At 29.2% G+C, this 72089-nt stretch overlaps 3 protein-coding genes and 1 pseudogene across 5 annotated transcripts in view; 3 read left to right on the top strand and 1 right to left on the bottom strand.

Annotated features, from left to right (window-relative positions):
* LOC111296816 (Mitochondrial substrate carrier family protein) overlaps positions 1-817 on the top strand; it is a 7886-nt gene extending 7069 nt beyond the window's left edge. For both annotated transcript variants that reach the window (XM_022891287.2, XM_022891288.2), the window contains one exon: positions 184-817. In XM_022891287.2, the coding sequence (XP_022747022.2) occupies positions 184-381 (198 nt within the window). In that variant the 3' untranslated portion in view covers positions 382-817. The remainder of the gene's footprint in view (positions 1-183) is intronic.
* Positions 818-10194: 9377 nt separating this feature from the next.
* Positions 10195-12041, top strand: LOC111297260 (uncharacterized). The gene has a single exon (XM_022891922.2). The coding sequence runs from the start codon at positions 10426-10428 to the stop codon at positions 11587-11589; it is 1164 nt and encodes a 387-aa protein (XP_022747657.2). The 5' UTR covers positions 10195-10425; the 3' UTR covers positions 11590-12041.
* Positions 12042-12120: 79 nt separating this feature from the next.
* LOC149515883 (uncharacterized) lies at positions 12121-13728 on the bottom strand (annotated as a pseudogene).
* Positions 13729-34467: 20739 nt separating this feature from the next.
* LOC111295841 (calcium-dependent protein kinase 1-like) lies at positions 34468-45790 on the top strand. Of its 2 annotated transcripts, XM_022889599.2 has the most exons (8): positions 34468-34619; positions 35133-36178; positions 37266-37409; positions 37574-37726; positions 39053-39168; positions 39411-39578; positions 44655-44879; positions 45403-45790. In XM_022889599.2, exons 2-8 carry the CDS (start codon positions 35356-35358, stop codon positions 45523-45525), a joined length of 1752 nt encoding a protein of 583 aa, XP_022745334.2. In that variant the 5' UTR covers positions 34468-34619; positions 35133-35355; the 3' UTR covers positions 45526-45790. The 2 variants fall into 2 exon arrangements, with proteins under 2 accessions (XP_022745334.2, XP_089597333.1); XM_089741207.1 differs by lacking the exon at positions 34468-34619 and having other exon boundaries at positions 34922-36178.
* The last annotated feature ends 26299 nt before the right edge of the window (positions 45791-72089 follow it).

The raw sequence follows: 72089 nt of genomic DNA, 5'->3' as shown, positions 1-72089 counted from the left end.
TGCTTGCAACTCAATATAATTGTGATTGTTAAGCCTTCATGTTACTCAATGTAAAAAAGGAAAAAAAAAAAAAAACAAATGTGAAGTGAGCCACTATGTCACTATCAATGCTACAATCATGGCATTTTGATTTGACTTGCTTATATGCAGAATGCCTTAATGTTGCCATTTTTTTACTTGCAGTTCATTTCAATGGAGAGGAAGCTTCTGAAGTGGAAAATACCTGGTAAAAGATTTGAGAGAATTACAGGGATCCACCCTGCAGATAGAAAAATCTTGTTTCGCGGCATATGGTTTCGAATGGCTCGTAGTGGAATTGCATCATTCGTAATTGTGGGAAGTTATTACTTGTCCATCACTTACCTTTTTCCCAGTAATTGATTCTTTGATACCTCTGCATCAGAAATGAATTTAAGAGGGAAAAAAAGGACAGGGGAAGGGCTAAATGAATTGAGAAATGGTGGTTTACCGGGAACAAAGGGATGAAAGATATAAAAAAACGTTTTAGTGTCGTGTTAGATAGATCAATCCATATAATGATGTGAAAGGGCAGCTTAAGTGGTATTTTAGTTGGCTTGACATGCAGTATTTTAGGACCATTTGTGCTATTTTGAAGTCCTGTGCCTAAATGGTAGAGTAAAGCTAAATTGCCATGTGGAAGGTGTGGTGAGATGAAATTAATTCATTTGTTGGGGAATGATTAAAGGTTTTTATTCAGAATGTTTGGATCTTGAATCTGCATTTGCTTGCTATCTACCGTAAATGATAGTTTGTTAAATTCTTAACCGGCCACACCTTGGAAAAATTTTTTATTTCACTCCTGTCAGTTTCTCTATGCTTCTAAATGCCAGCTTTAATTATTGAATTTTATCTTTGGGTTAACAGAATTAATGTAGGGCAAAATGCTTGATGAAAATTAAGGTTGAATACTTAATCGTGAGTTTATTTTTTTTTTAAAATATCAAATAGTGAAAAATGATATAATTCAAAGATTAAATCACACATTAATCCTGTATCTTTCTCATCAGTTATGATTTTTTATTTAGCTCATAGTAAAATTTTTCCTGACTGATTTTGGTGCTCCAAAAAAAACATATAAGGGATGCTACCTGTTCATAGCAGTAAAAATGTTGTTGCATGTGCATTTCTTATTGTTATCAAACTTCCTTCTATTAGATGCTGAACAGAAGATTTTGCTTTATTCGAAGATTTTTAACTTCACAATTCCTCGCCTTGGGTCATTGAGTACAAGAGCTACAGATGCTATTTGCAATTTCTGATAATAATAATAATAATATATTTTTATAAAAATGACCGTAATTTAAAAATAAAAGAAAAAAATTATAATTATTGAAATTTAAATATTGAATTTATTAAATATTATTTTTTTAAAAATTATTTGAATTAATTAAATTAAATTTTAAATTATCTGACGATAATATTTCACCTCTTACTTTTATTGACTGAATATTCAAGTTATGCTTGATGATGACCTTTCTGGAACTCGCTTTTATTTTCAACTTTTTCGATTTAGTCTAAAGCAACATGCTAACCTGTATGGTAAAGCAAGTGAAAATAACACATGACTTTTTTTTTTTTATTTAATAACACATAACATGTTTAGTATCCACTTTTGCTGTGACAAATTTTTGTGCAAAATTCAAAAGACAATTTCTTCCTCGAGCCAAAATGTAGACGGGGCCGTTGCTTCTATATTTTACTTCTCGAAACAAACAGCAAAAGCGAAAGAGTTAAACTGGTTATGAAGTGCTGCTATTCCAAAGGTCCCAAGGTTTTAAATATTTTTGTTTGCTACGAAATAGATATGGCAAAATTAACTTTGATCCAAAAATCAGCCTGAAAAAAAAAAAAAAACTTTAATCTGAATTCAATCCAACTCAACTTCACAATCCAAATTTGATTTATCAAAATTAGAAATTATCTTAACTAAAAAAAAAATTTAAACCAAAACAATTCAAATCCAAAAAAAATTTTAAATTATACCTAAACTCAAAAAATATGTTAAAATAATTAATTTTTTCATAAAATCTAAAATTTATTTATAAGTAACACAAACTCGAACTTCATCTAAACTTAAAAAGTTTAAACTCGAAATAATTCAAACATGAAATGCTTCAATACCAAAAAGATCAAACTAGAAATAATTTAAATTAAAATCATTTGACTTGACATAACATTGACATAACATAAGCTCAAAATACTCGAACCTAAACCTAACCGGTCGATCTTTTCTGTTTAAGGATTTCAAGTTACACAAAAGAAACACTTCTTTCTATTCCAAACCCTATCTGTCATCATCATAAGATTCAAATACAAGATTTAACTCTTAGATATCATTTGGATACACTCTAATGGTGATAATTGAATAAGCTGAGTCAGAGTTAAGTTTAAATTATTTGAGTTTGATATTTGACTTATTCAAATTCAAATCATTTTAGATTTAAATTATTAATTTTTAAAATTAAATCAATTTAAATTTGGATCATTTCAATTAATCTTTTTAAATGTTTAAGTTTTGATCATTTTAAATTTGGATTAATTGAACGAATTCTTTTTTAATTTCGATAAGCTTTGTTAGTTTTAACTCGAGATGTCAAAATTTGAATGAATAAAAAAATTCATTTGAACATACTTGTGACCTAACCTATATCGAGCCAAATTAATCAAAAAAGTCAAAGACCTGAACTAAAAAAAAAAATAAAATCCAAAAAACAATTCAAACTTAAAATCAACATAATTCAAATTTGTTATGACTCGAATCCACAATGACCTAAACTCGAGATAAATTTGATCTATAAAAATTTGAATTCAAAAAACTAAAACCCAAAATAACTTGAAATCATCATAATTCAAATATGTTATGACCCAAATACACAACAACCCATACTCGACAACCCTAACTCGAGATTGATATGATCTAAAACCCATAAAAATATGAATTTATAACTCAAAAAGACCTAAACTATAACTGTATAATTTTGTTTAAAAATTAAAATTTTAGAAAATACTTTGTAGTCATAAATTTAAAAGAAAAGTAAATAAAAACAAGTACTAGAATAAATAATCAATGTTTAGTTTAAAAAAACAATCCAGGAACAGGTCTAGGATTTCTAATCAATGGAACTAATATTTTAAGTTAATTTATTAAATTTGTAATTGAAATATAAATTAATACATAAACAACTCCAAACAAAATTATAAAGTATAACAAATTTTTCCTATAGAAAACACAAATTCTTTTTCTATAATATATACAATATTTGCATAACTAAAATTAACTATATGGTTCTTAACAAAAAAAATTTTAAATACTATTATATAATTGATAAATCATCTTTCAGTTCATGCATGTATATATACATATATATACATATATATACATATACATACATACATATATATTATTATGTGATAGTTCATTGTATAATTTTATAATCATCATAGTATTTTATGATATAAATTTGCTTAGTTCTTAACAATTTCACTCAATTATCCTCTTAATTTATACATTTTTCTCATACGTAAGAAAATTGATTGAATAAGGAAAATTTTGTTAAATGTCATAACTTTGGACCTCATTTGAAATATATTTTAGCTAGATTAGCATGGAGTCGATTGCTCTCTTAAGGGACTGATTTCCTTACTTAGAGATGCTTGATCAAGTTTTTCTCCCTTGTATACTTTGATGCTATATGATTGAGAGCTGATTCTCTACATTTGCAAACTTGGATATGAGCTTAATGAGAGTTGAATAAGTTGATTTCAAGCCTTTGAAGTGAACCAAATGCATAAAGTCCAAGTAAGTGGCCGAGAGTGCAAGAGAATAATTTAATTGCTTGGTAAGCTGCTTACCAAGTTGCTGCTATCCTTGAGTTGCATGGGATGATGTTTGCTGATTTTCAAGCTTTGAAAAAGCCATGAAACTGTTAAGTTTACTCCATGAAAGAAGCTAACTCTTAAGCCAAATTTAGCAAGCCAAAGAAGAAAGGAGCTAATTAGTTGCATTACAACATGGAGGAACGTGGCAAGCTGGAAATTGCTAAAGGTTTTGCTGCTTGTGTGAATGTAGATTTTGGCTCTAATTTGAGCTCGAAAACAGTTGCTGACCTGGCCTTAAATTGATCTCTCATTGGTTGGGTTAAATTCACAAGGATCAAGCTCAATTTAATCACGTGTTATTTATGCAAAGTGGGAAAACATTAGGCAGCTGATGGATGGCTTTTGTTTAAGTTGTTGGAACCATCATACATTTCAAATTAAGTCGAAAAGTTGCTACGATCTTGGCATTAAATTGAACTCTCATTGGCTGCTTTAAGTGCACAAGGATTACTATAAAATATGTCACATTTCCCTCATGCAGCTATGAGAAACCGTCGCTGGGCAGTGAAGACTGATGTGCGGTTTTTGCTTATTCAACTACTTTTGCTGACTTAGCTGCCTACATGGACAAAAGCCAGACTTCTTTTGGTCAAGTGACATCACAAGCTACCTATAAATAGCTCAAGTTGCTGAGAATTTGAAGGGAGGGAAGAGATTAGATTAGCTTAGAAATAGATTAGGAGTGGAGTTGAAAATTTACTTTCCATTGCATTTTAATTTTCTTAGTTGCCAAACAACCTTGGTTATTATTAAATTTCAGCATTTAAAGTTCTTTTAAGCTTGCATTTACATTCACTTAGTTTTTAATTGAATTTACATGCAATTGAATTGATGAATTACTTCAAATTGATCTTGCACATTTCGGTTTGTTCAAATTCTATTTTCTGGATTTTTGTTCTTCAAATTTAGCTAATATCATGCTATTTTCCTTTAGATTTTCAGTTCAATTCTTCATGAGATCTTCCATACATGTTCTTATATTAGTTAGCTAGCTTTATATGAAATTGGAGAGCCAAATACCATAAAAAGTGAGCTAAAATCGATAGCTATGATGGCTGATTCCAGTTTCTGTTTTCGCTGTTCGGTTTCTTCATTTTCCTTGGTGATTCATAGTTGTTTAAAGCTAAATGAGGAAAGTTAGTGTTGTTTCTAGATAGTGACAATGCCTGTGAGGTAATATCTAACATGAATCAAGTTTAACTTTATTTACATTGCTTTTAACTTTTAATTCGTTGCGTGTTTGATCAAATTCTTGTTTCAATTCAGTTTTATGTTCTGTTTTAGCTTTAATCTGTGTTGTTTTTGCGCTTTAATTCATTACTCTTTTAAAGTTTCAAGTTCAATTACATCCTTGTTATTTTCCTAACGCAACTACATTCATGTTCATGCAGATTAGTTTGTTTAAATTCATTAGTTTGTTGAGTTTGCATGCTATTTTCGGTTTGTTGTTTGAATTATTCTTTAGTTTGTTAAATTCAATGAGTCGAATTTACACGATATTTTCGATTTGTTGTTTTTGTTGTTTTTATTGTTTCATTCATCCTATTTGAATTTTAGTTTGTTTGAATTCATTAGTTTGGTATGTCGAATCCTTAAGCGATAGCACCGAATATTCTCAAGATGTTAATTTTGATACCTAGTTTTAGATACTATCAGAGTCTTTGAAAGACAATAGTCGTGATTACTTTCGCAATATTACTTAAGTCAATCGATATAATTGTAGTGACCATATCATTATGTCTCGGTTTGGATTATATTTTGTTGGATTATATTTTACTGGTATGTGACGTCTATTACGCTTTGGGTTAAAGGAATGAGACATATAAATATGTATATCTATTAAATTAATAGAATTTTATTTTTAAATTCTTAAAAATAATATAATATGTGAAAGAATAAAAATAAAAATATCAAGTTTTAACATTTATTTTTAGTAAACAAATATATTTTATTTTTTATTTATTACAAGGTGGAGAATAAGAATAGAAACATAAATTTGTGTTAGTTAAAAATTATTTTTTTATTTTTATTAATTCACGTTTATATGTTATTTATATGAATTACAAAAGCCTTTTATTTGTTTTTTTAACAAAGTTAATTAAAGCGGAGCAAATATGATAACTTTTTTTTTGTAAAAGCAAAGTTTTAAAATTTTAAAATATATGAAATATTTTTATAATAAATCTAAAGAGTTTTAAAATATTTGTGAAGGCAATTGCCTTTTTATTTTATTTTATTATGGATGACAGTTTAATCTATTTTTTATAAGTATTGATTCAACCTGACTCTATAAGGTCAATTTTTTTTTTTAAATTGATTTCAGGCCAAGTAATAATAAAAAAAAATCAAAGTCGAATTTCTAACTTGATATATATATTAGTTTTAATTAATTATTTAATTTTATATTTATATATTTTATATTTACATTAAAAAATAAATATTTTATATTAAAAGTAATATCTTATTAATTTCAGATCAAGTCAAATTAAATGTAATTTTATGTAATATCGAATCAGGTCAAGTTCAGATATAAAAATAAAAAAAAATACACCAAGTTGGATCTAGTTCAAATATTATAAATATAGAGTCGGATTGAATTCGGGATAAGTAAAAACCAATCTCAACCCATTACTGTCTCTACTCTTCACTACTTAAATCTGTCCCTGAAACAATCAATGTAGCTTAAATTGCCCCATTAAAGTGTTGGAATTTTTTGGTTAAAGTTTGAATTTGGTCTCTAATATTTTAATCTTGTTGTTTTAGTTTTCTATTCTAATTTTATTGATTTTTTTCTTTTTTTTGCTAACAACTTTAATAAGTTTTAGTCTTTACACTTTTGTTAAAAGTAGATTTAAGAACAATTGATAACAATATTAAGATTTTGCTTTCAATTTGGATCATATGAAATTTTAAAGATGATTACCTGACAGGTCCAGAGATACTAATTTTTTGACTAGGTAACACATATTAATCTGAAAAATCTCATATTTTATTTTAAGTAAGTAATAATTAATATTTTTAAAATTCTAAAAAAACAATGTCTAGTACTTTTTTTTATAAAAAGTAAAGTTTTTTCCGTACTAATGTGTATCACTTGGTTAAAAAGGTTTGGATTAGCATCACACGCCATAAAAAAAATTCACATTTAATTCTTAATTTTGCGGAGAATGAAAGTAAAAGAGGGTGTCCATATGGCACCTATTCCTTCTCCATTTTCTTTTTTTTTTTAATTTTTAATTTTTGTTATTTTATTTTATTTAGTCTATTTTTTCAAAATTTTATTTATTTATTTTTATTTTTTTATTAGATAAATTATATATATATATATAAAAAAAACTTAATGAAGATAGAGATGATGAAACAATTTGTAATTAATTGATTTTGATTCGTATCGATTCAACATAAATTCATTTTTTTAAAACAATGGAGATCGGATTGAAATTCTTTTTAAAAATAGAGTTGGGTTGGAGATTGATTTAAGATATTTCATTTTATTTCGAGTGTCCATGTGGCACCTTTCTTTTTTTATTTTTAGTTTTTTTTAAGTTTTGCTTTTCTTAGGTTTTTTTTTCTTTTTCTAAAACCTTTTTTATTTTTACTTTTTATTAGATAAATTTTGTAATAAAAAAAATCAATTTAGACAAAGATGATAAAATAATTTATATCAGATAAGTTTCAATTTGTCCCAACCCAATTAGCACATTTTTTTTAATTCAAGATAGTTTGATTGAGTTTTTTTTTTTTTTTTTTTAAATAAAGCACAATTCAAAGTAAGATTTTAGGTGTTGTGCCTCGATTTTGGTATATATAAAAATATTTTTATTATTTATTTAATTTTACATTTATGTATATTAAAAAAATTATTTAATACCTTAATTTAATAAATTCACTTACCATTCCATTTTATTTTTTAAATTTTATTTATTAGATAAATTTTATAAAAAAAAATGGATGTAAGAATGACAAAATGACCTTATTCGATGAGTTTTAATTTACCACGATCCAATTGATATTATTTTAAAAAAAAAAAAATTGAGTTAAGTTTTGTTTCTTTGAATAATTTGGATTAAGTGGAGATCGAGTTTAGATACTCTACCTGGACCTTCCTCGAGATATATAAAATTTTTTTTTATTATTTAATTAATTTATATTTATATTTATAAGAATTAATGAAGTATTATTTAATACTTTAATTTAATAAAAAATGTATTTATATATAATTAAGTTATTATTTATATTAAAAAATAAATACATTTATATTTATCTATATGTTGTCATCCATTAAAATTTAACATAAAATCTTACTTTGCATATATTTAAAATATAATTTAAAAAAATAAAAAATGATCACGCAACGAAATGTGTGTTTAATTCTAATATTTTGTATGTTAATTTTGGTAAGTTTGACTTACCATTGGACTAGCCATGGGGCATCTTTTTCTTTACCTTTTTCAGTTTTTAAAATTTATTTTCTTTTTCTTTTCTCCTCTACATATTAAATAAATAATTTATTTTTAAAAAAATTCATTTAGGCCTATTTGATACTATTAATTAAAAATATATGTTTTTAAATTTTTTAGATTTCTTTTTAATTTATAATTTTTAATCCATTATATAAATTTTAAACATTTTGACTTTGCAAATGATCTTTCACATGTCCCCATGTTCCAATAGGAGCGATTCTATTAATTTTAACTATCCAATAGGAGCAGTTCTATTAATTTTGATAACTTTGACTTTCCCCTAGACTTACCACATATTGGTTCCTATATTTTTTTTCTTTCTTTTTTTTAAGTTTTTTTTCTTTCTTTTTATATTTAGCAAATTGTTCTTACATTTTGTAATTTTTTGATGTGGTTCCATTTAATATTAACTCCTTTATTTTTCTTTTTTCTTTTATCATTTCTTTTTTTTATTTACTTTTTCTCTGATTTTTTTAATTAGATAATTTTGTAAAAAGTAGTATAGATGAAGGCGTCAAAGTGACATGCAAATTTATTTATTTTTTTAAATAGAGATTGAGTTGGAAACGGTGAATCTTTTAAGAGAAATTAAAATTGGATCGAAAATGTGTTTAAAGTGTTTTATCCTAATACATTTCTCGATATATAAATATATATTTTATTTTTAATTTAATTTTATATTATATATTATATTATATTATATATTATATTATATTAATAAAATTATTATTTAATATTTTAAATTTAATGAAATTATCTGGCACCTTTTATGTGCATTTTTTGCTTCATGTTTCCTTTTCACTGTTTGTTTTTTAGTTTTTAAAATTTTTACTAGATAGATTCTGTGAAAAAATAAAGTCAATGACACTGTTCATGTTCAAACCTATTTATTTGTTTTTGATTTTTGATTTTATTAATTTGATAAATTTTATAAAAAAATCAAATAATAGGAATAACTAAACAAAATTCACGATAAAAGTACGGGTATCCATATTGTTTAAATTTAATTATAGATGTTTATCATTATTATCCATTTATCTTAAATTCACTTTTTATAAAAATATAGTGATTGAATTCATTGAAATTAGAACACTGGAATCAAAGCCATAAAATAAAGATAGTAAAAGACCCAAATTCACACATTGACCAATTCTTTTAATGGATCATGCAAAATTATAATTTTACACATGTAACATTTTTTAAAGATGGATAATTCAACTACTTCTTAATGACGAGATAATAAATAGAAAATAATTAAAAAGAAGACCAAAATATTAAAATGATATATATATATATATATATGAGGAGAAAAAGACTCAAGCTATAAGTAAAAATGTCAACTTATCCTAAAAGAAAAATAAAATTAAAAATTGCTAAGAAAAAAAAAGGTAGAAGAAAAAGGAAAAGCTAATTACAAGTTAAGGGCATAAATAAACAAATAAACAAATTTGATTTTTGTTAATTTATATTTGTTTATTAAATTTAATAAATAATTACATATAATATTTATAATTTATTAATTAAATAAATAAATTACAAATATAATAAAATTTTATTATATACTCTCTATAAAAATAAAAGATTAATATCATAATCAATCTTATATTATAATAAAAATATTTAATATAAAATTTAAAATATAAAAAATTTTAAATTAATACCTAAACTATAAATATATTGACTAGAGCGTAGAGAAGTTGGGCCCGCTAAACGAAATTATGACCGTTACTCGCTCTTTTCTTAAATCAAATCTCCACGTGGCACTGACCTGATGGGTTAAGTTCACCTATGCAGAAGAAACTTTTGCCACCGTCTGCATTGGATTCTTGACAGGTTGAACAATTTCCTTTATTGAAAATTTAAAATATTAGCTTTCTAGCCGTTGAACCTCGGTCCCCCTTGTCTATCTTTGCAACAACCAGACTGAAGCTCATTCTTTGGTTTAATCATTTTTGCCTATTAGATTTGAACACCAAATCATCAATTTTATTTTTATTTTTTCACAAACCAGATCAAATTTACATCTGAATCTTTTCTGGGTGGAAAATAAAAGTGAAAAAGAATGAAGAGTGTGAAAGGAAAGCTCTTGAAGAAGCTGAAATCAATCAAACCAGTTGATTACCTAAAGCCAGATCGAGTTCTTCAAGTATTAGCAATAGATGGGTTTATTGATTCTTGTCCGAAGATTCCACATCCCAACGAACAACCCAAGTTGTTCTGCGAAGAATCAGAGCAAGGCAAGATTAAAGACAGCTGTGTAACAGTTGAAGAACAGCCTGAAATCATTGATGTAGCAGAGCTAATGAAAGATCTTGAAGCGGAAGACGACGATGAAGAAATGGATTTGAATGATGAGGTTGAGGACAAAGAGAATAATAGGCCAACAATGAAGGCAAATATTGATGTAGTTGTTGAGAAAGAGAATGTGAATGTGAATGTGAATGTTCCCATGAAACTTGAGACGATGAAATTTATGGAGGATGCCCCATTATCAGAGATTGATGTCTCGTCGTTTCGGAAACCGGAATTGAATTCTTGTACACTCTTTGACCCTAACCTACTGGCTGCCTTCGAACAAGCGGTGAAGGAGCATATGAAGATGAGTGAAGAAGAGAGAAAAGCAAGAATATTTGAGCATGAGAACGTTCATGAAAACAGCCTTGAAAAGACCGAAAACGAGCCCCCATATAAAACTCGTCGGATTGATGATAATGTTGATGGTGTTGATCATGATGGTGATGGTGATCTACTGTTGGAATATGTAGAGAAGTGTCCTCCTGGAGGTGATGGATCAGTCATTCTTTACACAACGACTCTCAAGGGAATAAGAAAGACTTTCGAGGATTGCAACAGCGTTCGGTTTCTGTTGGAGAGTTTCGGGGTGATTTTCTACGAAAGAGATATATCGATGCATACAGAGTACAAGCAAGAGTTGTGGAGGATTTTGGGTGGAAAAGTTATGCCACCAAGGCTTTTCATAAAAGGGAGATATATTGGTAAAGCTGAAGATGTTCTTGCTTTGCATGAGCAAGGGAAGCTTAAGGTGCTCTTTCATGGCATTCCTGTTGATAGATCCAATGGCCCTTGTGAAGGCTGTGCTGGATTCAGGTTTGTACTTTGTTTCAAGTGCAATGGTAGTCATAGAATCATTGCTGATGATGGGTTGTCGAGTAAATGCCTGCAGTGCAATGAGAATGGTTTGATTATTTGCCCCTTCTGCAGCTGAAAAAGATTGTAACTGTGTTTTTTGCTTGCATTCTCTTGATTCTATTTCTTTTTGGGTGTTATTATAGCCATTCTTTTTCGATTTCTTTGTTATTTTTGAACAGGAAATGGAAATTGCAGATACTACTGTAAAAGTGATAAATATAATTAATCTATCATGATTTGGATCTTTCAAAATTCAACATTCTCTTCAGATTCAGACATACCCTTGCACAGTTTGTTCAAGTTAATTGAAGATCCTGCAAAATAATTTTTTTCCCATATATAGACATAGATAAGCAAAGACCTGAGTCATCAGATATAGATAAGCAAATATTTTTTTTCAACAGCATGTAGTCTGAGCACTTCTGGCAGTAAAATGCAATATATTGGGGTAAATGTTTATAGCACATCATTACATTTATTTCCCATGAAGGGGCATAAAAGTAGTGAACCAACAATCAACATGGAGATCATATACCCTTTCAGGGTAAAATAAAGGGGAAAAAAGAAAAAGAATTGTAAAAAGACTGCTTTTTAGGCACCCAAAAATGAAATTAGAATATGCCAGTATTTACCTGTATATCAACAAGGGAAATAAGATGCAATAGCAGCTCTAGGATTTTTTTCCAAGGCTCTGGCCCCCCTTGACAGTTCCTCAACTCATCAGCCTTTAAACTGGAAGCATCGCTGAGCTTGTTAGCATAAACAACAAGACAGTGAATGCAATAAAATGTTGCTGGGCTACCAGCAGGAAGATGTTGAACCGAGGCTGCAACTCCTGAAGCCATGCCCTCAAAAGGAGTAAAGCCAGGATGTCCCTGCACATTCATAGTAAAAAAGAGAAACTAATTTAGTCCCACACAAGTTTGGTAACATGTTTCAGGTATTGCTACTATCATTTTCAGTAAATTTTGGGTACCTCTAAAGATCTTTGCATGTAATAGAAAACAAGTTGCTCCTTCAGCAGCACTCTTTCATCCTCAAGAATCTTTTCCTGAAGATATGAATGCTCAAACTCATTTTCGTGAACACATGCGACAACTCTTCCAATTGTACTGTATCCAAATATATATTCTTCCTCTGCATTTCTTGAATATTGTAACAAGTCACTGTAACAGTACTGTAGATAAAAATTATACTATATATTGTAGCGTTAACTGTACATAGTTACTATTCATATTTTTGTTTATTTAAGCCTGCATTGTAATCAGCTATAGAGGGGCTCTTTGGTCACTCTTATCTCTTCCCTTCTTTACTTACCTTCTTCTCTCTTTTAGACCATCCTCCACTTTTGTATCAACTATTTCCTTCCTATAGAAATGCTATACCAGTATCAAGAAGGATGGCAAATGTGGAATAAAACCAGAATCAATTCTCCTTAATCTTTTAACTCAGAAGATGAAGAATTGCATAATCTGAAAAATGCTATGGAAGGATAACCAATCCTGTAAATATTCCAACCAGCTCAGACTAAGTTGATCTTAACTGCCGGCACAAAAAGATAATGTTCAGAGTCAAAGACCAGTTATACTATAGCAGTCACTGTTTTTGATTAAAAATCCTGTAACAATCATTATAGCAGATAGAAGACAGAGATCTGCCATCGAAATTACTGTAGCAAGTCACTGTAGCAGTACTGTAGATAAAATTCTACTACTGTGTACTGTAACGATAACTGTACATAGTTATTTTTAATATTTTTGTTTATTTAATCCTGCATTGTAATCAGCTATAGAGGGGGCTCTTCGGTCACTCTTATCTCTTCTCTTCTTTACTTACTTTCCTCTCTCTTTCAGACCATCCTCCAGTTACAGCTAAAGCAAAAACCAACAACCACAAGAAAAGCAGATTCGGCAATTTTCTCCACATTCACTAGTAGCTCATTCTTTCTTTCATGAAGCAACAAAGCAACCTGCCGGTAGTCCCATATAAGACTCTCCTCCACTAAACTTTTGCTCTCCTCATCTGCTGAGACATACTGATTGCAGAAAACACCAGTTATGGCACCTGCAGCTTCCTTAAAAAGAACACTCTCTAGATGTTTTTTAATCTCGTTGAGCCCAAATTCACAAAGCATAAGGGCACTGAAAGAGACAGCACCACTTCGAGCCAAGGCCAATGACATACATTATAGAAGAAGACTAAGTTTACAAATCCTTTAGTTTTAGAAACCAAATTTTGTGCTACAATGACTATTCCATTTTCTGCTGATATCCTTTGGTTTGGAGTGTGCTACAATGACTATCATACATATGCAAAACGAACATAGTTCACAAGTTTTACCTAAAGATTCATCCATAATATGAGTCAAAGTTTTATTGAATTTTATATTCAAAATCATATTTACTCCAGATCAGATTCTCACACCAGAAAACAAACAAAATTTCACAAAGTTATCAGATATAAGGATTTACAATCCCAATTGGGTAATCTGATATTCATAATTATATTTACTCCAAGTCCGATTTTCAGATATCAAAGATAAACAAAGTTTCACAAAATCAAAATGGTATGTCTCATGCGGTATAAGTCATACATATCAAAAGCAACCCAATGTTGCACTTAACAGAACAAAAAACCAACCACAATTCTTAATTGGTGGGACAGTACAAAAACCACTTTTTTTAAACCAATGACACAAATATGAAAACTATTATTTATAATTGATGGCACAATATGAAAGCTATTATTCTTAACCGGTGATATGGTGAACAAAGACTATTATTTTTAAGTGGTGGTACAATACAAATTTGATTTTGTCATAAGGTACATGTCAACATTAGCAACATTTAATCCCCATCGGTAAGGTCTAAACATAGTCATTCCATGAGTAAAAACAAAATATAATTTCAGATTACCTAAATTTATAAAGCAGTATTTCATGCACTTTTGAAAAACACATCTTGTACAAAATAAAATTTGTATTTCCTTTCAAAATACCTTACGCTATAATTCGCATTCTCAAAAATACATGCATACCCATATATGACCAATTATGTTCAAAGATCAAATCCAAAACAAAACCACATTTCAAATATAAAATTGAATTTAACATTTCGTTTCCAAAATATCATGTGAAAAATTTGTGTTCACAAGGATATATTCGTACCAACACATATATATTATGACAAAATTATTATATTCAAAACGGTGACAATGCCAAAGTCACATTCTACATTTAAAGCAAAGAAATCATATGTATTTTGCATGCTCAGTCTGATTTAACAAATCAAGAGGCAAAACCTTATACATTTCATACAAATATAATCACGTCTAAGCTTATTTTTAAGGCATGAAAATACCACTTACTTGATTTGTTAAATTGATACTACGCACAAATCACTCAAATTATTTAATGGCCTAATAATTCAATAAATATTTCAAAATTAGAATTTAACATAAAAATTATGAACTCAATAAGGTACAACTTCTCGACAACCATCCCAAGGCATCTAAGGCGTGTAAAAACTTTCTTTATAAACCGTGACTATTTGAAAAAATATATTTTTTATTAAAATTATATTTCATGATAATATGAAAATATATTCAAAAGTAAAGAAAATTAGAAATTAAAGTTACAAAACACAAAATCCTTAGCAATACATATATATTTTTTAAGGTTAAATCATAAAATTAATTAAAAGACTTATTTTAAACTTTGTATTTATTAAAATGAAGTTTATTTAAGTTTACCAACATAAAAATAATTTCACAAGAATATTTTTATAAAAAAAAATCATTAAAATCATGCAACAAATTCATGCTATTTCTAATGAGAATGAATCAAAGTTGACCAAAATAATTCTTCAAAATAATTAACATTCAAAATAATTAAAATGAAAGTTTTTAAATTCTAAGTTTTCAGAAATTTGAGATCCCAAGGCTAATTTTGAGCCAAAATATCTCTCAACTCTAGTTGACTTCAGTGATGAATCAAAACATAAATTTAAAGTATGCATAGAGTACTATAATGCAAAATTTTGTTTCAACCAAAATACAGGGGTGGATGCTTATTGAAACCAGAAGGGGCTTTAGCACCCCAAAATTTATAAACCTTTAGTTGAAGGGGTTAAAGACCCCTACTTAAGTAATAGTTTTAGATTTATTATGATATGCACATATATATGTAGATTATTTTTTAATATTTATGTGGTTATTTTGATAGGTTGTCTAGAGCAAAAATGGTGTATCTTCTTTAGGGACAAGTTTAAAAGGATAAGCTACTGCTGTCACTAATAAAAGTAGAGACATATCCAAAGAAGTTCTTGTCAATGCTAATAGAGGAGAAGGTGCTAGTACTTTTGATTTAAAAAGAAGAGCTACTATCAATGTTGATACAAAAGCAAAGGCTAATGCCAATACTAGTACGAGAGAAAGAGGTACTGCCAATATTAATACAAGAGTTTCAATTACTATTATAGCTTCAAAGTTTGGCAGAAGTTTAAGAGAAGTTGTTGAAAATGTTACTAGAGAAAGAGAAACTTTTAGGCAAAAAGTTACTTTAATTAAAAGAAGGGGTAAAACTACTACAAGCCAAACTGTTGGTAGTAGTCATGCATTTGGTAGTAAACCATATGGTAAGCATTTTACTGGCACAAATCAAGAAACTAACAACCAAATAGTAATTTCATTAAAATTTTAATTTTTTCATGATTATTTTAAATGAAATTTGACTCAGATTTTGGCTTGATCTTAAAAATTTTTGACAAAATTACTCATAAATATACATTTATCTCATGTGTAACAAAAAGGTCAACCTTATGAGAGAGGTGAAGAAGCATTGCAAGGCCATCATACTTAGAAGTGGAAAGCAGTTAACTGGTGACCAGGTCTTTATAGGTTCTCAAGATATGACAGATAAAGGGTCTGATGATGATGAGCTTGACAGGGAGCTAATTCAAGATAAGGATAAAGGCAAAAAGAAAGATAAATGTGTAGTATCAATTCTTACTTAATTACCATAGACACTATCACATAGTGTTTTATCTAGTTCATCTAGGCTTCTTCCTCTTAGAGTCGAGCCACACAGGTCTCATATTTATTTCTTTCAAAAGTTTGAAAAATAGAAGGAGGAGAAACAATTTTCTAAATTTTTAGAGGTGTTTAAGAAACTACACATTAATATCTCATTTGTAGATGCAATTGAGTATATGCCTACCTATGCAAAGTTTATGAAGGATATTATCTCTCGAAAGAGAAAGCTTAAATATTATAAGACAGTTGCATTCACTAGTGAGTGTACATCTATAATTCAAAGAGAACTATCTACTAAGTTTAGAGATCTTGGTAGCTTTAACGTTTCATATACTATAAGTAGTATATCCTTTGATAAAACCTTATTTGACTTAAGTACTAGCATTAACCTGATGCCTTGGTCCATTTTTTAGAGGTTAGGCATAGAAAAGGAAAAACCTATCTCAGTTATTCTACAGTTGGCTAACAAGTCATTAAAATATCTTAGCGGGATTATGGAGGATGTCTTGGTTAGAGTAGAGAAATTTATTTTACCTATTAATTTTGTGGTTCTAGATATGGAGATGGATTATGAAATCTCAATTATTTTAGGAAGACCCTTTTTAGTCACTGTTAAAGTTTTGATTAATGTGAAAAAATGAGAATTGACCATACGAGTTCAAGATCATAAGATCCATTTTCATGTTTTTAAAGCTTTATCATTCTCTGATGATTCTGATAAGTGCTCAAGGGTAGAGATAGTGTTGTGATTTATGATGTTTTTCACCTAGAGCACCTTATCTCACACTTTGAGGAATCTTTCGTAGTCGATAAAGTAGAGAACATAGATTTAAGTGAGGATGATGATGAGATATTGATATTATTTACTTTTTGATTTTGCACTATCTTTTAATGATGAGCTTTTAATTGATCTCGACACTCTCTTTAGAGTGATTAAACCTTTATATTTAGATTCACTAGACTATAAGACATTTCATTTTGATGATGTTTATCAGAATTCTACAAAGTTAGGGGTTGATGGTCAAGTTGTATTCGATAAAAAATCGTTCTTAGTTGATTTATCGGTCTTTGAGTAGTTTTAATTTACTCATACCTATCATTGTCTTTATAGGAAATAGGGTGTGGATAGGTTACAAGAAGGACATGATATGGTTCATGTTAAAGATAAGTCGATGGACTGGATTTGAAAGCCAAAACCCACTTACCTTAGTCTTTCTAGGTGTAAGGTTTAAAGTATTATTGAAAAATTCAATGCTACTTTTGTTTACCTACATGATCCACCTTTAAACCATATTTTTTATAAGATGATTAAGAGAGAGGTCATTAAATGGTTAAATTTAGAAATCAAATATGGGGTGATCACTATGAACCTATAGGGTTAAACTTATTTTGCATAGTCTAGCTTTTGACTTTAAATAAAGTGCTTCTTAAAAGATAACTCAAATTTTACTTTTTAGGCTTTTTTTTGTGCATGCTCGTGTACATATGTGTTTGCATGATTGTTTTCCTTTGCACATTCAATTTTTTTTATTTGTACATAGTTGTCATCTTTGTTCATTAAGTTAGGTTATATATATATGTTCATTTTTTTCTTTTGGTTATATTTTTCATTATACATATTGATGTAGTTTCTTTGTATAGTTGTTTCTTTATTTTGTAGGTGAAATAAGAGCTTAAAGATGATGTATTAGTTTTGATCAAAGCTTATATAAAAATTCGATCACCATGCCTCTATGATGATAAGAGAGTTTTTTTATTCTTTTTTTATGCTTTATTTTTTAATGCTTACACATTGAAAACAATATGGTGTTTAAATTTAGGGGTATGGAAAAATTGCTCAAAATTTTTTTGAATTTTTCTTTAGTTTTACCTTGAAATTAAGCTTGATTAGTGATAGCTTAAATCATTAGTATGCTTTTTTTGATTAGTTTTTCATGAAGCTAATGATAGGCAGAAATTGAGAATGAATATAGTTTTGAGAAAAGATTGAACATGTATGAAATATGAGATGATACTTAGGTTTAGTGAATTCTCGAATATGGTATTCATTTGTGAGTTGATGCTTTGAACATTGAATTACATTTTTTATCTAGTATTGATTATGTGAGTATGAGATTATTTTTTTATTTTAGAAAAAGATTGAATATGTATGAAATATGAGATAATACTTAAGTTTAGTGAATTCTCGAATACAGTATTCATTTGTGAGTTGATATTTCAAACATTGAATTACATTTTTTATTTAATATTGATTATATAAGTACGAGATTATTTTTGCATTAGTTTTTGGAGTTGTATTTCATGGTTCTAGAATTTGTTTTAATCATTTCTCGAGATGAAATCTTGGAGGACAAATGATTAGAAAAATGATATAGGCCAACATTTGATTGATTGAGTCTTTTGAGCCATCCTTACTATAATATTTTCATAGTCACCCCATTTGGCCCTTATGATATCATTTTCTTTGTTTTGAAATCACATTATAAGTCTGTATACTTATTTTAATATTTTTATCTTTTTTATCTTTTACCCTATATGCATTAGGACATTCATGTATAATTTATAAGCTACGCATTATTAGGGAATAAGGATAGAGCTTAAAAAAAAGAATGGAAAATTGAAAATAAAAAAAAAAGTCAAGCTAGCTTGCAAAGAAAAAAATGTGAAAAAAAAAGCAAAAATAATAAAGTGGTGAAAAAGCAAAGAAAAGAAGAAAAGAAAGAAAAATGGGCACGATCAAAGTTTGGATGGGTGATTCTTTATTCAAGCTTACCTTTCTTACTTTGGAAGCTCAATTATGGATGATCCTAGAAATATAATGCATTATTAGGGTATTTGAGCCTAAATGACTTTTATCATAGCTTGACCCTAGCCTTACATTACAAGTTTATTAAAGTCCTAAATGTTCATGATTTTACTTTACTTATATCTATTGATCAATCCTTGAGGCTTTTATGTTGAATCAGGCATTGAGAGTACAATATGATTCTAGCTTAATCTTATTTTGCCTGAGGACAAGCAAAATGTTAAGTTTGGGGGTTTGATTGTTATAAAATTTTAATTTTTTACGCTTATTTTTAGTGTAATTTGACTTATATTTTAGCTTATTCCTTAAGATTTTTGACAAAATTACTCATGAATACATATTTATCTCATGTATAGGTACAAATAATGGAATTGAAGAAATCTAGACAATTTTTTTATGTAATTTGAAAGAAATTTTGGTGCAATTTGTGCAAATGACCTAAACTAGTGTCAATAGGCTACAGTGACATTGTGATAGTCTTTTTTATTTTTCTTGCATAATTGTTTAGTATTAATTTTATAGTTTTTTGTAGGATAAATATATTCATAAAGTGTTTGAAATTGTTTATAGAAAAAAATATATGAAAGATGTAAGAAAAGTTGGTGCATAGATGAAAGAGCATGCAAAGGCAATTGATGTCACAATTGGTTCAAGAGCACCAAGGCTAAATGCTGAGTTAGCACTTTAAAAGGCTATGATTGGCTATTATCTTGACTTTATGGATCATTAAATACAAGTAAAAGAAGAATTCAAATCTATTGAAGACGTGAGGCACCAAACAACTAGACTAATATGCATTAGCACCAACCATGAACATAGCAAAAAGAAGGCTTTAGAAGTGCCCAACGAATTGAAAATTTTTAGAACTTTAGGTTCTTCCCCTCTACCTATAAACAAGGTGTGAAGGCTGACCATGTGGCAAGAAAGTTAGTTTAGGTTTTGATTTTTAATTTTTTATTTTTTGCATTTTAATTTCTGTATTTTACATTTTCTTAGTTTCTAAATTGTTTTTTTTTTCAACATTTTTACATTGAATCTTGTTATAATTTTATAGTTTCTTAAGTATTTTTTAGGCTTTTTAATAATCTTTCAATAAAATTTCTATTTACATTCATTTTCTAGCTCATTTTACTTGTTTTTCCATTGATGTTCAAAATTATTTTTAAAATCTATCTACTTTGTTATAATTGTTGTTTTTGGATCATAACTCTATCAAATCTTCATTGTTTTTATTCAAAAATTTTTCATAGTTTTCTAATCCATAGAGCTACAACATAGTTGAAATCTAGCTTCAAATTATAACACAATAATCCAGATCAAGGTTGGAAGTCACACATGGATGTAGGTGACGGTGTAAGCCATATGTGAAGACTAACTTTGACGTAGATCGTTTCTCATTTTTGGTGATTTGTTTGACTTTTTTTATTCTTTATATTTTTAGTTCTATTAGTTATTTTATTTTTTTTCATTTTGTGCAATTTATTTCATGCTTTAAGGTGATGTTTGGTTAATTTTTATTGAATATGTTTTGTTTTTCCAAAAATCTGCACTAGTTTGGAATTTGAGTTTGTTAAGCTTGTTTTCTTGTTAATTTTTGAAACTTTTCTATTGAATCTTGTAGCAAAATTGTTGATGAATATGTCCTTAGCTCAAACAAAGTTCATTTTCAATAAACGTTAGTATGAATTTTTTTGTTGCAATTCAATGTGTTTACAGTGCACTACTTGATTAGGTTTTAGTATCTCCTCACTGTTTGCTATTTTTTCTTTTATGTTTACTACTATAATTTAGTCCTCATGTAGACTTTTACTTTCCCATTCAAATTTCAGATTAGGTGAAGTTTCATTCGTGCAAAGTAGAAGTCAAACAGTAAAATTTAAAATTAGTTTCCAGTTTTTGTTTGTTTATTGCCGTTTTTGGGTTAACATTTTGTTTGGTTGACTTTTATTCTACTTCTTGTTCATTTTTTCTGCTTAAGATCATATATTCATATAGGCTGTTCATTGTTGGTTTCAAATCCCATTTAAGTTTAAGAAGTTTTATTAGGCATCATTTCTATCTTGAGTTCAATCTTAGGTCTTTTAGTTTCACGTTACTTTTTCTACATGTAATTCATATTTAACTTTCATTTCCTATTTATGTAAGACAGCATTTTCATCTTTTATAATATTGTTTCATTTCATGTTTGCAATTGTATTTCACATTTGACTTTTAATCATGTATTTTATTTTAGCTGTTACTTATTCTTGCATTTTAAGATTAGTTATAATTTTTCATTTGCATTTTATTCACTGTTTTTCATGTCTTAATTTTTGTTATTTGGTTTTAGTTGTTTACTTGTATTCTTTCTTTAGTAGAATTCTAATTTTGCATATTAAATTTTTTTACTATTTTTTAATTTTCTTTTAGTTAATTTTTCATAGATATTCTTTTAATGAACCCACTTTAATAAGAGTAATGAAATAAAATGGTACTTAGCTTAGGAAGTTCTACATAATCCTTATGGGATCAATATTTTGATCAAAAGATCACTTTTACTACTTGTTCAACCTATTTACTTGTAAATTTTTTCATATCAAAAAGTTGGCAACTAAGCAACTAGTAGCCAAAAAATTTGGGTACAATTTGGAAAAAGTTCCTATACACTATTTTAATGTTGTATATTGATATATAATCCCTTTATGACAGAAATATAGAAACTAGTTTATGGTGTAGCCTTTTTTAGGTAGAAGTTTAGGAACTAGTTTAGGATATAGTTCTTTTTTATGTATAATTAATGTCTTTAGATACTAATCAGTGTTGGATGTTCCTTGATGTATACATGTTGGTTTTATTTTAAGCTTTATTTTAATCAATGTATTTTACAAGCTGCTTAAATTAAGAATAATTTATTCTTCATATCTATATTAATTTTTGCCCTTATGTTTTCTGATATGTTTCTTGATCAAGCAAAATGTTGGATGAATTTGTTAAATATATTTGTGAATGTTGTAGTTGATGCAAATTATGAAGATATTTCATTTATTTATAGGTTTATGGTTTACGTCACAAATCAAATAACAAAATTAGAATAAAAGAAATTTGTATATATTAAACACATTTCAACTATAAAGTTCATGGAGTCATTTCAACAAATGCTTCGTACACCTAAAGCCTAAATTCTTTCTTACTAAAATATTTATATATTTTTTAAATATCATTATTGGTTCAACAATTGACCCGATTAATCTAATTGTTAAACCATTGAACCAGTGATCTGAAACTTTAAACAGTTCATCACCCAATCTGATTATGATAATTATAACATGAAAATTAGTTAAAATGCTTAAATTAATACTTGAATTTGGAAAAAAAAAATAGCATTATGGTACTTAAACTAATAAACTAGTAATAAATTTTATATTTAGATTAACATTATTAGTGAATCATTAATAAAAAATGATGAATTGGCTTTCATCTAATAGAAACATGACATGTGTAATGTCACCTAAGAAAGTAATTTTTTATTCATAAATAAAAATGTGATGTCAACATACACTTGACATATCATTATTGGTCCAAAATATTTGGATGATAATTATTTTGCTAAGAAAGTTACTTTTTTCTTCAAAAAGAAAAACATTTAATATAAAAAATCCTTAATTAAAAAATTTTTAATCACTATGTTTGGTTTATTTTTAGACCCTTATGGATTATATGTATATTTATATTAAATACATTTAAATTGGTTCTTTAGATTAAAAATATTATTTTTATTATTTTTTATTGGGTAAATTACATATATATATATCCTATGATTAAATGTGATTTGAGTTTGACCTTTGAGGTTTAAATTGTGACACATAAGCATCATGCTATATTTTTTCGTGTCATTCCGTTATTATCACTAATGTCGTTAAGATTTAAGTCGTATGAAACCCAAGCTATTTTCCCTATCTTTTTTATTTGTTTGCTATTTCTCATATTCAAACTTTTGAAAAAAAATTAGTGTGGAAGCATGAATTCTTCACAATCTTTTACAAGAGGCGAATTAAATATTAGAAAAGTATGTTATTATGGTGTGAAATCATTTGTAAGAACATTTGGATCAAGGAACAATCGTGGATGAAAATTTTGTAAGTGTGATAAATTTGAAGTGAGATATACTTTATTTAATCTTGAAATAAGTTGTATGATTTAAAAATAATATATTTAATCTTACATTTCTTGTTAGAGAACTCAAATATGTAATTACTTTTAGTGGGTGGATGAATTGTCATATAATTTTTGCAAAAAAAAAAAAAATGATAGTTAAATTGAAAGAAATATCAAGAAAATGGAATATGAGATTTTCATGTCAAATTCAAAAAAGCAAGAATTATTTGAAGTATTGGTATTGTATTCACCAAAAAAGATAAGTTTGCAAGAAAATTAGTTGAAGCAAAAAATAAGAAGTTGAAATTAAAGGAAGAACTTGTTAAAACTTAGACTAGAGAAAAAAAATAGGGTGTTTTTAATTTGTTAAGTGTTCTGATTTTGTTTATGATAATTTTGTATGATCATTTTCATTCAAAAAGTTATAAAAACCAATTTGTGGAATTGTAGAATTGATATTCCAGCATTGATGTTAGTAGAAATGAGTTAATGCTTTACATATACCAATATTTGTGGAAATGGCCTAATGAACTTCGTGGTTAATATATACAATTTTTTCTTATTCTAGTTGTGTTATTTAATTTGTGACATAAACACTAAACTTGTTAAAAGTGAATTTTCATCAATTACCACATTTGCAAACACCCAATAACTATATTTGCAAACAACTACATTTCCAACATCAACATTGCGTTTGATAAAGAAACATAACAAAAAACATAAAGGCAAAAAATTCATATTAATATGAAAAACAAGTTGTGTTTTAACTGAGTAATTGTAAAGTTATTGGCTACAAATAAAAAAAGACTATTTTCTAAACTGACTTATCAATATTCACCCAAAAAGAACTATACCATAATTGTTGGTTTATAAACTTTCACACAAAAAGCATTATATCCTAAACTGGTTCCTAACTTCCACCTAACATTGTCTATCAAAATACATCATCATAATATATATGTAAGAACTGTTCCCAGATTGCACCTAAACTCTTTGGCTACTAGTTGCTTGGCTATCAGCTTTTTAATTGGTAGTTTCTTGATTTATGCTAGTAGTGTGGTTACTAACTGGTTGCCTACCAAAAGTATAGTTACTGCTAACAGTAGTCCTACCCCTTTCTTTAATTGGAGTAATTTTTTGCCTAAAAGTTCCTCTTTATTTTCGTTTGGTAATATTTTCAGCAACTTTTCCCATTGAACTTGTGTGAAAATTTGAAGTTGTAGCAGTAGTTGAAACTCATGTATCAACATTTGCAATACCTCTTTCTCTTATACCAACATTAGAATTAATTCTTTATTTTATAGCAACATTAGCAGTAGCTCTTCCTCTTGAACCAAAAGTATTAGCATTTTTTCCTCCACTCACATCAAGAAAAAATTTTTTGGATCTGCCTCTACCTCGATTAATAATACCAATAGCCTTTCTTCTTGAACTTATCCTTGAAAAAAATGCAAAATTCTAAGCAACCTATCAGAATAACCACATAAAAGTTAGAAAATATTACACTAAAAACAATTGATACAATTTGATACAAAAATCTAGAGTTAAACATCTTTGTAGAATGTTTCTATAATTGTTATCTTTAGTGCTTTTATTTATACAAAGTTAATATGCTAGAAGTTTGCTTAATAACAATTACTTAAATATCATGAAATTACCTTATTCATTTTAAAGCACAATAACATAAATAAAAATAGCATGAAATTACAACTGTAAATATCATTTTGTTTTAAAACACAATAAGAGAAATAAAAATAACAGAAATAACCTTAACCTTACATATGTAAACATCATCTTGTTCAAAACAATATATACACATTGTTTATTAAAAGTAGGATAATTAAATAATTTAGCCATTAATTTCCCAACAAGGCTCATAAAACTAATTTAACACTAAAAGATTCTTTTATGTCATACTATATATACGTGTGTATATCACAATAAATCTAAAACTATTACCTGAGTATAGGTCCTTAATCCACTTTATCTTTTTTTGCCATTAGTCTGTCTTACCATTGATGCCTTACAACATTTTACATTATGTCTTTCTTGATCACAGTTTTCACACCTTATTGGTTAGTTCCTTCTAGATAATTTGTAAAGATTTTGAAGTTTATCAGAAGTTCTCTTTCTTAATTTTCTTGGTCTATTTAACGGTTTATAAATGATTTGAGGGGCTAAAGGATGGTTATTTATAACTCATTCATGTTATCTTAAAATAAGATTAATAATGCTATCATATGTCTTCATGTAGGTCTCAATAGAATAACAAGAATAGACATAATTTTTTGGTTTTTTTTTTTATTTTTGAAAATAGTTGAAATAACATGCTTAAAAAAGATTCTAGTCAGATCTTAATACTTACAAGTACAACTCTGTTCAATCAAGTTCACAATATAGTTAGTTGTCCCACATTCAACTTCATATTTCAACCTATCGGCTAGAACTAAAAAATAATTGAATAAGCCTTTTTTTATCCTTTCATGTTTGTCCTGAACAGCTGGACAGATAAGGCTTGTGTATGACTATTCCAACCTTTTTAGCATAAAACATTTTCATCAATCTTTTCCTAATCTATTGTAACATGCTCAATATAAGCAAATCTCTAGTTTGTAATATGTAAGCATTAAATGACTTACTAAGATTATTAACCAACAAATCACTTTTAGTTCTTATGCTAAAATAAAACCTTGCCCACTTAGATAGGTTCAATCTATTTATCAAAGCATATGCTTGACCTGTTTTGTCAAGTCTTTTAAGATGCAACATGGCTTTTTCTTTTTTTTTTTTACTGATCCAACACTTATTGCTTTCCACAAAACTTATTTATACTTTTTCACCTTAACCGTCCTTTGAAATTTGTCTATAAATGCCTCAAACAAAACTTATTGTTGACATAAGGATATACTTATTGAAATGTTTACTCTAATCCCTACCAAATAAAAAAGAAAACAAAAGAATATTGTTAGAGATCAAAACATAAAAGATATTAGATAAATAAAGAAGCAATAAGAATTTCATACCTTTTATTGATCAGACATGAATTCTAATCCCAATTCATTAAAATTATCAAGTTTTTCATATAATAAATTAAAAAATCAAAATCAGGTTTTTTTATTCTCCTATTCAATTACTACATAACAAAGTGAAAAAAGTTTTCATTCCTATCTCAAGCAATAACATTAAGTAATTATCCTCCAAAATAATATTTTAAGTGACAACCATTTAATCCTATTAGCCTTCTACATCCATTAATGAATCTTTCTTCTATCATCAAATATAATGAATATTCTTTCAAATTTAGGAATAAAATCTTTAGGAACACCAATTTTAGCATAAAAATATTAAGTTTCCAATTTCATCAATGTAGAGCTCATTGGTTTGTTGAATCATGTCATAACAATCTCATAATTTGGCATACTACAACTTAGCATCCCTTTTCATTATTTCTTTGGTTTTTCTTTTAGCTCTATACACTTAAGAGATAAATACATCAACTTTCAATTCTTTAGATATCTTTTTCCTAATCTTCTTAGTTTTTCAATTAAGATTATCTTTCAAGTCATCAAAAAATTTCTTAGCCAAATAAAGTGTATTTACTTGGTTAATCTTGAACTCCCTCAAACAGTTATGCTTTAGATTAAAAGTTTTGATTTGAAAGGTTCAATCCCCTTTCATCCTAGAAGTATATATTTTCTATCTACAGTCTTTAACACATGAAGCACTAATCTTCTCTCCATCATTTCTATTGAAAGTCAAAACCTTTATTAACACTATATTACTTCAATGCTTCCTATAAACAAAGGCACTAATAAACTTCATTCTAATATTTAACTCTGGATGTTTTATATCAACCTCTTCATTAAATGTTGTATATTGTTCTTCCTTATCATTAGATTTATGAATGTTGTGTAAAACACCATCTTTTATCATATTATCCTTAAACTCCTCTTCTACATCATTATTTTGAATCACTGGATCTAAACTAGGTTCTTTAATACTAACATTTTTCCTTTTTCTTCTTTTAAAACCACCAATAGCTTTTTCATCCTTAAAAATATCATGAGATTCTGAAAACCTTTCATTCAATCTATTAGGGTCACTGGTAGAATAACCATCACTATCTACTTAATTACTATCATCCTTATCACTATCTTCATCATTATCTCTACCAACCTCATCTTCCTCATCTTTTATATATTCAAAAATATTTTTATAAATATTTACAACTTCATCTGTATTTCTATCCTAATTAACACTAAGTTGGTCTTTTTTTTCCTTTTTTTCATTTGCACTAAGTGTACACGGTTAAATAATAGATAAATGAGAATCACCAATTACAACATATATTAGGATTGTTCTTTTGTCCTACTGATTATGAATCATAGCTTGAACATGTCTATTTGTCTATTTGAATGAATTACTTTTAATCTAACATTAAAAGATAGCTTAAGATCATAGTAATACATTTCACTAGTGGACTCATAACTTAATTTTATAACCCAATCTTGCAATTCAAATAATGATAATCGATCCAAGGAAAAATCATCAACCCATGCAATGTCCCTTCCTACCAAGACCTTGTGTGGAATATGGACAAATGACCACCATGATAAAATTCAATTATTTTATCCTCATTCGACATTTGTAAAAAAAAAAAAAAAATCCTATTTTACTTAATTTTGAAGTCATTCAACATGCTATTGTATTTATAAAAGATTTTAAACTTAACAAAAATATTAACAAAAATAACCCATGTATAAAAGCTTTACAATATGTCTTTAATTTAGTTATTCAAAATAAAAAATCCTAAATTTTTAAAATTTAATAAACCCTAAATAGAATATTTTGATCAATCTTAATGAAATGAAGTGAGAATCACATATGCCTTGTTAGATAGTGAAAACTTACTTAATGCACAGTAGCTATGCCTCATTTCTTTACCAAATGGTGCCTAAAAGTGCTTTAACTAGTGCCACTTCAATCAATTTTTGATTAAGTTTTACCTAGATCTTCATATCAGCAAATTCTTTCTAATTAGAATTGAAAGCTTTTTTGGTTTGATTCTTGAATGAAAAAGTTTGATCACTTTCAAATGAGATCATTTGATTGTAGGTAACAAGTTTTGCCTTCTGTTTCTTAACATTTTAAATGCTTCAACAATAAGTCATGGGTTTTGTAGTAATAAAGGTATTCTTGTCATTTTACAACAAACAACATCTAAGGAATATTAACGGAATGACACAAATAAACATCTCAGGTTGGTTATGTGTCACATTTTAAATCTTAGGTAGCAAACTTAAATCGCGTGTAACCATATAATATATATGTGTAATTTACCATTTTTTATTTTATAACTTAATTTCATGCATTGTAATTTAAGAGACGCTTAAATCACATTGATATTTATCCATTTATTATACCCAATAATCATTAATTATAAATTCTTAAAATCAAGTGACTTGTCATAAGTTTTAAATCATTGTCATGTAAATTTTAACAAAAGTCAAATTAACGTTGTAACTTTTTCAATAAAAATTCAAAATTTTAACAAAGCGCCAAATGTGTGTTTTTTTTTTTTTTTAATATAAGGGAAGTCAAAACTTAAAGGATTTAAGGAAAAAAAATTGCAAATGCCGAAGATCGAGTCCCAACTTTGTAGGAAATCTTCTAAGAAAGTTGGATAAATTATTTAGGTTAAACCTTATGTTTTTTTTTTTTTTAACTTACTACAATTTTTGTTCTTCATATCATTTTTTACTTTTATTTTTACTTTAATCTCTTTCTCATATTGTTCTAATTCTTTTTTTTTTAAATCATTTTGAAACTACTTTACGAAAAAAAAAAACACTTTAACTTTTAATCTTAAATTTTCATCTTTATTTTTTAAAAGTATATATAATTTTTTTGATGAAATGTTTAATGATTGATTTATTTGTATACCTTTTTATTTTAATTTTAAATTACCAAAAGAATAAAAAAAAATTTCTCATAATTTAATGATAAATTATGTAGTACTTATACCATTAATTGCAAATCCTATTTTTGTTAAAAGTATAATGTTGTCATAATAATATTTTTGTTTTGTAGTTTTATATTTTCACGAATTTTGTTAGTATAATGTTTGCATATCTAACATATATATAATTTTGTCTCCAAGTCTTCTCTACATGACAACTATTTAAAAAGGATACAAAAGATATTTTTAAATTGTTAAGAGCATTCATGCATTTAAAAAGAACACAAAAGAAAATTTTAACTTCTCTGGCCTGTTTTCTACATGACAGCTGTTTAGAAGAAGATATAAATTTTTTTTTATTTGTTTAGGTTATTTGATTGAGAAAAATAAGAGGAAAGATCTAGAAGGAAAAAAAAGGATAAGGTTGAAAAAAAATTTACAGGTAAAAAAGAGTAAGAGGATGAGAGAAAGAAGAAGTCCTTAGCCTATCTATTTTTTTTTCCTTTCATTTTCCACTTTGCTATCTTTTTCTCTTTCAAAGCAATTTTCTCATATTGAATCTTTCTTTGAAGTTTATTTGACTATTTTTACTATCCTGATTTAGGTTGATCAAGGTTTGTCTACTAATTTACACTTTAGGAAGAGGAAAAGGGTTTGGTCGGGTTGTTGGAATGAAGGCATTACTAATGATTAGAACTGTAAAGTAATGGCATGTTCAGTGGAAAGGAATGAGAAATGTGGTAAAGGGGAGAACTGAGCTTGAACTCGAATCCAACTCAAACTAGAGTAACGATGATGGTAATAGCAATAAGCTTTCATAGGCTTTTCTTCCATCAAGTCTCCAACGAATGCTTCCCTTAATATATAGTCTAAAATCATAACTTTCTCCTTTTTTGTTTCATTACTCCTTTAATTAAATTTAATCTTTTTTTAATTTTAATTTTGTCTTGTAGTTAACACCAACAACTAAGAGTGAGAAAGCTCATGCTAACGTAAACCTTATTACTTTTAGAAAAAGTTTTGATTTTTGACCTTAAATTGTGATTTATGCTAATAACAAAAAAAAAAATGTGTTTAATTTTGCAATGGATATATTAGTTGAATGCTCCACTTAAAGAAATTGATCTTGAAATTGTTAACATAATCGAACTCGATAACGTTAGACAAGTCTTTTTTCACTTTTTTTTTATTTTAATTTTTTAATATGTAGGTATTTGATCCATTGAAAAAGAAGAGAATTGTTTTCCTTTTCTGTAACTTTAGCCTTATTAAAAGATCATATTTCTTTTTAATGTATAATAAGAATTAGAACTTATCCCATCATAGAATTTTATGTCCACCTCGATGATACAAGCGGTTGGCTTTGTCATGACTGGTAAATACAATGAAGGATATCTTAGTGATAGATACTATGGAGGAAATGAGTATAACAATCTACTTGGCTTTTGTATATTGTCGATTTTTTTCACTGCTGATATGATTTATTTAAATTGATTTCAGAATGATTCTCATTTTTCAAGAATTAAATTGTAAAATAAATGTATTGGTATATGAAGTTTTTACCTTTTATTAGAAATTCTTAGTAGGGTAAAAGGATGTCCAAAGCATGTCTTTGAGGATTTTAGGTTGGATCTTGCAAAGTGGGGAGGTGAATGAATCATGCACATAATTTTTTGTATGTTTTTTTACATGGTTTGAATTGCCATACTTTAGTGTTTTATGAATGTTTTTTTTTTTCTTTTGGATTTATTTAAGAGAATTGAGAAATAAAAAAGAAAGAGCAAAAAAAAAAAAAGGTGAAAAACATGTAGATAAAAAACTATTTAATTTTCAAATTACAATTTTGTTTTAAAGTTCACTCAATTCCTTAATATTTGCAAGATTTTTTTATTTTGTTAATTGCAAATAAAGGTGAGCTATTTTCTTTTTGTTTAGGTAGTGATATTTTAGAGTATCTAATGCTATCTTTTTAAAATTATACTAATTGCTATGTCTTAGTGATTTATGAATTATGAATGTAGGATTTTTTTTTTTTTCATTTGGATTTATTTTGTTGTTTAATTACAAAGAGAATTGAGAGAGAAAGAAGAAAAAGCAGAACAAAAAGTGAGATATATATGCTTTACATTAAAAGTTTATGTTTGCTATGTTTTAATATTCTTCATTCTTATGTTATGTAAAAAAGGGTAGTGATATTTTAAAGGCAGTGTTTTTGCAAATGAACCTTATTCATAAGAAAATCCTTATTCTTATCCATAATGATAAACCTATTTATAAATCACTCGTCCAAGCTCAATACATTGCTGAGATTTGGCATGATAAACTTATTTTGCTTTCTTTTGAGCCATTGCTAGATTTTGGGCTAATCTTGTTGACAACAAGGATTTTTTTTCTTTCTTTTTACTATTGTTTTAAGTTTCGTTAATTTGGTCAAATGGACTTTGAGTAGGAAAAAAACATATGTACCAACCATTAAATCAAATATTAACAATTATTTTTCGTGATAATATAGAACTTGTTGTGCCAAATTATTATTTGATGAAAATGCTGATATATGACCTTGAGAGGAAAATATGGATAACTAAGAGAGAAAAATAAGCAATAGCAAAGAAAGAATTTATTGAGAACATGACATTGATGAAATTAGAGCTTAGAGACAAACTTTACATTGATGGAGAAAATATTGGTTACTTAAATGTTGTTTTTATTCCATTTTTATTGATTATATGATAAAACAAATTAGTTTTCCCAATGTTAATTTTCTAATTAGATTTGGTAATCATTTGAAACAAAATACTTTAAGATGATCTTAGATGCCTATATGTGAATATTTTGGTTTTTTGGGCTAAAGCTTGATTTTAGATTTTTTATGGTTTTACTTCTTTTAATGTTTGATAATATTTTAAGTACTATGTTCTTGCATTAGGATAATTAGATTGTGAATAAACTTAGAATATTATAACTAAAAGCATGAAGATGAAGGTGTTGGCAAAATGGGTAGTTCTATTCGGTATGAGAATCTATATTTTTACTTAATTATATTTTGAAATTATTTTCGCTTGAAGATAATGTTGGATTGTTTTTCCTTTTTTGAGGTTGCTACTTTGAGGTGGCTTTGTTCCATATATATTTGTTTGACTTAAAAAAGCTCATGATTGAAAGCTATTTGTCTAAATGCTTATTTGAATGATAGTATATTGTAAGGTTTTAGTTCTTTATAAGACATAATGTACATAAAGAGCTATTGCTTTGCCATGATTAATGGTGTAGGATGTGAGGGATTTATTCATGTTTGTTGGTGGTATTTTGAACTTCCTTACAGAACTTCCTTATACTTAACTGTTTATGTTCTTACCTAATATTTTGAACTCTCTAAAAGCTAACAATTTATATTTGTTGATTCCATTTTCAATAATCTTATGATACTTCTAGCAATTTTCTATGTACATTATGTTTTATTCAGATTAATAACTGGATAAATACACTTTTTTACAAAAAAAATTTGACTTCAAAGGAAGCCAGGAATGATTTCTAGTGTAAATATATATATATTAATAAATATGATACACTACCATTTTTGAAAAATAAGATGAAATGTATTATATATTATTAGTTGATCACCTCAAAATTAAATATCAAAATTTTTCAATGAGTATAATAGTCCTAAATTGTATTTAACTTATATTTTTTTTATCAACTAGTTAAATTTATTTTCAGTTTGAAATTTTCACAAATACGACAAAGTTAAACTTTGGCTTTATAGTTGTTTTATTATTTATTATTTATTATTTATAAATAAAAACTACAATTGCAATAAACAATTTTTAATATATTTTACATAATAAAAAATTTAATAAACAAATCAAATAAAATAAAAGAATCAAATATACACACATAAAAATTAAATGTGAGACATAAAGATTGCTTTTTCCCCTCTTCCGTTAAGATAAAACCTCATTCTCGGCGAGTTAAAAAAACAAACAATTTTACTAAGATGATTGTATTATATAAAAGTTAAAATTATCCCACATTTTACTCTCCAAATTATTTATTTTTTATATGGAAGAGATTGTAATATGAAGATTGGGAAAAAAATTTCTTTTGCTTTTAAAAATAGAAAAACAGGTAAACAAAAACAAGTTAACAACCAAAACGACTAATTAGTGCATAAGTTATCTGTCAAGAGCTGCTAACTACAGATTAAGAATGAATAATGGAAGTATCATATCAAAATCGGGAAAGGATCCTTTATGCTGCGAAAAAAATAGTGAAAATTTGTATTATTTTATTTAATGATGATAAATGCATTCTCAATTAAATTTAAAGGTGATATTTGTTCAAATTATATTTATCTTTTTAATTAATTTTTATTTATTTTTTATATAATTTAAAATCATTAAATTTTAGACTTAGATTTAGTTAAAAAAATATTTTAATATTGTTAAATAAATAACGAAAACTTTTACTATTTTTTAAATAATAACACATTACATCAAAATCAAACGATGTCGTATTCAAAACTTAACAAAGCTGTCGAGCTTTTTTAAAACAATAACAGTTAAAAAAAAAGGCCACCTTCTTAGATCTTTCCTTAAAAATTTAAGATCATAATCACGGCCGCTATTGCAAAGTTACAAGGTTCAAGTCTTGTCGTAAGTATACTAATTATAAAAAATAAAAAAATTTAAAATAAATTTGATAATCTATATATTTAATATTGATATTATATTTATTTTATATAAAATATATGTAAAATATAAAAATTATTATATTATAATTTTATATTAATATAAAAATATAAAATAAAATAAAATTTTTATCAAATTTATATTAAAATTTTAAATCATATGTTTTTATATTTTTATATAATTTTGATTTCATATCTAAAATTACCAAAAGCCACTAAAAACCTTCCATTAATAATACAATCCACCAAAAACCCCCCAATAATAATTTAAAAAAAAAAAAAAACAGAATCTGGCGGCCAAACGCGTTTTCCTGCAATTATGTCCAAACACATCTACAAGCCTCAATCTATTTTTTATTCAATATAAATCAGAGTAGTTATAAACAAAGTTAAAAGACTTTCCATTTCCGCTCTCTTTTAAGGGTGGTACAGCCAAATGTAACTTCATTTTCTTCATTTTTCAACTATTAAGCCAAATGCCAAGACCTGGTAAACCATAACCCATGCCTTTTCTTCTTCTTCTTCTTTTTTTCTTATTTTTCCAAGGATCTTCTTTTAACTTTCTCTTCTTCAACTTTACTCAAGTTGAATTTTTCAATTCTTTTCAGCTTTTGATGTCGTATTTATCTTTCTTTGCTTTCTATTATATATACTGTCAAGCTTTCGCTTACTGAATTTGAGATCCATTGATTTGTGTGTTTTTTTCTTTTTTTTTTTTTGTAGCATAGATGATGGATTTATTGATTGGTAATCCATAATTGTGTTGACTTTTTTGTTTGTAGAGTGCACTTTATTTCTATAAATCAGGCTCTTAAACTTGCTTCTTCTATAGTTTTTCATAATTATTGTAATCTTTAGTATTATTTTTATGGATAATGTTTGAAGTTTGGAGTTAATTAATGAGTTCTTCATTTTTTTGCATCAATTTTTAGTTCATTTTTTAAGGTATCGTTTAAGTTTCGATTTTGATATAAAACTTTTCTTATTTTTTTGGAATTTGAGGTTGGCAAGGATTGTCCTTGCTAGAGTCTAGCACTCTGCCAACAGATCACACAACGGCTGGCTAAATTTTTCACTCAAAGTCTAGAGGAGAATATAGGGAGCTTGGTTTTGGTTAGGAAGATCAGATCTTCCTGTGTTGGATTGGCCTGTTTATTGGTTTTAGATATTGATGTTAAAACAAGTGATAGTATTTTGAAGAAGAAATTTAAGTGTGAGAATAGAGATGGGTAATACTTGTGTAGGACCAAGCATTTCCAAAAATGGATTTTTCCAATCGGTTTCTGCTGCAATGTGGGGGTCCCGATCACCTGATGACTCAGTTTCTCACACTAATGGGGAATCTGGGAGTCAGATAGCATCTAAAGAACCTGAATCACCATTACCAGTCCAAAACAAACCTCCAGAACAAATGACAATGCCCAAACCAGAGACCAAACAAGAGGTGGAACCAGAGACGAAACCAGAAACTAAACCTGAAAAATCAACAAAACCCAAGTCCCCTCATATGAAGAGGGTGTCCAGTGCAGGACTTAGGACTGAGTCAGTGTTACAAACAAGGACTGGTAATTTCAAGGAATACTATAGCCTGGGGAGAAAACTAGGACAAGGGCAATTCGGGACGACTTTTCTTTGTGTGGAGAAGTCAACTGGAAAAGAGTATGCTTGCAAATCGATTGCAAAGAGAAAATTGTTAACTGATGAGGACGTCGAGGATGTGAGAAGGGAAATTCAAATAATGCACCACTTGGCAGGGCATCCAAATGTTATATCAATAAAAGGGGCTTATGAGGATGCAGTGGCAGTTCATGTTGTTATGGAATTCTGTGCTGGTGGTGAGCTTTTTGATAGAATTATTCAGCGTGGACATTACACAGAAAGAAAGGCGGCTGAACTTACAAGGACTATAGTTGGGGTTGTTGAAGCCTGCCATTCTTTGGGGGTTATGCATAGAGACCTCAAACCTGAGAATTTTCTCTTTGTCAATCAGCAGGAGGATTCGCTGCTCAAGACAATTGATTTTGGCTTATCAATATTCTTTAAGCCAGGTATAAGCTGATTGATCTCATTCTCTTTCAAGTACCGAAAAGTTGTAATCTTAGCTTTCTTTATTTACCTATTTTAGTCATTCCTTCACTGACCTGGTTTAATATGCATACTAGAGTAGGGGAAGCAATTGTATAAGCTACTTGAAATTTAGATTTATTTATAAATAAAAGGAAAAAAGAAAGAAAAACAAAAGAGGGAGGAAAAACACTAAATCGAGCTTGTAATTTCTCTATTGCCTGGAGCCCATAAGTGTTTAGGCTAAAAAAATCTTTTCAATTTGATAATCATTTATCCATTAAACTGCATTGATTTCTTAACTTTAAAACTTAGTTATTGTCATAGTCCAAATTTTAGTAAATGAATTCCAATGAAGTTATTGAATCAGCAAAATTAAGAATTCTCTGCTACATAGAGTTTGTTCGTGTATGCAATACCTGTCTTAAATATGATGTTGCATTAGAATGCCTTGTAAAATTACAAAAAACAATTAATATCAATCTTATAAAATGCATTTCGAATGATTTGTGACACTGGGTGTCATGATACACTGCTAGCCCTGTGGTGATATTCTGCCACCAGCCATCCAATCCGCTATGGTATCGCTTGCACATCTATGTCCTATGCTCTCATCATTGGTTTAGGCTTGTAAGTTGTGTTTGATTCTGTAACATTTGTGGCACAAAAGGTTTTTTCCCTTGTACTCTTGTTTGGACATGATGCTGTTGCGTTAACTATTTAGTCTCAAGTTCCACAATTAAGTGTGACCTTGAGCCCCAATCTTGAAGCAGGTCATGACTTTCTTGAATAAGCACTCTTTAGGAAAGACAATGATTATCTTTTAGTTAGCATTGGCATGAAATTTACTAGGCTTTTCTTTGGTTTACTTGTAAATATATATATATATATATATATATTTATAGAGCTTTTACTCCTACATCGAGTGCATTCTTGGTTAGTTTGCATAGTTAATTTAACAAAAACACCTAGTAATTTTGACCTCCATGTGTGATTTACTACATCAATAGAGGATTCAAGATAAGATTTACAATTTATTTTGTAATCCTCTTGTTCACTTTCTCCGTATAGGTGAAAGATTTACAGATGTGGTTGGTAGCCCATACTATGTTGCCCCAGAAGTCTTACGAAAGCGTTATGGTCCAGAAGCAGATGTATGGAGTGCAGGAGTAATTCTTTACATTCTATTAAGTGGAGTTCCTCCATTTTGGGCTGGTAAGAAACTTTCCGATGCATAAGATTTTTCCATTTTGATTAATCACATCCGAGTTTAATCATGGTCTAGCCAAGTGCAATTATTTTAACAGCTCTTTTGTTTACACCATTGTGATTATGTTTTGATCTTCACTTTCCTCTCCCTTTTTTTTCCCATGATGCAGAAAATGAGCAAGGTATATTTGAACAGGTCTTGCATGGTGACCTTGATTTTGAGTCAGATCCTTGGCCTAGCATCTCTGAAAGCGCAAAAGATTTGGTGAGGAGAATGCTCATTCGAGATCCCAGGAGACGGTTAACTGCACATGAAGTTTTGTGTAAGTCACATTCTTTTACTCGAGCTTTTTTGTTATCATTATTTTGTTCTTATGCTACATGGGTCATGCTGTGGGCAAGTGGGTGCTTCCTGTGCTATTGGTGTGGTTGTAATCCCCTTTCTTTCATTTGGTGCTTAGGCTACGTATCCTTAGACTTTAGGCTCTGGGTTATCCTGTGTCACAGGATGGTTTCCTAGTTAAAAAAATAAAAATTTTATTATCGGTTAATTGTTAAGGCTATATTTGGTACATATTAATTGAGTAATGGAATCTATTACTATTGCAAGTCTGAAACACATCCATAGTGGAGCTCTAAAATGCAGCATTGAATTTGTCATAAAGTGGCTTTGTAGTATTATTCCTTGGGTAGTGTGGCTCACATTTCTATTGACTTCCATTGACATATTATATATATTGCAAAAGGTCTATCCATCCAACAGGTGGGGATACTAGATCTTGTATGACAAATTCTAAGCCATCTAACAAGGCTTTTACTTCATATGATGGATGGATGCCTGTTTCTGCCCTCTTGTTTCCTTTTTTACTGGAATTTGAAAAGATTGGAATATAGAACCCAACCCATGATGCGTACAACTTACATAAGGTTCCTTTAATTCTTTTCCCAGATTCTTTTGAAATAAATAAGCCAGGTGTTTGAAACTGCTGTGAATTTGGAGTGGGGTCCATTTTTAAGTCAACGACTTTAATAATATGGCTTATTTTCATTGAGGAATATGAAGAAAAGAAGTTAGGAATCTGATTTTATGAGCAAGTGCCATCAAATTTTTTATATCATGGAAGAGGGAGTGCTTAAGCAGAGGACAAAACTTTTAGGATTTGTTAAGGTTTTGTTTGATTGGCACTTTTTCTGTTTGCTTTTTGCCTCCGAAAGCAAAAAAGCAAATAAAAGGATTATACACAATATTTAATTGTTTTAGATGACAAAGTGCATGATTCTACTTCTGTATAGACTAATTATGTTATAAGTGGTGTTATATTTTAATTATTTGTTCATTTTTAAATCAATTATAATTTTGTGTTTTACTTTTTGCTTTTGCTTTATAGCAATTCTGCAAAAAGTAGATAGCCAAAAGCAAGCAACAAAAGCATCAAACATATGGAGTCTTTTAGCACATCTTAATAAGTTAATGGTAGAGCTGATGGCCTAAATCTATGCAATTCTTATTTCCTAGAAAGATTTTGGTCTGCCATGTTATCCACAATGTAGATGGCAACTAATTATGTGGTTAATATAAAAGACAGTGACTATAGATTTCAGGAGGGCACTTTTTTTTCCAATGCTAATATTATTTAAAATCTATGCAGGCCACCCTTGGATAAAAATTGATGGTGTTGCTCCTGACAAGCCTCTTGATTCTGCAGTTTTAAGCCGTTTGAAGCAATTTTCTGCAATGAATAAGCTCAAGAAAATGGCCCTTAGAGTAAGTCCCTTCCATGCTACACATGATATATGGGGAAAAGGGGGTTGACAGAGAGGGAGTAAGGAATGGATGAGGAGGGAGAGTGAAAGGATTGTTTACGTACAAGTGGAAAGCCTGACACTTTGAGTGGATACATATGCCATCGAAACCTATTTATCATGATGTTTACATTCAAAATTTTTAGTTCTTTAGATTTTCTAATTATGTTGGTGAACTGAATTTTTCTTTCTTTTTCCTTGCAGGTAATTGCAGAGAGCCTATCTGAAGAAGAAATAGCTGGCCTCAAAGAAATGTTCAAGATGATAGACACTGACAACAGTGGTCAGATCACCTTTGAAGAACTTAAAGCAGGATTGAAAAGAGTTGGAGCTAATCTTAAGGAGTCCGAAATTTATGACCTTATGCAAGCAGTAAGTATGAGAACAAATTTGGATATAGTACATTGAGTTAAGCAACTGCTTTTTACCAACTGCTAGTCAGTCAGGTGGATTTGGGATGATTCTTGTAAGGATAATGAGCTAAATATTTTTCCTCATTCTGTATTTAAAGAAAAGCACTGGGCATTACCCCACTTGCATGGACCCAAGAAGCCTACTGAGGACCATAGAAACCCATTTCTTCACCTTTGTACATCAAAGCTTGGCACAATGGTGACACCTAAAAACATCTTAGTTGTTCAAAGAAATTTCTAGAATATCTTCCTCATTCCACACTTAAGCAACAAACATAGAGATGGTTGCCTCAAGAAGAAAAGATTTTAAAAGGAGGACATGTTAAAGTAGCTGATGGCTAGTTATGCAGTTCTAAAGGCAGATAATTAAGAATAGTCTGTGAATTTGCAGAACTCTCTTGATTCAGTTTTACTCAATTTAGGATCTTTAGTGTTTAAATGCAACAAGGTATGGAGTTAAAGGAAGGAGGAGTGGAAGAAAGACCCTATGCTATGGACTATCTTTAACCATGGAACTGGACTCACTTCAGGTCCCAAGTCATTCTGTAGAAAAACTAAGAAATAAATCAGTGTGAAAACTGAATGTATATTGAAAAACTGCTTATTGAGAATTATACAAGAATCTTAGGTTTATATACAACTAACTAGGTGTTAAAGTAGGAAACTAAATCTTCCTAAAAAACTAATCCTATAATTGAGAGATTGTCTATCCTAATTTTAGGGATACAAATATTTAATTCTAGAGATATAAATATAAATATACAGATTACAAGATTACAACCAGCTGTAAATAAGTGTTTTCCCACACTCCCTTTCAAGTTGGTGAATAGGTGTTTTCCATTCCCAACTTGGAAATAATTTCTTGAAATGTTGCACTGCTGAGACCTTTAGTCAACACATCTGCAAGCTGACTCTTGGTTGATACATAAGGTGTACAAATCAACCCACTGTCTAGTTTCTCCTTTATGAAATACCGGTCTACTTCAATGTATTTTGTTCTGTCATGTTGCACAGATTGTGTGCAATGCTTATTGCAGACTTGTTATCACAGTAGAGTCTCATTGGTCCATCCCATTTGATCTTCAAGTCTTCTAGGATAATCTTTAACCATAGTAGTTCACAAATTCCTTGAGTCATTGCTCTGAACTCTGCTTCAGCACTTGATCTTGCCACCACATTTTGTTTTTTACTTTTTCAAGTCACAAGATTACCACCTAAGAAAGTACAGTAGCCTGAGGTGGATCTTCTATCAGTTACTGAACCTGCATAATCAACATCTATATATGCTTCTAGAACTAACCTCGAATTTCTTTTGAATAAGATACCTCTCCCAGGATTGGCCTTCAAATAGTGCAATATACGGTAGACAGCCTGTAGGTGCACTTCTTTAGGACTATGCATAAATTGACTTACCACACTCACAGCATATGCTATATCAGGTCTAGTATGTGAGAGATGAATGAGTCTTCCAACTAATCTTTGGTACATCTCTCTATTTACAGCAACATCTTCATTAGCTTCTCCAATTTTATGATTAGGATCTATAGGGGTATTTACAGGTTTACATGTAAGCTTCTCAGTTTTCTTTAGAAGATCTATCACATATTTTTGTTGTGAGATGAAAATACCATGCCGTGAGTGAGCTACTTCAATTCCTAGGAAGTACTTCAATCTCCCTAGCTCTTTTATCTCAAATTCTCTAGCCAAACACTGTTTTAGAGATTCTCTCTTTTTCATCATCTCCAGTTACAATTATATCATCAACATACACTAATAGAACTGTGACTCTCCCTGAATCAGAGTGCTTGATAAACAATGTGTGATCTCTTTGACTCTGTTTATATCTCATTGCTAGCATTACTTTGACAAATCTCCCGAACCAAGCTCTAGGAGACTGTTTAAGGCCATATAAAGCTTTTTTCAGCTTGCATACTTTGTTTGCTTCTAGATGACCTCCAAATCCCGGTGGAACCTTCATATATATTTCTTCTTTCAAATCACCATGTAGAAAAGCATTCTTTACATCAAATTGTTGAAGCTGCCAATTGTAATTTGCACCCATTGATAACAAAATTCTAACTGTATTCATCTTGACAACTGGAGCAAAAGTTTCCTGGTAATCCACTCCATAGGTTTGAGTGTAGCCCTTAGCCACTAACCTGGCTTTATACCTTTCAACAATACCATCTGTTTTGTATTTTACAATGAAAACCCATTTACACCCCACTGAATTTTTTCCTTTAGGCAACTTTACCAGTTCTCATGTCTGATTTTTCTCTAAGGCCTCCATTTCTATTTTCATGACTTTCCTCCATTTCTCATTGGATAATGCCTCGGATAATATAGTTGGAACAAAAATAGTGTTTAGGCTCACAAGAAAATTTTTGTGGGATGGTGAGAATTTTTCAAATGACACAAAATTAGAGATTGGGTATAATGGATGCTTGGTACATTCTCTGGTTCCTTTCCTAATGGCAATAGGCAGATCATAATCACTAGTTATAGTTTTAGGAGATTAATGCTATTTTGAGAAACAGAGTCAAAAACTGTAGTTACCTCATTTTCAGAGTTAAGATCAGGTTCTTGGACTGGCACTGGGTCAGGATCTAAAACTTTTCTTCTTGAGTACACCTGTAATTCTTTCATAGAATCAATAACAATATTATCCTTTGTCACATCTTCCGTATTTGGAATAGGTTCAAACTTAAATTCAGTATTTGACTTCGGCTCAGCAGAAACAGGTTTCGACTCAGAAGAATTAATGGGTGTAAATGTTGAAGAATGTGGCAAATCAAGCAAAAAAAAGTCTTTATCCTTATCTTTCATGAATAAAGTCTCCCCTAAAGATAAGGTTGAGTAAAAAATGGTTTATTTTCTTCAAAAGTGACATCTGCAAACACAGAATTTTTTGGTATGAAGATGATAGCACTTATATCCTTTTTGAGTTAAAGAACACCCCACAAAAATACACTTAATCGCTCTTGGATCCAACTTTTTCCTGTTATGACTGTGAACATGAACAAATGATGTACAACCAAATATCCTAGGTGTGAGATTGTTTGTGGTATTGAGGTTGGGATAAAATTGTGAGAGTAGTTCCATAGGAGTTTTAAATCCCAAAACTCTTGAAGGTAACCTATTTTTAATGTGTGTGGCAGTGAGAACAGCTTCCCCCCAGTAAGATTTATGTACATTTGTTTGAAAAAGAAAGGCTAGGGTTATGGCTAATAAATGGTTGTTTTTCCTCTCTGTCACTCCATTCTGTTGTGGAGTATTAACACAAGATGACTCATGGATAATCCTCTCTTTTTGGAAATACGTGGATAGACTCTGGTTGAAGTACTCTCTTGCATTATCATATCTAAATCTCTTGATTCTCACTCCAAATTGATTTTGGATCATGTTTTGAAAGCTTAAAAACACACTATTCACATCTGATTTGGATTTAAGTAAAAAAACTCAAGAGACCCTGGTACAATCATCTATGAATGAAACAAATCATCTCGTACCAAAAATATTAGGAATTATAGAGGGACCCCAAATGTCACTATGAATCAAGTAAAAGGGAGTAGAACTTTTTTTGTTACTGATTGAAAAAGACACACGTCTATGCTTTGCAAGTTCACAAATATCACAATGAAAAACTTTGACATTTAATCCTTTGAACAAAGAAGGAAACATGTTTCTCAAAGTTCCAAAAGAAGGATGTCCAAGATGAAAATGATAAAGCCAGATTTTATCTTTATTGGAAGATTTTTCAGAAAGAAATGACAAAGGTAAATTATTCTTGATATTACTTGTGTTATTTGATGTCTCAAGATAGTATAATCCATCCTTCTCCTTAGCAAGTCCAATCATCTTCCTCGAACTCTGGTCTTGAAATTCACAATAAGAGGGATAAAAAGTTACTTTGCAATTCATATCTCTGGTACGTTTCTGTATAGATATCAAATTAGTAGACAATCTAGGAATATGAAGAACATTTTTGAGAACAAACGAAGGATTAACTTGAACATCTCCTAATCCTGCCACTATAGTAAGTGAACCATCTGCAACAACAATTTTCTTATTACCAGGACACAGGTTATATGTACTAAACTTTTGTGAGGAATGTGTCATATGGTCTGTGGCTCCTGAGTCAATGACCCAAGAACTCGTAATAGGCTTAGCCGAGACGTTTAATCCATGAGAACCGGAAGCTTTACCTGAACTAAAAACCTTACCCAAAGAACATATCACAGTAGGCTTTTCAAGGATTTTCAATAAGTTTTTGAGTTTTTCAATCTCTTCCTTGTCGAACTCTCCTTGTTTCTGAGACATTTGTAGTACTCCAGTGATTTTTCAGTTGACATTTCCTTAAATTGGGTGGTAGTAATATCTTTCTTTGAAAGGGTTCGGCAATGAAGGCCTAAAATAGAAATCAGCAATGAAGGCTGAAAATTTTGTTTCCCAAGAAGACCCTAAAGCTCTGATATCATGTGAAAAAACTAAGAAATAAATCAGTGTGGAAACTGAATGTATATTGAAAAACTGCTTATTGAGAATTATACAAGAATCTTAAGCTTATGTACAACTAACTAGGGGTTAAAGTAGGAAACTAAATCTTCTAAAAAACTAATCCTATAATTGAGGGATTGTCTATTCTAATTTTAGGGATACAAATACTTAATTCTAGAGATACAAATATAAATATACAGATTAGAAGATTACAACCAACTGTAAATAAGTGTTTTCCCACACATTCATCTAACAAATGGATCACTCCAATGCCTTGAACAGTTTTGTACGAGTATTAATTTTGCTATCTCTTTATCCAAAGGTGATAATGACAGACATGGTTTTAGTTTCACAAAACTGATATGCAGAGAGAAGCAACTAGTTTTTCTATGTTATCCTAAATTTTTGGTGATTTGCACAAGGATTTGAATTGGGAATTCAATTTTTCTTCTTATTTTCTTTGTTCTATACAGAATACAAAATTAATTGTGAATAAGCAATGATGAGTTGTTTCTGCACACATCTTCTTAAACTGTAGGCTGATGTTGATAATAGCGGCACGATTGATTATGGGGAATTTGTAGCTGCTACACTGCACCTAAACAAAATCGAGAGAGAAGATCATTTATTTGCTGCCTTTTCCTACTTTGATAAGGATGGTAGTGGTTATATTACTCCAGATGAGCTGCAACAAGCTTGTGAGGAGTTTGGCATAGAGGATGTTCGCCTTGAAGAAATGATCCGAGAAGTTGATCAGGACAATGTAAGTGGTTTGTTTTATTTTCCATTTTTAATTTGATCATTACATCATATATTGACCAAAAATAAGAATTGGAAAGGATTTTAGAGGGCCATATCTCTTGCCTTCAAAAAAATATATGCAGCTAAAAGTTGTGGTTCACTGGTTGAGTAACAGTTCACCAAATGAGTGATCTGGGGTTTGAGTTTTAAGTTAGCTCCGCTTGCTTTAGCCAAGATTTAAATTGAGTTGGTAGTCCTTTCTTTTTTCTTCACTGCAGCTGTCCAAATCTGTAAATAGTTGGCCTTTGAATAGTGTTTTTCAATATGGGTTTATATAAAGTTGTCTAATTCTTGTGATAAAACCCTCTGTGCATCCATTGATCATAACCCCATTTCTCATTTCAAATAAAACTATCAAAAAATTTAATGCTTTTGCATTGCAAAGCTGTGCTAAATAATTGTCATATAGAAAACAAACTCTATTTTGCACTTTGTTGCCTGTATCATTTGTCTGCTGATCGTATATTCCATCTGATCATATGCAGGATGGACTCATAGATTACAATGAATTTGTAGCCATGATGCAGAAAGGAAATGTTGCCAGTGTTGGTAAAAATGGCCTACAAAATAGTTTTAGCATGGGATTTAGAGAAGCACTAAAACTTTAGTATAGGCAACTGTTCAAGTTCTTGTTGCTTTTTTCCTTTTTAAGTTTTGAAGAAACTGAGATTTGTATAGCAAGGAGTGCTTGTTTTCATTGTAAGTAGCAACCAGGTCATTGCAATGAGCGTTTGTCCATTTTTCTTTTCTTTTTTTGGCAATTAAAATTAGCTTCCATCATGTTGTTTACTTTACACTAAAGGAATTTGTGTTTTCTTTTATGTACTACACATATTATGTTATTTGAATTCAGAGTTTAACTTGATTGGTTTATATAGTTACTTTTAAGAGTATTCAACAGATTTGGGATTTAAATATTTAGGGTTGAGGAAAAAAATTAAGAGAATTGAATTTCAAAATTATAGTATTTAATTTGGATTTATTTTTATTTATTCAATTTAATTTGGATTGGATATTGAATATTTCAATTTGATTTGGATTGATTTTTGAATCATGAAGTGAAAAATCGAAAATATTCAAAATGAATTGAATTTTTTATTAATTTTTATATAAATTTTAATTTTTATAGTATGAAAATAATAGTAAAATATAAAAAAAATATTTTTTAAAAATTGATGAATCAAATTAATAAAATTCGGTTTAAACCAATTTGATTTTAAGTGAAAATCAATTTAAATTTAAAAAATTTAAAATATCATGCATTATTAAAAAAATTAATCCGAATTTGATTCGATCCAATTCGTTATCACTCTTATAAATTTTAGCACCTTTAAAACCTTGATATCTTGATTCAAGTCTTACTCACATTGAATTTATCTAGTTACATATTGTTTTGTTAGTTGATTATTTAAAGATTTCTTATATATATGAATGTAATAATTGATTATGATTGTAAACAAAAAAAATAAAGAGAAAGAGGAAAAAAATTAAAAAGGGTTTGAGAGAGATCAAAAGAAAGGAGAAAGCAAAATAGAGGAATTAGAGATGAACGAAGAAGGAAAGAGTTAGGCAATATGTGAAGAAAGAGAAAAACAAAGAGGGAGGAAAAAAAGGAAGCAAGAAAAGGAAAAAAGGTTGTCGGTTGGCTAGATCTTGGTACTTATTCCTCTAGTTAAGACCTCATCACTTTTATTTTAGTTTAGCTTCTTTTTTTTTTGAATTCTATAACAAAAAGAAGTAGAAAAACAATGATGAGGAGGAAAAAAGTGATTCTCAACAAGGTTAGTAAGGTTTTTTATATTTTTCATTTTTTTAAATTTGATCAAAAAAAAAAGAAAGAGATTGATTTGGTTCTTAAGAAAATGGAATTAAAGTGGAAGGTAAATAAAGAAGTCAGATTTCTTTAATTAGTTTTTCTATTTTTGTTTTTTCCTATTTTTCATATAGAAATATATTTTGTAATTTATCATTTCATTTATTTATATATGTTTTGCTTTTACAAAATAATAAATGAAAAAAGATTAAATGCTATGATTTGCATGTTGTTACCTATAATTTTTTTCTTGATTTTTCCCTTACATTTTTATTTTTTAATTAAATAGTTTTTTGTTTTTCATTTGGTTCAAGGTACTTGAACAAGAAAAATCAATGAATTTCTTTTACCTTTTTCTTCATCGACCTATTTTTCATTTAATTTTGTTTAAAATTTTTGGATATATTTTGTATTTGTAAAGTGATAATATTATTGTGTCTATATATTAAGAAAATCCAAACTTTCTTTTCACGCACAGAATATAATATATTTATGGCCAAGTATTTTAGGTTTTGAATTTATTATGGTTTTAATCATATATTTTTTATTTCAATCCCATTGCATGCCTTCAGATTCCTGAAATGAATTTATTAAACTTTTCATATTTTGTTCTTTGGATGGCAAAACAAGGTTAGAACGTAAGATTAAAAATTATAATTCAAATGATCATCAAAATTACAAAATCAGAAATTATGTTCTTTAGTTTTTTGTTGCAATTTTAAACTTTAAAGTTAATTGCATCTCATTTACAAACAACGATGTATATAATAATACCTTTATGAATAAATTGTTAGCTTTTGTTTGTAAGTTACTGTGTTAAATAGTTTTTTTCCTTTAAATTTTTTTAAGTATGCTTGAATTTAAAATTGATTGTTATTCTTTTGTTGCTTTGAGAACATTATAAGAATTCATCGTTATATAAACTCATAGTAGACTCTAAAATCTTGATTAAGGAATGACCTGTATATCTATTACTTTTGAAGTACCTCTCTTTTATAATTATATATTAGTTGGTAGCAATTGTTAATATTTTATGTTGTATAGCCATTTATTTCTTTTTAGATTCCTTTATCTTTATTATTAATTTTTTTTTTGTGTTCAAAATTGCTATTCTCTCTTTGCTCGAGTTAGTTTGTATCTATTTTTGTCTTAGTATACTTTATATTTGCATTTTAATTTTCAAATTTGTTATTTATTTGTAATTATGATTTAAATTATCACATGTTAATTTGTTTGAATGAATATTTTAGTACGCTTTATTTTTTCTTGGTCTATTTATTTAATTATTTTATGTGTTTGGATATTGCATGATTAATAGTTATTAGTTTTTCTTTCAATTTCATTCATATATTGTCAATAACACTGCAACTTGGAATGACTAATTAGTTTACTATGAGTATATAATATAAAAAATTTCAAGGAACTTTTTTATTATTTATTTGATTTTTAGCAAAATTAATGGATTAAAAGAATTATTAACCTCAACCAAAAGTGCTACTTCAGGTCTTTGGCAATTTTCTGCTCAAGTGATGACTATGGGCAATGGTGAGTAAGATTTTAAGTTTCACATACTTTATGATTTTAGCAAGTTGATTTCTACACATTATCAATTAACAATTAGTATTCAAGGCATGTTTTGGCATTTTAAAATCATTTGCAGGAAGTACCTATATGAGAAGATAATAAAAGATAAGCTAGGTTGTCTAGTTTGCAACATTGATCTAGGTTGTGCTCTATTAGACAAACTCAAGTATGTGAACATACATATTCATTTATCACTTTAATTTTCTCTCTACAGTATTGTGGTTCTAATTTAATTTTGGATTTTGAGATCTTTGAGGTGCTTCTTACAATACTATTTCTAACCATAATAGCCATAGATTGTTGGTTTTGTTTTCTCCCTCTTAATTGAACTACATTCATTTGGTAATATGTTTATATTTTATACTTTAAATTACAAAACACTTGCTTTTAAATATTTTTATTTCTACATTTGAATTATTATCTCCATTATAATTTTTAATGTAATGGATGCTTCAAAATGCCTTTTGTTGAACTTTTTAGATCATTTTTCTTGATTAAACATGTGATTGAATAGATTAGGTAATTTAGGCTCCTTTTGGTAACCAAAAATTAGCTTCCCTATAGAATATATTTTTCATGGAAGACATTTTTCAAACAGCATGGTTGCTAATGATTGCATTATTGTTGAATTATTTATTCTATTGGAATTGCCTAAAAGGAATGGTTGAGCCTTTTCAGTTTTAACTAGGTTTGATAGTTTAACAATCAACACTGATTTGTATGTATATGTTATCTTTGAATTGATCTTTATTTTGAAATAACAAATTATTAAACTAAATAAGCTTATTAAGATTTTAAAAAAGATTTATTTAATATGTGTTCTTAAGTTTTATTATTTTTTGTTACTAAATAATTAATATGTTTTTCAAAATGATATTTAATTTGAAAAATATCTTAGAATATTGCTTTTGAACTCAAAAAAAAAAAATTTTACTAATAATTTTGTAATGAAAAATAATTTAAGACAAAAGACAAACTTCTTTCCTCATTGAAAACATGTTTTATACAAATTTGGAAAAGAAGGATCAATCTTTCTTACACAAAAAAGAGAAAGCTTTGCTTAAAAACCTAAAATGGATTTATCCATTTTTAAAATGAATCAATTGGTTGTCAAATGGATCAATCCTTTCCAAAATGGATTGATTGATTTTTTATACAGAATGGTCTCAAACTTGAAAATTGTAAAAATGAATCAATCTCATTGATAATGGATCGATCAGTTTTAGGATTAAAAAAAATAGATTAATCCCTTTTGAAAAAGGATCGATCGATTTTTTTATACAGAAAGCAAATTGATTTCAAAACTACTAAAATGGATCGATCCCTTCTAAAAATGGATCGATTGATTTTCAAAATGGATTGATCCTCTCTAAAAATGGATCGATCGATTTTAGCTTTAACAACCTCAAACAGCTAGTTTTTCAAAAGAACAACAATCATTTTCATCTTCAGTTAATTCCCAATGGCTAGAAACTCATTTCCTCAATATATTAGGCATTCTAATGCACTTATGGAGTAAGAGAGCAAGTATTAACAAGTTATATATTCATTCTCTTAAGAAATCAAGAGCTTTAAAGTCAATAGTGCTTTAGTTTCATATTCTTTTTGTAATTCTTCTATCCAAATTACATTTGTTCTTCATTTATTATTCCTTATACTTAACCTTAGCAAACACTTGCCTATTAAAGGTTTTTTACTAGTTTGCAAAAACTTTTGACATCCAAAGGGGATTATAAAGCAAGAAGTGTGATATCCTTTTGAAAGTTTTGTAAATGATTAGGTAGAATCCTACAAATGGGTAGAAGTTACTATCTTGACCTTGAATGATAGAGATTATATTTTGTAAAAGATTTTTCAATTAGTGGATTTAGTTTGGCTAGAAAAGCTAAGAGAGAGAACGTAAGTGCCTTCGGAGAAGGATCTAACCTATATAAAGCTTTATATTTGTTTCATGTTCATTAATTATTATTTATTGCATCATATTTTTATTACATATTATATTGATTTTGATTTTGCATTCAATTTAATTGAAAAAATTTTTTAGAAAAGAATTTAGAGACAATCCAATTCACGCTCCTCTTAGGTTGCTATTTACACTTGAGCTAACAATTGGTATAACAATTTTTAGTCTCTTTTGTAGTGTCGTAACGGTTTTGAGACCGTCAGACGTAAAAACGAGTTGTTTTAAAATTGAGAAAAATAAAAAAAAAAGAGAGTCGCCACCAATCTTTATTAGGGTGTGATTGGCCACCCAAAAGTTTATCTTTTTAATAAAACTATAAAAACGGGTTGTTTAAAGTTTATCAAAAAGATATATTTCGGTCTACGAAAAATCAAGTTGGGTCCGGGAGTCGGTTACGCGTGGGAAAAGATTAGCACCCCCACAACATCCATAAATTGGTACCATTCAACTATGCGCTATTTTCAATGTCGGATAAAAATGGTTTTAATTTGAAATTTAACATTAATTTCCTTTATTTAAAAAAAAAAATTTTTTTTTGCTAAAATTTTTATTTAGGAATATTGAGAAAATCTTTAAGTTAAAGAATTATCTTAAAATTCTCCAACATCTAGGCAGAATTTAAAGTAACCCTTTTCGCTTAAGATTTAACACAACAATCCTTAAAATGAAATAACACTCTTTACAGAAAATTGTTGGTGACTCTCCAACATCTAGGCAGAGTACCATGAGTAAATTAAAGAGAGAATAATGCAGACAATTATTGATGATAATACGATAACGTATGTATGCTAATGAATGTCATGTAAAATGAAATACAATTTAAGAGTTGGATTCTTAAATATAATGAGACCACCCCGACTCTCCAACATCTAGGCAGAGCTTAGGTGCGACTGTTTATATTTAAAATCCCAATTTTATTATACTTTTTATTTATTAATCTTATTATTAATATGAATTATGAACTCGTGTGAAAAGACTTAATGAAGTAAAATTTTCTAAATACCCCATCATCTAGGCGACATTCGGGAACAAATTGCTTCCAATAAAATTTTCACACGTGTCTTTAGGATTTTTCGGACTTTGGACTTCAAGGATTTTGGATTTCGAGTGGTTTTGGATTTAATGGATTTTGGATTTTTAAGGGTTTTAGAAACCTAGGATTAAGAAATAGCGTTTAAGGTTTCGTTTTTAAGAAAATACGAACATCTCTAAAAATCTCCAACATCTAGACGGATTTTTGAAGCAAGTTCGATTTTAATAATTTTTAAAAATTAATTAAAAATTTCTTATATTTATTTATTATTAACAATAATTCCCCAACATCTAGGCAGAATTATTGTTTTTAGAAAAATATTTTTATTCCCTCCAACATCTAGGCATGAAAAATTATTATTATTATTTTAAAGCATTTTAATATATTTTAATTATTATTTGTTTTTAATTTTATTATTATTAAAATGATTAAACATTTATTCTAACAAATTTATAAATTTATCATGCATAAATATAAAAATATATTTAAAATAACAAAAAAATAATAATAATAAAAAATTAGAAAATTCAAAAAAAAAAATTTTTACCTGAACCGGACCGGTCAATGGTCCGGTCAACGCTGGTCCGGGCGGTCTGACCGGTTCGGCGGTTGGATCGACGGTTCGGTTCGGTCTGGTTGGTTCGACGGTTCAGTACCGGTTCAGTTTTGTCTGGCGGTTCGGTCCGGTCCGGTCCAGTCAGACCGGGCAGAACGGATGAAGGAAGCAGGTCGCGGGTCTGGCGCGCGGACCTCGAGTCGGGTGACGGGTTGACGCGCGGATCTTCGGGCTTAAAACGACGTCGTTTTAGGCCTTTAATGAAACGACGTCGTTTTGATTTTGGCAGTTTATATAAAAGGCTCAATTTTTTTTTTGGTCAGTTTTTCATTTTTCCAGAAAAAAAAAAACTTTTTTTTCTTCTTCTTCAGCAGTCGCCTGTCAACCGTTGGTGCCGCCGCTGTCCGTCGTCACCGCCGGTCTCCAACCGCCGTCTCCGGTGGTTGGAAAATTCTAAAATTCTCCCACAAGCTCTTTTCGACCCCCTAAGCGTAGATCTGACCTCCTTTTCACCAAAAAGAGTCTCAAAATTCCTAGATCTGTCTTCAAAGTTTCGACCAAAAAAAAAAAAGTTTTCTGCGTTCTTTCTTTTTCTTTTTTTTTTAAGCTGACCTTTCTTTCTCTTATTCGTGTAGGAAGCTTGGCGTTGAGGTTCCTCGCTGTAGGCAAGGATTGTGTTTTTTTTTTTTGTTTCTATTTTGGTTTTGTTTTTTGTGGCTGTTCTGTTTGTGGTTGTTTTCGGTTGGTTTTTGTGTTTGGGTATTTTGGGTGTTTGGGTGGGTAGATCGAATTTTTTCGTACCTGAACTCTCAAGCTGGAAAAAATTTTTTGTTTCAGGACTCTCACCTGAAAATTTTTTTTCTTTTTCCGTTTCCTCACTTTTTTTTTTTGAGTTTATGTGTTGATTTTATAGAGTTTCAATTAAGTGAGATTTTGCTGGCTGTAAGGTGGTTAGTTGGTAGCTGTAGGGTGGCTGGCAAGAAGCTGGTCGGGGGGCTGGTTGGGTTGCTGATAAGGAGTTGGTCGAGGCAGCTCGGCATCGCACCAACTCCTTGACTTCTTTCTTTTTTTTTGTTTGTTTACTTGTTTTATTTTTTTCTGTTTTATTTTTCTTTTTTTTGTTTTGTTTTGTTAAATATTATTATTATATAAAAAAAAATAAAATAGTAGACCCGGACAAAATCGGTGTCTACATGTAGGTCTAACAACCTTAAGTAAAAGATCTTATGGCTCAATATAGTTTCCAATATGGTAAGTAAGTTTTCAAAGCTCCTAAGTTTGATAAATATGAGCTATTGGAATAGAAAATGAGAATGAAACTATTTATAATGGTTCATGATGTTAGAGCATGGTTTATGGTAGAAAAAGGGTTGAGGACTTCTTCTAAAGATGCAAAGTACATGAAGTAAATACTAGATGATGCCAAAACTAATGCATTTTTCATGGAACTCTAAACTCCTGTAACTTCAACATGGTCTCAAATTGCTCAACCTATAAATAGATTTGGGAAAGTTTCAAGAGATGTACGAAGAAACAAGAAAAAAAGAAAAACCATGTGCAAGCTACTTCTTAAACCAAAATGTTTCATGCTTCATGGCTCTAAAAGAACTCAAGGTAAATTCTCACCTTGTGATTAAAGCTCTTGGAAAAACAAACTTTTGAAAAAAATAGACTATAAGAAGTACCATGTGATCCAATCTAGCTTGTTGAACTTTAATTGAGATTTTCCTAGTGCACTATATTGTTATCTAAAAAATTTCAGTTTTGATTGTTTATAAGGTTTAGAAACTCATTTAGGTTACATACATATTACAATAGGATATATACATAGTGTTTACAAAATATGTACATCTAAATATATGTACATTTCACAATAATGTTAATATCTTAAATGATTAAGTTCAATACTTTGGGTTAATAGTTTATTATTATAAATGTTAATTTAGGGTTATAAAGGTTACAATTTTGTTATCTAGTACATATTACTAGTCTATTGTTATCACAAGGAAACAACGTGCTAATTACCTTACTTGAAAATAATTCCTTTGTAGCTTTTAAGATTCAAATATTCATTCACTTAGAAAGCATTTTTTATTTGTCTTTTCTACTAAATTTCATTAATGCAATGCATACTTGAATGCTATGTTTAAACAATATTTACACTCTTGATCAACTGATAACTTTCATAGTATATTGTTTCCTTTTGTTCATAGTTGTTAGCTTTGAATTAATCTAAGGTTTTGATATAATAAAACATTAAGTTAAATTTATAATTTTCAAACTTATTCATTTAGTAATTTTTCCTTAATATTATTTTTAATCAATTATTGAAAAATTACTAAATATTATTGGATCTTAATTTTCTAAAAAAATCCACACTCTTAAAATGAATATTATTGGTAAAGATGTGTTTGAAAAAAAATCAACCTTTTTTCTTTGGTCAAAATATCAAAGTATGCAAATAGGAAAGAAAAGATCGATCCCTCATGGATAGGATCGATCCCTTCACTTCCAAAATGATTATCCTTTGTTTCTTTAGCATGAGAATCGATCCCGTATGAAAAAGGATCAATCCTAAAACCATGAGGATCGATATTCTAAAAGTCAGAATGTCCTCCACTAGTTTTTAAGCTAGAGGATTGATCCCAAGATCATCAATCCTCTCATTTCTAATAGCTATATTTTTTAATTTAAAAGCATAAAAGATGATCCCTTCATGCAAAAAAGTATGAATAAAGATAATTTGAAGGAAGTAATGGCTTTTTTCTCAATTCTAAGGACTCACAATGGTTAGAGGTGATCTCTTATTATTAAAAAAAAAAAAAAAGCCTACAACATATTATAAACAAGAGGATGATGAATCAAGAGCATTAAATCAATAAATCAAGAAATCAAGAGCTTTAGAGTCTAAAACGCTTCAATTCCATATTCTTTTTGTAATCCTTGTATCCAATTTTCATTTGTCTCTTTATCTTTATACATAACTTTAGCAAACACTTGCCTATTAGAGATTTCTACTAAAAAATTATAAATATTTTTTTGCACTAAAAAATTTAAATTTAAAAAATACTATTATTTGCAATTATTAAATAATTATATCAATAATGTATTATCATCAAAATTAATGTTGAATTTTTTATTATGAAATAAAATTAATTTGAAACATACTAAATATGAATATCCGATATTTTTATTAATGTCAATTGGTGGATATGACTTTTTTTAATTCTACATTCTAATGGGACATTTGATCAATTAGGGTATATGATTATATTTAATGTAGTAATGTTAGTATTATGATTCATGTACAAATAAAAAACAAAATAGATATAAAATTGAGCTAATTAATTGATCACTTATTCGTATGAAATATTTTTTGTGAATGATAATTGATACTCTTTTTAAAATGTCTACTATTCATAATTATAATTGGACATTTGGTAATTGGTGAATATGATTTTATCTAATGTTTATGTCAAAATAATTAAATATTAAAATTAGATCAATACTATATCAATTAGTTTTTATATATCAAGACTTTTTAAAATTTCTAAGTATTGATTAGTATGGTTAAACCAATTAATTGATACCTTTTTAATGTCAATTATTCAACATTCTAATTGAACATTTAATCAATTAGTATATTAGATTAGATCTAATATAATTATGTTGATATTTAATTTATGTACAAACCAAAAAAACAAAATAAATTCAAGAAAAATTCTTGAAAATTTTAAATATTTGTTAAAAAATTATAACATATTGACTAAAACACTAATAAAATCAAAATAAATAAAAATAAAAATTTGTTGGACTAAATTCCTAAGGCTAATTATCTAATGATCTAATAGGGTTAAGACTTAAGAATGAAAAATCTTTAATATAAATATTTAGTGAATTTTATTTGAAACTCTTTAAGCCTTTAAAATGATTTTTTACGTACTCCAATGGTTTAAGACTTTTGCTTTAATATATTGCGCTTATATGTTTGTTTAATTTTTATTTGAACTTATAAGATAGAATAAAAAATAATAGATAATATTTAACAGAAACTTACTATATAATATATATTTATATAAATATTTATTCATTTTTAAAATTTTAATTTTAGTATTTCTATCATTTTTTATTTAACTATATAAAAAATTAAATTAATTATTATATTCGAAATTACAAAAACCATTATAACTTATAAAATTCCAAATTTGTTTAAACTCATTAAAACCCACCCAATTCAAACCAAATTGAATTTTTTTATATAATACATTATCTTACATGCATTATTAATTTGATAACGTTTCATAATATTTGTTTGTGTGTGAAATAGAGCATAGACTAATTTATTTATGTATTTTTATGCCTTCGTTGACTTGTTAGTATAACATCTAATGTTTGTAAAGTAAAGAATCATAAGAGGGGAAATTTTTAAGATCCTCATAAATTTGATATGTAAATGGGTCAGTAATAGATAATGATGAAGAGGTTAATAGAATTTATTATTGGAATATGTTATTATTTGTGAAGGCTTTAGGTTTTGATTTTCTTTTCCTTTTTTTTTTTATAAAAGAGTTCATAGTTTGTAAATAAAGAAAATGATTGCAAATGTTGAAATTTTAATCATTAATTTATTGGATGTTATCTTTTAAAAGTAGTTATAAGAATAAATTGAGTTAAGTTTTAAATTCTTAGATTATGATTTGTTAAAGTTAATGAAAGTTTACTATGTTGAGATCGGGAAGACATCAAATCTAAGATTGAAGTTTTTAAGTTGTTATAAAACTATGTTAGAATTGAATGCTTAATTAAGGAATACTAAGCTTGTAGACGTTTATATAAAAGCAGTAAAATATTGATAATGAAAAAGATTTGCCAGATGCACTTATTCAATCAATAGAAGTTTGCCGAGATATAAATGAAAGTTGTTAGGATCATAGTTATTAGAATCGAGTCAGACAATAAATCATTTAAAATTTTAGATTATTTATATTAATGATTCAATCGTTTGATTAATCAGATCAATTGTAAGATCAATAAAGATATTTTAAAAAATTATAATTATTTTAAAAAGTTAATCCATTATGTGATAAACAAAATTATATTGTACATAATTTCATATTTAAAAAACTAAAATATATAAAATAATACAATAAATACGAAAAAATTTAAATGAAAAAAAAATTTTACAATCAAATAAAAATAAAAATAAAATTTTGGTGGACAAATATTTATTCTTTTAGTATCTTTTTTAAGTTATCGAATTAGCTCATGATCTCTCAAAATAAAAATAATAAAATGAAGTGATCGCTGGTTTATTATGCTATCATATCCAATAAATCATTAAGATTCATTTTCAATAGAATGTTAAGCATTTACAAGGTTCCATCATCCCGTCGCTTCTTCATTAATGCTTAGATTTAAATTCTCCAATAGAGCTTAATTTAATATTTAATAAAAATAAAATAAAATTTGTTAATTTGATTTTAATCAACCTTCTCAAGGCTTTTTTTTTCTTTTTTTTTTTAGAAAGGAGACTGCATTATAAATCAACGATATTCCTGTTCAACAATGGCCCTTATTATCTCTGGACCGTCTTCAATCCAATATGTAGTCGCACTGGTGCTCAAAGCCATTCTTGCTAAGTTGTGAGCAACCTTATTTGCCTCCCTGTTGACGTGATTGCATCTCCATGACATAAACACAGTCAGCCTTTTAGTTGCCTCTTCAATCAGATTTCCTGCATGGGACAGATTCTTGTCCTTTTTGCCTATCTGCTGAATAACATTTAAAGCATCACCTAGTAACCCTATCCTCGGGAAACCCATTTAAGCAGCAAACTTTATTGCTTCCACCGCTGCCAGCGCCTCGACCGTAGCAGGGTCCCTAGATCCGCGAATCTGTTTGTGCAGACATCCCATGGCTTGCCCATAATGGTCCCTTGCCACAACAACAATGCCTTCCACGTTCTGTCTGATATCAACGGCCCCATCGAAGTTTATCTTTATAGTGTTTTCTGAGGGCCTCCGACCTCCTTCTGTACTGTTGGTTTCATCTAACGTTTCTGCACTCGTTGGTATAGCTCCAAATACCCCCGTGCGAACCTAACAGTATCTTCAGGCGTCCTTTGCGCATTGTTTATCAGTTCCTCATTTCTGTTATTCCATATTGCCCAAGATAAAACGATCATTCCTTTTTTTTTTGTCTGCATCAGTTCCCATTACCACTGAGGTCATCCACTCTTTTGTGTTTTGCCATGGTTGTCCTGCCATAGATGTTGCTATGCTGGTTGCTCTCCACACTTTCGCTGCGCGCGGACACATCATAATTGCATGCAAGATTGATTCGTTCTCCTGTTTACAGCTCGGGCATACAGCTGAGTACACAAGCTTGCTGGTTATCAAAGACTCGCAAAAACTCACGTGTCAACCTCCATGCGAAAACCTTTATTTTACCAAGGATGTTTGTCCTCCATAGCATGTTCCATGGTTCTGGGTCATGCTCGTTGTCCTCCTCACCTATACTTATGTGATTTTCATGGTCTTCTTGCCTATCTGACAAAATCAGTCTATATCCGCTCTTAACACTATACTTACCGTCCTTATTGTAATGTCAAATCATCACAGCCTGGGCTCTAATAGTGCTAAGAGGAATCCTCAAGACATCGACAACCATATTTTGTGGGAATATGATTGCCGGCTTGTCATCGTCCCATTCTTTGGTGCTGTCGTAATGAGTTCATTTACCCTAGTTTCCACAATAATAACCCTTTCTTTTGGTTTTGGAGAAAAGCTGCCGTTTTGGGTATCCATCCATTGCCCACTCTCCATCGTGACCCTAATTGTAGCACCTCTCTCCCCTTACCAATGCTCCTTCAAATATAGGAAGCGTTCCGTCCCATTCTTGCTTCGAACAGCAAAGTATTGGGATAGCATTTTCCTTTCATCACTTTGTAAACCAGGGATTCTTTGTTGTGTAGCAATCGCCACATCTGTTTTGCTAAGAAGGCCATGTTGAAGGACTCTATATCCCTAAAAACCATTCCACCAGCACTCTTCCTTCGGCAAAATTTCTTCCATGACATCTAATATATTCCTTTCCTGTCATTTCCTTGGCTACACCAGTAACTACTCATTATCATGTCTAGTTCATGGCACAAACCTCTTAAAAGTAGAAAACATGACATTCTGTATAATGCCATGGATTGTAATGCTGCTTTGATGAAAACTTCTTTACCCCATCAGAAATCCATCTTTGGCTCTAACTGTGTACCCTTTGTGTTATCCTATCCACCATTCCTCTCAAGGCTCTTTCTTTCCCCTTCCCAATTATCATTGGCAGCCCAAGATGCTTCTCTAGATTGTTTATGACTTGGATTCCAAACTTATGTTTTATTATCTCCTGTTTGTCTATGCTAGTATTCTTACCGAAGAACAATCCTAACTTGTCGTAATTTATCTTTTGCCCAAAACCTTCTTCATAGATCTTTAGCAATTGTCTGCTAGAAAACATGAGTGATTTTGGGCCCATTCATACCAGCTCGAACTCCTTACAACAAACCTTCATTCTTGGACTTGATCAACAGTGCAGATAAGCCTTCTGTGCAAACTAACAACAAGTACAGTGATAGGGGATCCCCTCGCTGGAAACCCTTTTCTGGGTGAAAAGTATCAGTCACAATGCCATTGATTATTACATTATAACGAAATGTTTTCACACACTGCATGCCCAAAGATATCCACCATTTTTTAAAGCCTAGCTTTCCCATGACAACCTCGATGAAATCCCATTTTACCATGTCACATGCCTTACTCATATCTAGTTTCAGTGCCCCCCATCCTTCTTTACCTTGCTTTTTCAATTTCATAGTATGCAACATTCCATAAGCAACTACGACATTATCCGTTATTAACCTAACCGGAACAAAGGCACTTTGGTTTTCACTAATGCAAGAAGGTAGCACCTGTTTGAACCTATTAGCTAAAGTTTTAGCAATGATCTTATAAGCAACATTACTAAGACTAATAGGTCGAAGCATAGTCATTTTCCTAGGCGTAGTGATTTTGGGAATGAGCACTATGTGTGTATCATTTATCTCTGCTAGGTTCCCCTCCCCATTCAATATAAACAAGCAATACTCAGTGACATATAAACCTATTATATGCCAACATTTATGAAAAAACAATGAAGGCATACCATCCGGTCCAAGCGCCTTTGGTAGATGGATTTGTCGCATGGCATCATGGATCTACTTAGATGTGAATTCAGACAATAGGCGTGTGTTCATCGCATTTGTCACACATGGGTTTATTGCTTCTAGATTATTTCCAAGTTGGACTTTCCTTGGGCCCGAAATATCTTCTCAAAGTACTTGATGGCTTGTTCCGCCACTGCCTTTTCTCCCTCAAACCACTTTTCACTTTCACCTCTAAGCCATCAATTCTGTTAACTCTCATCCACTGGGAAGCTTGTGTATGAAAGTAGTTAGTATTCTTGTCCCCTCCTTGAGCCATGCAACTCTGGACCTTTGTAACCAATACACTTCTTTCTCCATCAAATTATTCAGACATTTTTTCAAGTCCATTTCCCCCCTCCATTTCAGCTGTATTGTTACCTCGAAGCTGGGTTCTTTGCAACTCCGTATTTAGCTATTCAATCTCCTCAGCTAAGCCATTAAATTTCTCCTTACCCCACTTCGTCAGCCCCCCATGGTCTCTCTTATTTATTGTTTTAGCCCCAGCCCCCTTTCTTTGTACCAGCATGTCTCAATGATGCGGCTACACTTTGGCACTGTTATCCACATAGCTTCAAAGTACTTCCTCTTATTCTTGCTCCTCCTATAACTTTGAGTCGTAGGTCCTGTAATGTCCACCTTAAAGGGTGTGTGGTTCAATACAGGGCTGGCCAGGTGTTCTACTGTATAATTAGGAAACATCTCCCATCATGTATTTGTTGCATCCGAGCGGTCTAATCTTTCCATGACCCTAGTCGATGAGCTTGTTCCTCTGCTCCAAGTGAACCAAGCTCCCTTAAATCCCAGGTTAAACAATCCTGTTTCTTCTAATATTTCTCGAAATTCCACCATTTACATCTCTGGTCTAATACCTCCGCCCTCATTCTCACTGTCCCATAAGATTTCATTAAAATCTCCAAGATAAAGCCATGCAAGATGATTGTCATTAGCGAGCTTCCTTAACATACTCCATGCCCTCTTCCTCTTTTTGGTGTCTGGTTCCTCGTAAAAGCCAGCTAATCACCATTCATTTCCCTCCAAATCATTAATCATTGTATCAATATGATAGTTAGAATAGCTCAATAGCCTCACATTCAGAGCTTCCTTCCATAGCAGTAGCAAAACCCCACTTCTCCCCACAGCGTCAACCACCATTATCCCTTGCATCCCACATCTCCTTCGTATTCTTTCTATATTTGCCACTTTAGAGATGGTCTCACTCACGAAAACCATCTTGGGATCTTCTCTCCTCAACATCTTTTGAAGAGTATGAACTGCCAGTGGGTTCCCAAGCCCACAGCAATTCCAGAGTATACATATCATTGTTCTCGGTGGGGCTAGATTCCAATTACCACCGTTTGCTCTAAGATACAAACTGAGTCACTTCCTTCCCCCTTCTTGCTCTTTTTTCCTAGCTTGTCTATGTCCATTCCCATAAGTCCTTCTAACTCAAGTATTCTCTTCCCTATTTCTAGTGTGCCACTTTGTTGTTCTTTAAACACTCTGGCCATTTTCTTTCACCTCCTTCTCTTCCCTTCTTCCACTACATTTTGTGCACGTGCATGTATCCCCATCCCGTCCTTTTCATGCAAAGTAGCGTAACCCTCTGATTCCTCTACCATATGGGTTATAGAGTGCAATGATTACGAAATGGACAGCTCCTCCCCATAAAATTTTATGGTGGGCCCTTCACTGTTAAGCATCAGTCCTGCACCCTCATTGCGGCCCACTGCCTGCCTTTCTCATTATTTTCTTGTACCCTCATTATACTTAATGAATGGCCCTACTAATGTTAGACTCCACAGATTTCTCTCTTCTTGCCTCTTTTAATTTATCTCCTTCCCTTTCATCCGCATGTATTTCCCTAATATTTCTCTTGGTTTCTCCATTTATTGCTACAAATCCAGCCATGGATTGATCCATATCCCGTATTCCACACTTCCCACTGTATCCCGTCTTTCTTGTGTTTCCTAGTCGCAACTTGTGTACCTCCCCTCCGTCGTCTTCCATCGTGCCTTGTTGCCTATTTTTTACACTGTTACTCCTATGTTTGAGAAAATTTAATGACGTTCAGTGAACCAACCCTCCTTTCTCCCATATAGTTTCCTTGTGTTTCAGAGGCTCAAAGCCACCTACTATACTGTTTGTATTTTGTTCTCCCCTCTTCCCCCATAGTCGATTGAGTCCTCACATTCATCTTCATCTTCAACATGCCCTAATTTTTCGCAAGTATAATAGAAGCTTGGAAGTCTTTCATAACTTAGCCTACCCTAGATTTCCTTCCAATGCCCATCTGATGTCACCATTACAACCTTCTTCAGTGGTTTCTCTACATCTATGTCAACCCTGATGCACAAAAACCTTGACCACCCTTCTTTATCGAGTGCTGCATCGGCTATTTTCAACTCTCCAATAGGAGAAACCTTGATTTCTCATACCCAATGAGAAGTCGTGGACACGAACCCAAAGAGTTACCTTGCTGAAAGTATAGTCTTCTGGCCTAAGATCACCTTCATATTCTCTAAACAATATCAGTTGTTTGTCAAAAGACCATGGTGAGTCATCCACTACTCTCTTCCTGTCGGTCACTGTGGCAAACTTAAACAGAAACCTGTTTTCCTTTAGGTCTATTATTTCAACCTGCTTAGCCAAATGCCATATGATCTTTAGCGTTCCTTTCATCGTCTCTTTATTGTAAGCCATTTTTGTGGGTAGCATTCCTACCAACCATGCTCCTTTATCATCTGTCCCATTGTCTTCACTTCCCATCTCTAGTACTACATATTCTTTCTCTTCATCTATCAGCTTTAGGCACTATAGTAGTGTATTTGAGATTTCCTCCATCCTTCGATGTTATTGTTGAAGAATGATTCAAAATTTAGTTTGAGTTTGAGTTTAATGTTCTGATTTTTAGGATATAATTGATAATAGTTATTATACATAGCTGATGATTATAATATTCAGTTATTTTTTTTACTTTTTTATTATTTATTAATTGTTTAAATTTTTTACTCAATTAATTATCTTATAAATTTATGAAAATGCTAATTGAATTTAATAGAAAGATAAAACAATTTATGTGCAATTACTCAAAATGATTCTTTCTTTTGCATCAATTATTTAATTTCAAAAAACTTCTCTTTTTTCTTAACAAATTTTTATGAAAATTACATTCATACCTTACTTCACCTCAAGCCCCACAAAATAATGCAAAAAGTCCATGTTTGACATCTTAAATTTCTTCATCATATTAAATTTAAATTCAGTAACAAAAGAATCATATGAGTCTATATAAATAATATCATCAACATAAAGACAAACAATTATAAAATCATCTTTTCTTTTTCTTATAAGAAGTAGGCTTTTTGTCATTCCTTGTGAAGCTATTGTGATAAAAATAACTATCAATCTTACTATACCATACTCGTGGTGTTTGCTTCAGCCCATAAAATGCTTTCTTTAGCTCGTATGCCTTTGTTTCTTTGCCTTTGATCACAAATCATTTAAGTTGATTGACGTATACCTATTTTTTCAAGTTTTCATTTAAAAAAGATAGACTTGACATTAAATTAATAAACAGGCCAATAAAATTGTGCAACCAAAGTTAAAATAATTCTTACAGTTTAAAATCGAGTAACAAAAAAAAAAATTTCTTCGAAATCAATACCTTGTTACTTCGAGTATCATTTTGCCACCAACCGGGCTTCATGCTTTTGTATGGTTCTATCAGCATGATATTTCATTTTGAACACTCATTTTGAGGCTAATTGTATTCTTGTCTTTATGTAGATCTACCATTTCTCATGTTTCATTATTCTGAATTGCCATCATCTTTTCTTGCATTGCATTCTATCATTCTTCTTGGTTTAGTGCTTCTTTAAAATTTATAGGATCTGAAACAAGGAAAGCAAATTGACAAGTTTCATAAATATCTTTCAAATATCTAAACTTTTTTTAAGGTGTTTCATTTTATAATTCTTTCAAAGAAGGTGAACTACTGTGTCATGAGGTTAAAGATGAATAATATAATAAAGGAGCCGGTGAATAAAAATTGACTGAAAGTTTGTGAGGCTTGATTGAACACCTTTATTTGCTACATTCTCAAGTGGATTCTCACTTTCACTTGGAATTAAAATTTGAGTTATTTCACTTATACCATTTCACTTCTAACTTGTATCTTCATCAAAAACCACATTTCTACTAATAATCACTTTGCCACTAAGAAGATTATATAGATGATATGTTTTGGATTGAGTGTAATATCTCATAAAAATACATTTTTCATATTTTTCCTCTAGTTTGTGATGAGCTTAAGAATTAATCAAAGCATATGCAACAAAACAAAAAATTTCCAAGTAACTTACCATCGGCCTTATACCTCTTCAAGCTTTATAAGGTGTTTGATTGAGAACTATTTTTGTAGGAGAAAGATTCAACAAGTAAACAACAACTGCCACAGCTTTAGCCCAAAAATGATTTGGTAGTCCTTTCGCTTATAATAAACTTCTAGCCATTTTCACAATAGTACGATTCTTTTTTTCAACTACATTATTTTGGTCTGGAGTGTAGGATGAAGTCAATTCCCTGTGAATGCCATTTTTCTTACAAAAAAAGGTTAAACTCATTATATAAAAATTTTTCTCCTCGATTAGTATGAAAAGTCTTTATGAAAACTCTACTTTGCTTTTCCACAATAGCCTTGAATTTTTTGAAACTCTCAAAAGTCTTTAACTTGTTAGTTAGAAAATAAACCTAACTCATTCGATTACAATCATCAGTAAAGAGCAAAAAATACGTACTTCCACAAGTGATGTAGTTCTTATAGGGCCACATAGATTGGCATGTATCAATTTAAGGCATTTAGAGGCTCACCATAACTATACATTTGGAAACAACTTTCTTACTTGTGTCCCATAAATAAACCCTTCACATAAATCAAGAGATCCAATTTGAGACAATCCAAGAACCATACATTTCTTACTTAATAACTACAAATCTTTGATATTGAGATGTCCATATCGCAGATGCCACAATTTTAATTCATCATTTCTGCTAACAATAAGAGCTTATTTTTTCACATTAAAAATTTTAAGTGGAGGCATCTTGTTTTCTGTCATATGCACATTCACCATAGGTTACCCAAATTTATCTTTAATCATACATACTCTATTTTTAAATACAATTGCACATCCATCAGTCATTAGTTATCCAACACTCAACAAACTATGCATCAAAGTAAGAACAAAAAAGACATCAAAAAGTAATTTGATTTTACCATTGCTTGCTTCCATTGTAACAGTACCTTTTTTTTAACTTGCATTTGCTTGTTATCTCCAAGTTTAACTTACAACTTTTGTAACTCATCGAAATCCTTAAACAGCGATCCATTAGGGGTTATATGGTTCGAGCACCCATTATTCACAAACCAAACATCATTTAGAACTTCATTAGTAGATAAATAGATCATGAATAACTTACTTTCTTTGTTTTTTTCCTTCGCATAGCTCACTTGGCTCCAACAATTTACCTTTACATGCCCAAATTTTTTACAATTGTAAAACTAGACAGCGTTACTGTTTCTCTTTTACTCACTAACAAACTGTCTCTTTTGTCCATCAGAATAGCCTGTTTCTCTACCTTTGCCATGTCTTCTTCCACGAAAGCCTATTTTGCCATGTCTTTTGCCAACAGACATTTCTTTTCTAGTTTTTTCCTTTTTCACTTGAAATGGCTTTTCATCAATCTTCTCTTATGATCTATTTAGTCTTACCTTATAAGCTTGCAAAGAACTCATTAGTTCATTAAAGAAAAAAATAAACATATCTTTAAACTCTTCTATTGTAGTAACTATATGATCAAATTTTAGAGCTAGGCTTTATAAAACTTTAAAAATAACAGTATCATCAGTAATCTTATCACCATAAAATTTTAGTTGAGTAATAATAAAAATTACTCTAGAAAGAAAATTTTACACTGTTTCCTTACTTGTCATCATCAAGGTTTTAAATTAATGTCGGAGAGTTTGAAGTTTCACAACAATAACTTTTGAAGAGCCTTGAAACTCTTTTTGTAAAATTTTTCAAGCTTCTTTTGAAGTGTAGGCTGTTATAATCCTAAAAAAAAGTATTTCATGAACTGCTTGTTGAATGATAAATAGGACTTTGGAATTTTTTTTTTTATTGTCTTTCATCCGTTATTCATTGTTATCATTTTTATCGTATCTGATCTTTACAAAATCTTAAAGATCTTGAGATTTATAAAGTATCTTCCTCTTAATGCTCCCAAAGTCATAATATTTTTCGTTGAACACAAGAAAATGAGTAAGAATCTTACGGCTCTAATACCAATTGATAGGGAGATAAGTCATACTTGAAGCTCAAAAAAATACACTAGAAAACCCATAGATACATATTGGATACCACGAAAGCCCAAAAGCTTAAGCTATTAGGTTATTAAGTCTTTCATATATATATATAAGACATTTCATTCACATTTCTTAGTGATGTAAAATTTTTTACTCATATATGAACTATCCCAACAATTATTCCAAACTTTATTACCAAATAATCAGAGATATTTTCTCCTACTTTGTGACTTAACTAAAATTGGTACTAACGAGTGGTCCAATTAACTAATCCTCAAAGATTATCCAATCAGAAATCCTAAGGTAATAAACTTGCCTATAATGCCAACAGGACTTTTATCCTCATATAGAGAAAACCCTAAGGAGACAATGTCATAACGTATAGATCCGTTAACCTATCACTAGACATAGATTAGAGGAGTCGTCACAAATCTTTTTTGTTTATGTGTGATTGGTCACATGATCAAATTTGTTTCATTTAAAGATGAGTCCTAAGATTGATTTAAGTATCTTTAAATAGTAAATTTTGATCCACAAAATTAGATTTTAGGTTTAAGAGTATGATTATATGTGAGAAAGGTTATAACACCATCACAGCACCCATCAAAAGATAGTATTAGTTTGATTTCAAATTATCAAAGCCTTAAAAATGTTTATGCTTTACCAAAATATTTAATATTGAAAATTAATCTTAAAATTACCCACAATAGTTTGGTAGCAATTTAAGATAATTCTCTCACCTCATGAGTATTCATAAAAATTAGTGTCCTACTCTGAAGAAGCTCCGTTGTCAGATTTAATAATATATTTTATTCATAAAAATTAGTAAAGTCCTTCAATAGTTTAATAGGATTTACTTTGAGGTAAATCTTTCAATAGTTTGGTAAGATTTTATTTGAAAATATTTGTAAAAAATTTATTCTTTTAGTTCATTAAATCTCTCAATAGTTTGGTAATACTTAATTTATAAAGTAATCATTCAATAATTTGGTATAATGGAAATTATTTTTTATTTTTTTAAAATTTATTAAGAAATTTTTTAATAGTTTGGTGGATTCCATAAAATTTAAATCCATGAAAATTTTCTAATAGTTTGGTATGATTCATGAATTTATTTAAAAAGATTTTTTTCTTCATTTTTTTTATTTTTTATTATTTTTCAAAAAAATTTTGTAAAATGTTTAATAAATAATAAGTTACTCAATAAAAATAAATAAATAATAAAAATCAATAAAATAAAATATATAAAAAATTTTAAAATTTAAATAAATAAATAATAAAAATAAAAATAAAAATAAAAATAAAACATGCGATCGAGTCAGGTCGAACCACGAGTAGCGCGTGGATCTTATTTGAGTTACGTGTGGATCTGAACACTTAGAAACGACATCGTGTAGGGATGGTATAAAAGTCAAGGTCTTCGATTTCTCCTCAGAAGTTCCCTGCTCCTCTTTCTCTCTAGCAAAAAATCACTACCTTTTCTCTAGAATAAACCCAAGAGCATTCAACCAAAAACTGAAAATTTTATCAATTAAATCTCACCAAAAACTTCAAAACCTACTGGAAAATTTAAATCTTCAAACCTTCAAATCCAATTTTTTAGAAAAATCCCTGAAATTTTCAATTTTTTTTAGATTCCTTTAGAAACCTTCCAGAACTTTAATCCTAACCTTAGAAACCCAAATCCAAACGCAGAATTCCTAGAAATTTTAAAACTAAAACCCCAAAAACCCTAGAGCCAAAAGACTTTTTCCATAATTGCAACAACATATTTTTTTCTCCCCAAAATTAACCATATCCGTTCTATCAAATTATGCCTAATTTATCGACTTTTTTTACAAGCCTAAATCCTAGAATTAGATTCTACTCGAACCTGATTTTAAGCCTAAATCCTTGTTAATTTGTCTAGATTGATTAAAAAAATCCCTTGATTTGGTTCTGGATTAAGACTCTTTAATTAGATAGATTGAATTCCTTTGATTCAATCATTTTCAGATTTCATTTTCCTTAATCGATTGCCAATGAAGAAGAAAGGAAGGAAAATAAAAATAAAAATAATAATGTAATAATAATATACTATAATAATAATAAAATATAATACAATACAATATACTATACTATAATAATATATTATACTGATATACTATAATATATTATACTATACTATACTATAATATAATATAAAATAATAGAATATAATCACAATAGAATATAATATAATAAACTATACTATAGTAATATAATACTAGGAACAACAACAACAACAACAACAATAATAATAATAATAATAATGAAAATCAACTCGATTGACCTCGGATACAGATGGGTGTCTATAGACAAATAAGGCTCTTAGTTCTTTTTCGATGATGAATAATTAATATTTTTACATTGATAGTTAGAATTAATAATTTATTTTGTACCTATTATACGAATAAAGTTTGTAGTAAATTTGATATACCTATCCTTCTTATAAAAAATAATATCTTTTTAAAAATATATTAATGGTTGAAATTTTATTTTTATCAAAACAAATAGTTAAATTTTAAATTTTATTCAAATAGTTAAAAATTTTATTGTTAAATTTGATATATAAAAATAAAACATAAAATTTAACACTTGGATTAACAAAATTGAATTAAAATAATATAAATATCAATACAACCCTATATAAAAATTATCCCTTAAAGGATCTTGCATTGCCACGTGTATTTTTTTTTTTTTGTTCTTTTACAGTTTTTTGCCATTTCAGTGGGTCCAAGTGGGATGTTTACTGGGACCAAAAAGCATAAACTTCTTTAACAGGTTATATGTGCCTTTTTTTATTGTTTTATGTTTGACAAATGTGTTTTAACTTTAATTTTGAAACTTTTTTTTTTTTTTTGGTTTTCATTGCTTCTTCAAAGAATGAAACTTTGATGTAAAAAAGAACCTTGTCTGGTTTATGATTGTTGATTTTTTTTTCTTTCTCTATTTTTTTTTTTTGGTGTTTTTGGATAAAATCTATGATAATTTTTTGTTGTTTAATTGAATGTGGGTTTTATTTTTTGTTTTTATTTTTTTAGGATGATTTTGTTGTTACACATTTTTATTTTGTTTAATAGAGTTTGATTGTTAAATTGGGTTTAGGTTTTGTGGTTTTTAGGTCTGCATGTTGTTATTAATATGTTTTTTTAGGAAGAATTTCTCTTTGCATGTTCTGATGTTGGACGAAAATTAAATTGTTATTTATAAAAACATAGGTTTGCAATGCATAATTTGTGCTTTTTTTTAGGAGTACTTTGTTTTACATGTTTAAATAAAGTTGTGATTTTGTTTTCAAATGATTTTTTGTTGTTTTTTGTCTTAAGGTTTCTTAAAAGCACTTTGGATATTAAATTTTCAGGTTAGCATAAATTGTATTATGTGTTGTTTTTCTTTATTTATTGTGTATTTTGGTTTTGTAGGTTGTATGTGTTGTTTGTTTTTTAACATTGAATATTTGATTTCTGCCTATCAAGTGATTAATCTAAAGTTAAACCTTTTATTATTATTATTGAGCTTTATATTTTGCTATATTTGACTGATAGACAAACTTAGATAATGTGATAGGAAGAGATATTGAATGCAAGCACTTTTAAAGTGGAAAAAAGTATGAAAAGAAACAAGCAAGTAATTGGATTAATTAGTAAGGAAGGGGATTTATGAGTCAAAAACAAAAATTTAAAAAAAATTCTTACATTTGTAGTTGAAGAAGCGAGATGTACCTCAACCATAGTTTTTTAACTAATAGTAACCTTTTGAAACTCCATATGTAGTTTCAGAGAGTGAGAAAATAAACAAAATTGTTTACAAATATTTGTTATCACATATTAGATAAATAAGATATCCCATTGATAAAAAACTTAAGCAATGTATAGCATGCGGTATGACAAATCAGGAAGCGACTAATTGTTAAATCATTAGCTTCAAGTGATACATAATGAAAGTAATTTTTGTCATGTAATATTGAGGACCATGATGGATGTATTTGGAGTTTGAAATATATAGTTATGTTAAGTTATCAAATGTGAAACAACATGGCTGAGCTATGTGTTTTTGAGAAATTTGCTTAGAAATAATAGTGTGATCATCGACACAATCCCATGCTATTAGATCTTTGGCCAATTGCTCATTTTTACTTAAAGATCTTTAACCTTATAGTAACTACAATCTTCTTTTCCTTTGAGTTTAGGCCTCCAACGATTGTTACTATTATCTTATCTATCTTACTAGTAAGGGTTTTTGTAGATCTAACTGTCATTTTTTCTTTACTTTCTTTATGTTTTTGAAAATTGGAAAGACCAAAAGCAATGCAATGGGTGACATATAAGATTTATGAAAAAATGTTTGTGTTCTTTATACTTACATTGAACTTTTTTACTAATAAGATTTACACTTAGTCAGGTAATGAGGATTTTGGAATTAATAAAGTAAAAGAAGTTTAGCTTAATGATTAAAGAGGTACCTTGATTGGTTAATGTTTCTTTTTTTATTAAGTTGTGTTTTTCATCTTTATAGTTTTTTTCTTTTTTAACATTTTCTTTCCTTTGATGAAGAATTGTGAATATGTAAATATTATGTGTATAGTTATTTTGATTACTATTATGTGTGTGACATATAAGATTTATGAAAAAATGTTTGTTTATTTTGTGCTTATATTGAACTTTTTTACTTATAAGATTTACAGTTAGTCAAGTATTAGGGATTTTGGAATTAATGAAGTATAAGAATTTTCGTTTAATACTTAGAGAGATACCTTGATTGGTTGGTGTTTCTTTTTTTATTAGGCTGTGTTTTTCATCTTTTAAGGTTTTTTTTTTTACATTTTTTTTCCTTGGATGAAGAACTGTGAACATATAAATATTAAGGAAAGTTTACACTTTTGTATTGAATATAAGTTATATATTGTTGTTTTCAAAAATGGCATCATATCAAAGTTGGTTAAGCTTCAACGTGAACATTTGGAGTTGCTATCTACTTGGAATGAAGAACAAATGCAAATTTATGAATCTATAAAGTTGTCAATTAATGAAAACAATGGTGAGATATTTTTTGTTTATGGTCATGAAGAAATAGGAAAGACATTTATGAAACACACATATTTCTAGTGTTAGATCAATTGGAAGAATTGTTTTAGCAGTGGTTTCATTAGATATTGCTTCTTTGCTATTTTAGGAGGTAAAATAGCACATTTTTGGTTTAAAATTTCTTTGACTATTAGTGAATGTTCTGCATTTCAAATAAAAAAAGGACACAATGTGCTCGATTGATACAAAAAACTAATTTGATTTTTTTGGATGAAAATCTTATGGTTCATAGAAATTGCTTTGAGGGTTTGGATAAATCATTAAATGATGTACTTACAAAAGATGTTTCTATTCCTATGAAAAACCATTTGGGAGTAAAATAATTATTTTTGGTAGAGATTTTAGACAAGTATTACATGCTATTCAAATAAGAACAAAGACAAATATTTTGAATGCTTCAATAAATCAATCCAAGCTTTAGTATAATTGTAAGATATTTCATTTAAGAACAAATATTAGATTACATAGACAAAACCTATATCAGGTAATGCAGAATGAGATTGCAAAATTTGCTCAATGGATGTTAA

This window comes from Durio zibethinus, chromosome 12 (genome assembly GCF_047325235.1).
Source record: "Durio zibethinus cultivar Kanyao isolate XHJ-2024 chromosome 12, ASM4732523v1, whole genome shotgun sequence".
Lineage (NCBI taxonomy): Eukaryota > Viridiplantae > Streptophyta > Magnoliopsida > Malvales > Malvaceae > Durio > Durio zibethinus.
The sequence above is the reverse complement of the archived record's forward strand: the minus strand, read 5'-3'. Positions and strand labels throughout refer to the sequence as shown.

Coding starts and splice junctions, on each gene's coding strand:
- LOC111295841 (XM_022889599.2), top strand. CDS start 35,356: ATGGGTAATACTTGTGTAGGACCAAGCATTTCCAAAAATGGATTTTTC. Junction 36,179..37,265: donor ATCAATATTCTTTAAGCCAG/GTATAAGCTGAT, acceptor TTCTCCGTATAG/GTGAAAGATTTACAGATGTG. Junction 37,410..37,573: donor AGTTCCTCCATTTTGGGCTG/GTAAGAAACTTT, acceptor CCCATGATGCAG/AAAATGAGCAAGGTATATTT.
- LOC111297260 (XM_022891922.2), top strand. CDS start 10,426: ATGAAGAGTGTGAAAGGAAAGCTCTTGAAGAAGCTGAAATCAATCAAA.